This window comes from Ictidomys tridecemlineatus, chromosome 3 (genome assembly GCF_052094955.1).
Source record: "Ictidomys tridecemlineatus isolate mIctTri1 chromosome 3, mIctTri1.hap1, whole genome shotgun sequence".
Lineage (NCBI taxonomy): Eukaryota > Metazoa > Chordata > Mammalia > Rodentia > Sciuridae > Ictidomys > Ictidomys tridecemlineatus.
Window position 1 is genome coordinate 56839599 of NC_135479.1, and position 72089 is coordinate 56911687.

At 42.8% G+C, this 72089-nt stretch overlaps 2 protein-coding genes across 2 annotated transcripts; both read right to left on the minus strand.

The window, feature by feature from the left end:
- Positions 1-19717: 19717 nt before the first annotated feature.
- LOC144375650 (uncharacterized protein C12orf71 homolog) lies at positions 19718-22616 on the minus strand. Its single transcript, XM_078041098.1, has 3 exons — positions 22595-22616; positions 20324-21150; positions 19718-19924 (listed from the first exon to the last, which is right to left on the minus strand). Exons 1-3 carry the CDS (start codon positions 22614-22616, stop codon positions 19718-19720), a joined length of 1056 nt encoding a protein of 351 aa, XP_077897224.1.
- Positions 22617-29745: 7129 nt separating this feature from the next.
- LOC144375816 (uncharacterized protein C12orf71 homolog) lies at positions 29746-31838 on the minus strand. Its single transcript, XM_078041277.1, has 3 exons — positions 31606-31838; positions 30506-31166; positions 29746-30104 (listed from the first exon to the last, which is right to left on the minus strand). Exons 2-3 carry the CDS (start codon positions 31127-31129, stop codon positions 29979-29981), a joined length of 750 nt encoding a protein of 249 aa, XP_077897403.1. The 5' UTR covers positions 31130-31166; positions 31606-31838; the 3' UTR covers positions 29746-29978.
- Positions 31839-72089: the final 40251 nt, after the last annotated feature.

Genomic DNA, 72089 nt, shown 5'->3' on the forward strand with positions numbered 1-72089 from the left:
TGCATTATACTGTAATATTATAACTAATTAAAACAAAAAATTTTAAAAAATCTACTTTATATTTTATGAGTAACTAGAAAAGCCAAGCAAAGATTTCAAAGCAAATCATGAAAAGGAGACAGAAATGTAAATTACCCGGGATTTGAACAGTACACATTGTATATAGCCATTGAAATATCACATTGTACCCATAATTTGTGAATTTCAGGTTAATGTAAAAAAAAAAAAAAACAGGGGATGGAAAGGTTAACTTTCTTGACTTGCTTGTTACACATTATATGCATGTACTCAATCATCACACTGTACCCCACACATTTGTACAATTAAAATAATAACTAATATGATACAATAAACTAAAAAATAAAATCATTGGTTTTTCCACTTAATGTGTCTGTAATGTGGTATGAAATTATTGCAGTATAAAGCTATAAAAATAATAGTACCCAAAATGTAGGGTTTAGGGAGTTAAAAACAAACTTGACAATGTATTGATACCTGTTTAAAGCTGGTTGATGATTAATAAGGTCTCATTATACTATTCCTTCTACTTACTATTGAAAATTTTGATTACTGATTAAAAAATAAGTAAAAATGAAGTGATGTCACATTAAAGATTAAAATATATATTTTCTTTTTATTGTGGAGCTGGATTGTAGAATGTGGCTCAGGCTTGAGGCCAAAATTGGACTTCCTAACACCTCCTCCTAAACTCTCCTCAATTTAGACCTGGAGATATGACCCCGGGTTAAGTTATTTCTGCACAGACATTCACCAATCAGATACACGGACACCCCAAGCTTCTCTTGTGCTTTGTCGCAAACAAAGAGAAAGAGAGGGGAAGGGGAAAGGGAGAGAAGATGGGGCGGAGGGAATGAGAGAGAGAGAGGCAAAGACAGACTGAGAAATCCAGATCTGCACTCCTGAGATCTAACACAGAGGTGATGTTCACACAGGACTCAGATACATCCACCTATTCGCTGGATGAATGTCTAGACCAGTTGAGTTGGACTCTTACTATTCAAATATGTGACTTCTCTTTCCATGAGAAGAGCTGAAGAAAAAATTGGGGGAAATGACAGCAGCTTATTCTTCTTTAGAGAGCTTTAGAGCTTTCTTGGCAAGATGTCACAGATGGGTTGAGTTCTCTTAATAAGGAGATAAAAATCAAGCGATCAAACACAACCCAGACATTTATCCTGAAGAACTGTTTTTATCTCAATTGAAACCATCCTTGGCTGGACCCTGGTAATGCATGAATCTTATCAAATTGCATTTTCAGCCTAGTGCTTATCATTTCTGGAGGTGGAAGAGCATCTCATGCACATTAGCATTTGAATATTACAAAGAGTTTTAGGTGTTAGATGGTTGTCAATGGTCTTCTTTATCACAGGCAGGAATTTACCAGACAAAACAGTCTCTGTAAGAAAATCCTCCTTATTGAACATACAACAAAGGTTTTAAACAGGTTCGAAGATGTCCCATGTAGAGAAAATCAAACCAAATGATGGTTTATGTATCAAATGTGTTGGTATCCTGTAGGAACCTTTGTTAAAATAATATTCTCAAGCTCTGTCCTTGGACATTCTGACTCACAGGCCTGGGTCTTTGGTGTAAGATTTTGTGTTTTCAAGATATATGCATGTACTGAATCATCACACTGTACCCCACACATTTGTACAATTAAAAAAAGTGGGAGCCACTTTTTTGAATGAGCACCTAACTCAACAGAATGCTTTAAACTCTGCAGAACTTCACTTAGGCAATTCCTGCTCATTAAGATCTAAGAGTGCCATCGATCACTTGGAGATCAATTGGAAATCTACTTGTTCACACTGCATTTCAGCTTTTGGTTTGTTAAGTCCATGTATCATCCCTACTCTAATCTGGTTCTCAGCTCCAGGTGAATGATAATAGCCTGGGAAGGAAACCAGAATACAGGATAGGAGCTCCAGGGAGGAGTCTTATAAAATCAAGCAGAATGCCAGCATATATTTGCCAAAGTTTAACCCCCACTCTTGGCTTAAAAGTAAAGGACCCTCAGCAAAGTAGAAAAGCATAAAGTGATTTGTAAGACAATAAACAATGCCTGTTTTATACCAATAGGAAAAAAATGCTCTTAATTGGGTCAAGGGCTGCTTGCTGGTCACTTCGCCATATTAATTGTCCCCTTCTTTCTTGACATAACCTCAAGTTTTGCATGGCAGCCTGGTGCCCATTTCACACGTCTCAGAGTGGACACAGTCAGGATGCAGCAAAGCTTTGTTGAACCAAAGCTCCTGTTGCCAAAAGGGCATTGAACGAGAATTAGGGAAGCCAGTGGTTGAGCTGTGCCCCTGCTACTTGCTATTTGGGGAACCTTAACGAGTCAGGTGTCCTCTCTGATCACCAATTTCTTACTCACCACATGAAAGATTTGAGGTGAATTATATCTAATCTATCAATTATGATAAGAAGAATTAAAAAAAATCCTTATTTACTTTAACGTCAACATGTTCGTGGAAAGTGTCATTTCAACTCGTTTCCCCTCCAACGTAGTATTTACTCTTCTCCTGTTTTGCAGTAACCATGTGGTTTCAGCGTATTGAGCCCACCTTCTGGACACCATAATTGGTTTAGTGATGTGTCCATGATCCATGGCTAAGTCAGCTGCTTGTTACTTTCCATTCCAATGTCCAGAAAACTGGATCAAATGTTCAGGATGTTTCTCTCTCTCTCTCTCTCTCTCTCTCTCTCTCTCTCTCTCTCTCTCTCGATTAAAACAAAACAAAACAAAACAAAACAAAAAACTTACCTGGACTTATTGCTCATCTTTCCCCATAACCTTGAAACCTGGAATCCAACCTGAGGGTAAAGTTGAGACACAGAGAAAAGCAGAGCAGAGAGATGTGCACAGAGATAATCACGAGGCCTTGATCAGCCCTCACCAGGAGCCCAATCCATGATTGTACATGTCACTTCTGTGAATAAACCTAGACCCTTTGTTGTTTAAGATCATTTTCTTTTATTTTCAATCCACAAGTATTATACCTCATAAAAGGATCATGCCTTAAAATCTAAGCTTTGGACCATTAGAATCTATGTTCCACAAAGATGGAGGAGAGGAACAGGCTTCCAAATGGTATCCTGGGTTTGTCCTTCTGAAGAATAACCAAAAAGTGATGGGATGAATGAATTATTTCAAGGTAGAAACCAAATATGTTGAATGTATTTTTTTTAATTTTTATTTTTTTTTAAAGATAGAGAGGGAGAGGGAGACAGAGAGAGGGAGAATTTTAATATTTATCTTTTAGTTATCAGCAGACACAACATCTTTGTTGGTATGTGGTGCTGAGGATCAAACCCGGGCCGCACGCATGCCAGGTGTGCGTGCTACCGCTTGAGCCACATCCCCAGCCCTGAATGTATTTTTAGATGACAGACTCCAGCATATTTTACACAAAGGACCTTAGAGATGATGAGTAATTTTTAGGCTCTTGGCCCTTTGGCACCTTCCTAGTTGGCATCGGCTTTCTGGATGGTCATAGTCATTCAATAAATATTTAGTGAATAATATAAATAGATGAAAGGATGTGATCCAAGGGAGTAGGGGAAGAGGGGACAGTGTATATGAGTATCGTGGTTGTATTCATGTGGAGATTTTGCAATGCAAAAGTGAGCCAAACCAACCTGGAAATTCTCTGGAAATCCATTGCTACAGCTGGGATTTGTAAATGTGAGACTTGTATATGCAAACACAGGCTATAAACATCAGGAAAAAAGAAGTTCTAGCCAACAGAGCAACTTGATGACAAAAATCAGGAGAGTAAAACGTTGGACCAGTTAGGGACTTTTATGATATATAAGATCCAGGCCCCCGTGTCTGCCTTACCTGGCATTACCCCATAATCATATCATAGGATTGAGCTTCTTACTTTCATCTCCCACTTTGGTTTCTATTGCAACCCTTAGCATGATTCATTCAGGAATAGGGGATTTGTTTATTGACTCTGATCTTCTCTTCTTATAAACAAAAAAACCATTTGCTTCAGAAATTTGCCATTTGGTTCTCTGTCTACATGTACAATGTAAGCTCACAAACTCTTGTAACCAAAGAACTTTTTAAAGTATATTTGAATGAAGACCACACAGGTGCCATTAGACATGAGGATGAAGTTGTATTTTTAAAGGACATGAGAACAATCTCGCAAAAAGTGAGACCCTAAATTTAAAAATCTCAGGAGGAGAAAAAGAGATAGAAATGAGTTAAGAATATTTACCAATTCTTTGGTGTTTATGGCATAAAACTGAATACATTTTAAAGAATTTTATAGAATTCACTTTCACTTTTTCCTCAAAAAAAATATTTCCTGAGATATCTTGGACTCAATTTTCTTTTTGTCTTTCAGAAAAAGAAACATGAAGCTCTTGTATTCGTTTCTGCCATCGCTTCAACATGGAGTGTTTTCTGAAATGTTAAAAAAAATGAGTCCAATATAAACTTTGTATTAAGACAAATAATTTTCTTTTCTTAAAATAACCATTTCCCCCACATGATCTCACTTTACAGCATCACGTGTGGTAGGAGATCTTGTTATGAGGCTATAAAGCTCAGAAGAATCACATTTCAGCTAAAAATGGAAATTGATAATAAACGAAGCTGGCCAGTTTCACTGGGGAAGGAGCAATCTAGTAAAATGTAAATATGTTATCAACTGAGCCTGGGTGGAAGGGTTGGGGATTCTAACGCAGTGACTCTCACACTCCCACGGGAGAGAAAAGAGAAGCCCCTGATTTGCTGATGACACTTAATTCACCCAGAATTATCACCAAAGCCCTTGTGATTCTGCTTACCTCAGCATGACAAGACTTGACCAACTGGCATCTGTGTAATGAGCCAAATACCATCTTGGAGTTTTTTTTGCTGCTGCTATAAACCCAGGGGAAGGCACCAATCCCAACTGAAATCTTAGAAGAAGGAAGGGAAGAAATGAAATCTTGGCAAAGAACGATTCATCAACTTTCCACTGGGGAGATGTTGGCAGAGATCACTGGGGTCAGAACCCAGAGTGAATCCCTCTGCACCTAGACAGACTCTGCTGGCTGGCATGACATCAGCTTGCTGCAAATGCAAAGCCTTAAGCCTTCTTCCATCAGTAGCACCTGGTCTGCTCCTGATGGACGAGCAGAAATAATTAAAGGTGTCAGAACTTTCTGGAAGAAATCCAGGTGAACAAAGTTCTCTGGGGTGAGTACAAAGTGAACAGTGCTGAGAAACACATTTCCTTGCCTTCCCTCTGTGTCTCCCCCTGTGCCTCCCCAGGAATATGCAATCATTCACAAAGCACTCGTCATGGTAGGAACTGCGTCTGAACTGAAAGCCCAGGGGACAGAACCACATGGATATGGCCTCCTACCTCAGCCCAGGCTCTTTCCACACCTCAATGGCACGTTTTCCCCTCCAGTAACATATGGCACATGCAGGATATGCATGCAGGTAGGTGTGCTTAACCCAAACCTACCTGATTGTTGAAATAGAAGATACAAGCATTACTGCACACAGCGAGGTGTAGGTTGCCGACTCCTAAACTCTACAGATGGACGGAGATGTGCTTGCTCCAGGGACTGCAGGATTTTTGGGATCCTTTGGAAAGTCTACAAGGTCATAGTCAGGACTAAATCTAGTGTGCAATGGAAGAGACAGGTTGCTCAGTAAGTAGATACTCCCACCTCGTCTATGAAGGGCTCAGACTCTAAGAAAGCATTGAACAGGGCATTTAAAAATTTTTGCATGATGGTGCAGGTATGTCATCTCAGTGACTCAGGAAGCAGGGAGATGGCAATTTTGAGGCCAGCCTCATCACCTTAGTGAGACCGCATCTCAAATAAAATACAGATAAATAAATAAATAGCCCAATCAATAAATGGGCCAAGGAACTGAACAGACACTTCTCAGAAGAAGATATGCAATCCGTCAAGAAATATATGAAAAAAATGTTCAACTTCTCTAGTAATTAGAGAACTGCAAAACAAAACTATTCAAAGATCTTTATCTGACTCCAATCAGAGTGGGAATTATCAAGAATATAAGCAATGATGAGCGTTAGCATAATTGCAGCTATCTTCCTTTCCCCCACCTCCACTTTATGAATACTGTTCTTATTCCCAAGAAACAGAAGCTATCCTGAGATAAAACCTACTGGCCTGGAGACTTGCTGGTCTCTCCCCCTGTTCTCTCATTGAGAGATAGGAGACAACTTACAGGCCCCTGAGATGGGGACCTACTGGTTTCCCTGTTCTCTCCTTGAGAAGATAAAGGACATGCTTGTTATTCTGTTCCCCCTTCTGATAGGAAAACTGCCTGTCTCTGTGCCCAAGAAACAAACACAAGATCAGAGGGTGCTCACTAAGTCAGTCAAGACTAAACCCGCCCCTAGCACAGCCATGATTGTAGCCTATAAAAGGTAACATTCAAGAAGGAGTCGATATTGCTGTCCCTTTGTGCAGAGGAGCCTTGTCAGCCTCCTGACAATAAACCACTTCCAAAGGAAAGCTGACTTTTTTTTTTAGGGGTCTTGGGGTCCTCCTTCACAATACCTCCAGTGTTCCTTTCCTGCTAGGGCCTTAATCAGACTTGCTGGTCTACCTCATTTAGATGACAGTGTCATTATCTAACGTGGCATCCACTGCCTTCTCATGAAGCAAGATCATAACACATCTTCTTCAGGTATTAAAAAATGATAATAAGTTGTGGGTCTACACTTCAGATCTAAAGTCAGGACCCAGAATGACTTTAAGAGATGGAACACTTCCTGAAATCCATCTGACTCAATGGGACTTGGAACCTAAATGCCTACAGGAAGTTTCTCATTTGTCAGTTAAGCCAACATGATGGTTAATTTAGATGTCAACTTGATGGGCTCTCAAGTTTCCAGACATTTGGTTAAGCATCATTCTGGATGTGTCTGTGAGGATGTTTGTGAGATAAGATTAATATTTGTACCTCTAAGCCAGGTAGGGTGGCACAAACCTGTAATCCCAGTGGCCTGGGAGGCTGAGGCAGGAGGATTGTGATTTCAGAGCCATCTGTGACATCTTAGCAAGGCCCTGAACAACTCAGTGAGATGGTCTCTAAATAAAGCATAAAAAAGTTTGGGAGTGTTGCTCACTAGTTATGTGCCTCTGGGTTTAACACTCAGTACCAAAACAAATAAGTCAGTGTGTCTCAGTAGATCTAGTAAAGCAGATTGTCCTCCCCAGTGTAGGTGGGCCGCTTCCAAATCCATTTGAGGTCTGAATAAAGCAAAAGACTGCTCTGCCCAACTGTCTTGGAGCTTAGACATCAGTCCTCCCTGCCTCTGGACATGGACTGGACTTGTCCCATCAGCCCTTCTGCTTCTCAAGTCTTCAGACTCAGACTAGAATATTACCACTGGCGCTCCTGGGTCACCAGCTGGCAGATGGCAGCTCCCAGACTTCTCAGACTCCATAAATCCATCAGCCAATTTCTAGAAAAATTTCTCACTTTATATGTAAAATCTATTTTTTTTCAAGTTTATTATTACTTTTCTTGATTCTAGGGATTGAACTCAGTAGTGATGAACATCTAAGCCACACCCGCAGGTCTTTTTAAAAAAGAAATTTTATTTAGAGACAGGGTCTTGGTGAATTTTTTAGGACTTGCTAAGTTGCTGAGGCTGGTTTTGAACTTGCGATCCTCCTGATTCAGCCTCCCAAGCCATTGGGATTACAAGCATGTACCACCACACATAGACTACAATGTGGTACTTCTTCTGCTTCTCTAGAGATTCCAGATTACATACTATGCCCTTCCTTCCTTCTTTCTTTCCCTCCTTTTTTTTCCTTCCTTGCAGGGCCGGGGATCAAAACAAGAACCTTGTACCACACTAGACAAGCACTCTACCACTGACCTATACCCACACCTCTTTTCTATTTTATTTTGAGACAGGGTCTTTCCACGTTGCCAAGGCTTACCTTTTCACATTGCCCAGGCTTATGTTCTTATCTTTCTGCTTCAGTCACCAGAGTAGCTGGGGTGACAGAATGCACCACTGCACCTGGCTTCCATTTCTGAAATTATGATCCAGTTCAAAAGTATAAAAAGAGGCATTCTGAACCTGTCACAGGAGGCACGGAACCCTCAAAAAAGCCTCTGTGGATTCTTGCCCACGTGCATCACCTTATTACATTGATGGAAAAATGACAGACAACTCCAACTGAGGGTCATTTGACTAAATACCTGATCATTGTCAGTTCATAAAAGGTGAGGGAAGACTGAGGTGACTCGTGGGAAACTACAACTAAGTGCAGCTTGCATTTCTAATAAGATCTTAGAGGAGGAAAAGGACCTTAGTGGAAGAACCGGGGCAGCTCCAGGGCTGTCTCTGTGCTAGTCAATGGTATTGCACCAAAATTCCCACCATGGTCTACTCACTGCAGTGGCTGTGTAAGATGTCATCCTTGGAGCAGTGGGCTGAGGGACATATGGATGCCCTTCAGTAGGCTTACACTTCAGTAGGCTCTGGAAGTGCACACTGAGGCCAAGATGAAAAGGTCAAAGACAAAACACATTCAAGTAGGAAAAAGGATAAAACAACCAACCATGTGTTACAACGAAGTTTGTCAGGCCTTGACATTTTGCCATATTTGATTCATTACTTTCTAAAAAGAAAATATTATAGCCAGGCACTGTAGCACACAACTGTACCCTAACAGCTCAGGAGGCTGAGGCAGGAGGATCTTAAAATTCAGATCCAGCCTTAGCAAAAGTGAGGTGCTAAGCAATTCCGTAAGACCCCGTCTCTAAATAAAATACCAAACTAGGACCGGGGAGCTGTTTCAGTAGTCAAGTGTCCCTGAATTCAATCCATGGTCTCCCTTGAAAGAGAATATAGTATAGATAAAACTTAGGCCCCTGATCTCCACACCTTGCTGTTCGTGTTTTCCACTTCCCTCAAGAGCACCAATCTTGAGGTTTACAATGTGCTTGTTTAAATGTCATTTCATATTCATATATTGCCTTATTTGGGGGAGAAAACATGTGGGTAGGAACATACTCGATACATTGGAATTGTACATCTAAAAGTGGTTAAACTGGTAAGCTTTATATGTATGTTAACAATTAAAAAATCAAGAAAACAAACCCATGTAAATGGATTTTCTGTGACACATTTTGTGACAACTTTCACATTCAGCCTTCTCAGCCTGAATTATTCTTTCTTTAGTACCCTTTGTTTACCTGCTACAGACTACTCTCACCCACCACCCTTGATGGTCATATGTTACACATGGCTTGAAGTCTTGAATAAGGAGCCCCTTGACCACAAAAACTCCAGACAGCTTTTTTGGGATATTAAGCTAGTGAGGATAATATGTGCTCAATGTCTGTGGAAGGAAGGAAGGAAGGAAGGAAGGAAGGAAGGAAGGAAGGGAGGGAGGGAGGGAGGGAGGGAGGGAATAAGGAGGCTGAAATTGAGGAAAAAGAAGTCATTTAAAACTAAACACTCATAGGCTTCTCAAAATGTGAGCAATGAAGGTCACACAGGGTGGTAATAAAAGAAGAATGAGAAGCACCTTTGAGGGAACGTGTGGATGAGTGAGGAGGAGGATGGTGGCCCTGGAGGTGAACTGGCAACATAGGAAGTATCAGCATAAAGGATGAGTCCGGCCAGCCTCAAAGAAGTTGAGCTGTAGGGACAGTTTTAATGACACTTGCAAAGGTGTTGAGAGCCACAGCCGAAGGGGCCCCAGCAAACTTCAGGCTGCCAGCAAACTTCCAGCTGCTGGCTGATGATTGGCTCACAGCGGCCCCAGCAGACTTCTAGCTGCCAACTGATTGGCTCCTCTGCAGTGATGCTCATTGGGCTATTTCCCCACCCTTTCAGACTAAGGAGCTGCTCATTGGGGGACTTTTTTTGGCTATGCCCACATGACCCAGCCAATCAGCCTCAAGAGCAGGAAGAGAGGGGGAGATTGAGAGGCTTGTGGGAAGCCGGTGGTGGCAGTGGGCTCTGAAGGTTTTTCCTGAGGAGCTTTGTGGTGTGGTGTGTGGTTCTAAAAATAAAGTTTGTTTCTTTTGACAAGTGGCTCCTGAATTGTGCCCACCCAAACTGTGGCATTTGGTGGGCCGCACAGGGGAACGACTGAGGGTAAGTGATAAGGTAAACTGCTCGCCCCTAAGGGCAGGGCGAGAGGATGGGTAGCCATTTTAAGATTCTTCTTTTGTTTTGCTTCACTTTTGTTTTAAGTTGCCTGTCCTTGGAGATGAGTGAGATGGAAGAAAAACTGCTCACATCTAATAAAAAACTATTTGCGTCTGAGGAACAGATAGGGAGAAAGGACGGATGGACATTTCAGGAGGATAGAAAGGCTATTATAATGATTTTCTGTTGTTCCACCTTTGTTTCATTCTGTTTCAGTTTTGTTTGGCATTATCTTGTTGGGTTGTATAATAGTTATAGTAGAAATATTCAAGTAAAAAAGAAGGTCTCTCGAGCTAGTCAGACAGAGGAAAAAATTCAAGTAAAAGAGAAGGTCTCTTGAACTAGTGAGACAGAGGAAAAAATTCAAGTAAAAGAGAAGGCCTCTCAAGCTAGTCAGACAGAGAAAGAAAGTGTAAAGCAGAAAAAGCCATCAGGGGGAAAGTTACAACAGGAGACTGCTACTAACACTTTTCTATCACCAGAGGGTGTAAGTGTCCAACGAACAGCACCACCTCTACAGGAGACTGCTACTAACACCTTTCTATCACCAGAGGATGTAAGTGTCCAACTAACAAGGCCACCTCCATATGCTGGGAGGCCCCCAACCCCCGCAGTTGATAGTTGGGATCCTGAGACAGGATCTCAAATATTAACATGCCCTGTATTTGAGGCAGGAGGGCAGAAAATTCACCATGCTTTAAATTTCAAAAAAGTGAAGCAGCTAAAAGAGGCTGTAACAACCTATGGTCCCCAAGCACCCTTCACTGTAAGCATGGTCAAATCCATTAACAACTTGAACATGATGCCAGCAGATTGGGCTAATGTGTGTAAAGCTGTGCTAAATGAAGGACAATACCTGTTATGGAAGGTTGCCAATGAGGAATTTTGCAAGGAGACGGCTAGGCGAAATGCAGCAGCTGGTTATCCTCAGAGAAATCTAGATATGTTGTTAGGAAAGGGACCTTATGAGGATCAGCAGCAACAAATTGCATATGATCCTGGTGTAAGCACAAATTGCTGCAGATGCGGTTAGGGCATGGAAGACTTTACAAGGACATGGAGGTTTACAAGGTCAATTATCTAAGGTAATACAAGGAGCTAATGAACCTTACGCTGAATTTGTAGATAGGCTTATTCAAACAGCTACCAGAGTTTTGGGGAATATAGAACAAGCCATGCCATTGATAAAAAAACTGGCTTATGAGCAAGCAAATCGTTGGTGCAGAGAAGTCATTAGACCATGGAAACATGAAGATTTAAACACATATATTAAATTATGTATAGAGACATTAATGAACAAGGGCAAGTCTTGGCAGCTGCAGTATAACAGGCTTTAGATGCCAGAGACATTAATGAAAATGGCAAATCATGGCAGCTGCAGTAAAACAGGCTTTAGATGCCAGGCCAAGAACACGCTACAATTGTGAACAAACAGAACATTTAAAAAGGAATTGCCCCATAGGAGGAGGGTTGAACAAAACTAGGTATCAAAGGAGTAGAATACCGGGTACTTGCCCACGATGCTGTAGAGGGAGACACTGGGTTAATGAATGCCATTCTCAAACCACCATAGAGGGTACTCCATTATCAAAAAATGAACAAGGACCAGGTGTTTATCCACGATATCCTGGAGAAAGGCATCAGGCTCCATTGCTAAAAAATGGACAGGGGGGCCCAATGCTCCAGGGCCCAAAACCACAAATATACGGAGCACTGGAGGAACCAAGCAACCCCATCAGGGTAGTGCCCAGGACACATTGTCCATCAGATCCCTCATCAGACAAACCAGAGGGAGTGCAGGGTTGGACATCTGCGCCTCCGTCAATCAGTACTAACTCCAGAGATGGGAGTTCAAATCATTCCCACAGGGGTAAAAGGACCTCTTCCCAAAGGAACAGTAGGCTTATTATGGGACGCAGCTCTTCTACTCTAGAAGGACTTATGATAAGTCCTGGGGTAATTGATCCCGATTATGAAGGTAAAATAAAGATTATAGCCAGTTCTCCAAAAGGTATATCAGTAATTTCACCAGGAGATAGAATAGCACAGTTACTAATAATACCAAGCCTACATGATAAATTTTCCAGTCATGCTGTAGAAAGAGGTTCCAAGGGATTAGGCTCCACAGGTATAGACTGGGCTATGCTTTCTTTAAATTTAGATTCTTGCCCCATGCTAAAACTAAATATTCAAGGACATGAATTTAATGGGCTACTGGATACAGATGCAGACCTTAGCATCATCTCTCATCAAGAATGGCCAAAACATTGGCCATTACAACAAGCCACTCAAACGCTTCGAGGCCTAGGAGTGGCGACTAATCCCCATAGAAGTGTAATGGTATTAGATTGGAAGGATCATGAAGGATGTGAAGGAACTAAACAGTAATATGTATTGGATCATCTTCCCGTAAATTTATGGGGATGAGATGTCCTAGATCAATTAGGTTTGACATTAATAAATAACTTCAACCAAAATGCACCTACTATTATGACTAGACAATTTTTTAGGAAAGGAAAAAGATTAGAAAAACAAGAACAAGGTATAGCAGCACTAATACAAATAGATCAAGGAAAGGACAGACATGGGTTGGATTTTCAGAAAGGGCCACTGAGACAATAAAAATTACTTGGAAATCAGAAAGACCAGTATGGGTTCCTCAGTGGCCCCTGACTAAATAAAAGATACAAGCAGCCCATGACCTGGTCAAACAACAATTAGCGGAAGGACATATACAACCTTCTGTATCTCCCCATAATACTCCCATAAGAAATCTGATAAAAAAGAAATCTGGTAAATGGAGATCATTGCAAGATTTAAGAGCCATTAATAATGAGATGGTGATTATGGGACCTGCTCAATTGGGAAGTCCTCAATTGTCTGCTTTGCTAAAAACTTGGTATGTTTTAGTTATAGATATTAAAGATTGGTTTTTTTTTTCAATTCCAATTCATCTTGAGGATAGTCCACATTTTGCATTTACTATCCCTGCACTGAATCATGAAGGTCCTGATCAGAGATATGAATGGAAAGTACTCCCTCAAGGGATGGCTAACAGCCCAACGATGTGTCAAATTTATGTTAACAAAGTAATCCAGCCACTTAGAAATCAAAACCCTGAACTACAAATATTTCACTATATGCATGATATATTATTAGCACATAAAGATAAAAACACATTGCTAGAATGTTATGCCACACTTACAAACTTATTAAAAAATTATAATCTAGAGATAGCAATAGATAAAGTACAATTATATTTAATTTAATTATTTAGGAGTTCTATTATCCTCAATCATGGTCTGTCCACCAAAAATTCAAATATGAGTAGATCAACTCATATCACTTAATGACTTTCAAAAGTTATTAGGAGAAATAAATTGGATAAGGCCTTATCTAGGTATACCAACAGTAGAGTTGAGACCTTTATTTGATATCCTAAAAGGTCCATCAGATCCAAATTCAACCCAAATGTTAACGCCTGAAGCAAGAAAGGCATTAAAAATCATTGAAACATATATGGGAAATATGCATTTAGATAGAATTGATATAAATTTGCCTTTATTATTTATTGTACTACCAACAAAAAATATTACTACAGGAGTATTTTGGCAAGAAGGTCCATTATTATGGATACATTTATCTTATTCTCCTAACACTTTCTTACTAGGTATCCTGAGGCTGTAGGACAATTAATACTCAAAGGAATAAAAGCAGCAAAGGGAGTGTTTGGAATTTCTCCCAATAAAATTATTATTCCATATACTATGAATCAAATAGATGAGTTAGCTAATGAGTTAAATACTTGGGCAATAATCATGTGCAAATCTAATGTTTCATTTGATAACCACTTACCATCTAATCCTTTATTGTCTTTTTGGTCATTGCATCCTGTAATTTTTCCAAAAATGACAAGAAAAACACCTATCATGAATGCTCCAAATATATTCACTGATGGGTCAAATAATGGTACAGCAGCAATAGTTACACCTGATCAAACTTTTACATTTTTAGTACCCAAATAATTAGCTCAAAAGGTAGAGCTTAATGCAATATTACAAGCTTTTGTGATGTTTAGAGATTCTGTATTTAATTTATTTTCCGATAGTATATAGTTAATGCTATAGTATCCTTTGAAGATGCTGGTAGGATATATTTTCCATATATGTTTCAATGATTTTTAATGCCTTTCTTGCTTCAGGCGTTAACATTCGGGGTGAATTTGGATCTGATGGACCTTTTAGGATATCAAATAAAGCTTCCAATTCTTCTGTTGGAATACCTAGATAAGGCCTTATCCAATTTATATCTCCTAATAACTTTTGAAAGTCATTAAGTGATTTGAGTTGATCTACTCGTATTTGAATTTTTGGTGGACGGACCATGGTTGAGGATAATAGAACTCCTAAATAATTAATTGGAAAATTTAATTGTACTTTATCTATTGCTATCTCTAGATTATAATTTTTTAATAAGTTTGTAAGTGTGGCATAACATTCTAGCAATGTGTTTTTAGCTTTGTGTGCTAATAATACATCATCCATATAATGAAATATTTGTAGTTCAGGATTTTGATTTCTAAGTGGCTGGATTACTTGGTTAACATAAATTTGACACATAGTTGGGCTGTCAGCCATCCCTTGAGGGAGTACTTTCCATTCATATCTCTGATCAGGACCTTCATGATTTAGTGCAGGGATAGTAAATGCAAAATGTGGACTATCCTCAGGATGAATTGGAATTGAAAAAAACAATCTTTAATATCTATAACTAAAACATACCAAGTTTTTGGCAAAGCAGACAATTGAGGAATCCCCGATTGAGCAGGTCCCATAATGACCATTTCATTGTTAATGGCTCTTAAATCTTGCAGTAATCTCCATTTACCAGATTTCTTTTTGATGACAAAAATGGGAGTATTATGGGGAGATACAGAAGGTTGTATATGTCCTTCCGCTAATTGTTGTTTGACCAGATCATGGGCTACTTGTGTCTTTTCTTTAGTCAAGGGCCACTGAGGAACCCATACTGGTCTTTCTGATTTCCATGTAATTTTTATTGTCTCAGTGGCCCTTTGTGAAAATCCAACCCATGTCTGTTGTTCCTTGATCTATTTGTATTGGTGCTGCTATACATTGTTCTTGTTTTTCTAATCTTTTTCCTTTCCTAAAACCTTGTCTAGCCATAATAGTGGGTGCATTTTGATTGATATTATTTGTTAATGTCAAACCTAATTGATCTAAGAAATCTCGTCCCCATAAATTTACGGGAAGATAATCCAATACATATGGCTGTATAGTTCCTTTACATCCTTCAGAATCCTTCCAATCTAATACCATTGCACTTCTATCAGGATTAGTCGCCACTCCTAGGCCTCGAAGCGATTGAGTGGCTTGTTGTAATGGCCAATGTTTTGGCCATTCTTGACGAGAGATGATGCTAAGGTCTGCACCTGTATCCAGTAGCCCATTAAATTCATGTCCTTGAATATTTAGTTTTAGCATGGGGCAAGAATCTAAATTTAAAGAAAGCATAGCCCAATCTACACCTGTGGAGCCTAATCCCTTGGAACTTCTTTCTATAGCATGACTGGAAAATTTATCATGTAGGCTTGGTATTATTAGTAACTGTGCTATTCTATCTCCTGGTGAAATTACTGATATACCCTTTGGAGAACTGGCTATAATTTTTATTTCACCTTCATAATCGGAATCAATTACCCCAGGACTTATCAAAAGTCCTTTTAGAGTAGAAGAGCTGCGTCCCAATAATAAGCCTACTGTTCCTTTGGGAAGAGGTCCTTTTACCCCTGTGGGAATGATTTGAACTCCCATCTCTGGAGTTAGTACTGATTTGGTGGAGGCGCAGATGTCCAACCCTGCGCTCCCTCTGGTTTGTCTGATGAGGGATCTGATATGCTGGGCACTACCCTGATGGGGTTGCTGGGGTTGCTGGGTTCCTCCAGTGCTCCGTATATTTGTGGTTTGGGGCCCCGGAGCATTGGGGCCCCCTGTCCATTTTTTGGCAACGGAGCCCGATGCCTTTGTCCACGATATTGTGGATAAACACCTTGTCCTTGTTCGTTTTTTGATAATGGAGTACCCTCTATGGTGGTTTGAGAACGGCATTCATTAGCCCAATGTAATGGAATACCCTCTATGGTGGTTTGAGAACGGCATTCATTAGCCTAATGTCTCCCTCTACGGCATCATGGGCAAATACCCGGTATTCTACTTGTTTGATACCTAGTTTTGTTAAACCCTCCTCCTATGGGGCAATTCCTTTTAAAATGTCCTGTTTGTTGACAATTGTAGCATGTTCTTGGCCTGGCATCTAAAGCCTGTTTTACTGCAGCTGCCACAATTTGCCCTTGTTTATTAATGTCTCTGGCATCTAAAACCTGTTTTTCTGCAGCTGCCACAATTTGCCCTTGTTTATTAATGTCTCTGGCATCTAAAGCCTGTTTTACTGCAGCTGCCACAATTTGCCCTTGTTCATTAATGTCTCTACATAATTTAATATATGTGTTTAAATCTTCTTATTTCCATGGTCTAATGATATCTCTACACCAACGATTCGCTTGGTCATAAGCCAGTTGTTTTATTAATGGCATTGCTTGTTCTGTATTCCCAAAAACTCTGGTAGCTGTTTGAATAAGCCTATCTACAAATTCAGCGTAAGGTTCATTAGCTCCTTGTATTATCTTAGATAATTGACCTTGTAAACCTCCATGTCCTTGTAAAGTCTTCCATGCCTTAACTGCATCTACAGCAATTTGTGAATATACACCAGGATCATATGCATTTTGTTGCTGCCGATCCTCATAAGGTCCCTTTCCTAACAACATATCTAGATTTCTCTGAGGATAACCAGCTGCTGCATTTTGACTAGCCGTCTCCTTGCAAAATTCCTCATTGGCAACCTTCCATAACAGGTATTGTCCTCCATTTAGCACAGCTTTACACATACTAGCCCAGTCTGCTGGCGTCATGCTTAAGTTGGTAATGGATTCGACCAAGCTTACAGTGAAGGGTGCTTGAGGACCATAGGTTGTTACAGCCTCTTTTAGCTCCTTCACTGATTTGAAATTTAAACCCTGGTAAGTTCGCTGCCCTCCTACCTCAAATACAGGGCATACTTGAGATCCTGTCTCAGGATCCCAACTATCAACTGCGGGGGTTGGGAGTCTCCTAGGATATGGAGGTGGTGCTGTTGATTGGACACTTATGCCCTCTGGTGATAGAGTGCTGTTAGTAGCAGTCTCCTGTAGAGGTGGTGCTGTTGGTTGAACACTTACGCCCTCTGGTGATAGAATGCTGTTAGTAGCAGTCTCCTGTAGAGGTGGTGCTGTTGGTTGGACACTTACGCTCTCTAATAGAAAGGTCTTATTAGCAGTCTCCTGTTTTAACTTTTCCCCTGATAGATTTTTCTGCTCTAAACTTCCTTCCTCTGTCTTACTATCTCGAAAGACCTTCTCTTTTACTTGAATCTTTTCCTCTTTCTGACTAACTTGAGAGACTTCCTCTTCTACTTGAATCAATATGTCTTCTTCTTCCTCTACCTTTGTCTGAACTGAAGGCTTTGGACTAAGCAAACCAGATACCAACGCCCACAATGTCAATGTGCCAACTGGCAGAGTCCCTGGGTTGTTGTTTTCTATTCTTTTTAAATCTTCACCATGATGGTCCCACTGTGATATATTTAACAACTCCTCCTTAAAAAGCCATGGGCTACATTTTTGTATTGTATCAACGTATGCCTTGACTGTTCTTGATTTTACTGAGATGCCTCTTTCCTCTAACAATTTACTTAACAGTCTTTCGGTTTGTTTTTTACTAATTGCTGATCCCGAATTTCTATTATAATACAACCCAACAAGATAACACCAAACCAAACCGAGACAGAATCCAATAAAAATGGAACCACACAAAATCATTATAACAGCCTTTCTATCCTCCTGACATATGAGTCCGTCCTTTCTCCCTATCTGTTCCTCAGACGCAAATAGTTTTTCCTCAGATGTGAGTGGTTTTTCTTCCCTCTTACTCATCTCCAGGGACAGGAAAGTTAAAACAAAAATGAAGCAAAACAAAAGAGGAAACTTAAAATGGCTATCCATCCTCTCGCCCTGCCCTCAGGGGCGAGCAGTTTACTTACCCTCAGTTGCTCCCCCTGCGAGCCACCAAATGCCGCAGTCTGCCTGGGCACAATTCAGGAGCCACTTGTCAAAAAGAAACTAACTTTATTTTTAGAACTACAAACGCCAAACAATACTGCTCCTCAGGGAAAAAACCCTCAGAGCCCAACTGCCACCACCGGCTTCCACAAGCCTCTGCTCACACCAACCTCTCAACCTCCCACAATCCTCCTGCTCTTGAGGCCGATTGGCTGAGTCGTGTGGGCGGAGCCAAAGAAGTCCCCCAATGAGCAGCTCCGTGGAGGAGCCAATCAGATAGATGTTGCTGGGGCCGCTGTGAGCCAATCATCAGCTGGCAGTCTGAAGGGCAGGGAAACAGCCCAATGAACATCACCGCAGAGGAGCCAATCAGCTAGATGTTGCTGGGGCGACTGTGAGCCAATCATCAGCTGGCAGTCTGAAGCTTACTGGCAGCTGGAAGTTTGCTGGGGCCCCTTTGGCTGTGGCTCTCAACAAGTTTCAGTGCTGGAAAGTGCTCCATGAGAATTGACTCCAAGTCACTCTCTTAGATATGCCTTGAATGTGTCAGGGGAGGATCCTCAGGAACCTGGCCACCCCCACCAACCACAGTCCTTATCAAGAGCTTGCTTTATCTCATTCATTCTGGAACAACCCTGTGAGGTCTGTAATAACATCTCCCAGAACTTATGAAAGAAGACACCAGGCTCAGTGTGGTTAAATGGCATGCAAAGTCTTCACCTTCCCCTCTCCATGTTGCCCCTTATGCCAGCCGACTTGCTAGAACAAGCCACCAGGCCAGGACATTTTAGAATAACATGCTAGAACCACCTGGTCCCCAGGGTCATCAAAACAGCTTTCTGACTAACACTACTGACTGACATGGCCTTCCCAGTGACTCACTGCCCTCTGCCACTCACTCCAGACCCAGAAGTTCCCACAAACCATCCTGCCACGTGGGAGTCACAGGGGTCCTGCTGCCTCTGACACTGCAGATAGGAGTTAATGATAACAGAGGTTAAAATGTGTGAAATAATAGACAAACTCGGGGGAAAATACAGTAAGAAGGGGCCTAGGGAGAGAGAAATGAAGGCCTTCTGTGTAGGAGGCAGGATACTCCCTGTGATGTCCTCAGAGTCAACCTCAGTCTTCTGGTCAACCTACCTACTTTCAACCTGGGCCCAGATGTTATGATGGAAGAGGAGGAAGACATGCAAAACAAGAACTTTATTAGGAAAACAGAAAACCAGGCTAACTTTACAACACGGGTGGGGGAATCAATTAAAATTCTGGGTGCATAGGGTTCCTAACTAGAGGGATCCTTGAAGTTGGAGCCTGTGGCCTCCAACCAAATGTCTTCTCTTTAGCGCCAGCAGGTTGAGACCTTCTTGGCCTTCCCACGGCGCTTTCTCCCTGGCAGGGAGGACACCAATCTCTTCCTGAACCAGTGGAAGAAGCCCCGGAAATTCAGGCAGGAGGTGCCTTCTTTATCTGAAGGAAGGTCCCCCTCCTCTGACTGCAAGGCTGAGACTGGGGAACTCTTTGCAGTGTCAGGCTCCTGGCTTTCCATCTGCCAAGACAAAGAGGAGGAGTTAGAGACATTCAGGGTCAGCAGCAATGGGGCCAATATTACTCATTTATGGATTTCCAATTTATGTTTTTACCTAAATAAGCCAACTGTCAATGCAAAGTTTCAGGACTCACATTAAAGCCACACACAGGCACACACACTGGTCTGTAAGGTGCTTCTCTCTGTCCTCCCCTCTCTCTCTCTCAGTGTCCCTGGCATTTCCCCAACACCTCTTCCCTGACCCCTTTCCTGGCTGAGGACCTTCTCCCATTGCTCATCTGCCCAGACCCTGGGGTCCTCCTCTGCTTCACAGCAGGTACAAGGACTCCATGCTGTCCCACCTGGTACCCCCACACTGGGCCTCTCCCTTGCTCTACAGGGGGCCAGCTCTGTGCTCACCTCAACAATTTCATCCTCCTCAAGGCCAGGAGGCATTTTTAGGAACTGCTTGATATCTCCATTTTCTGCTCCTTGACACTTGGGCAAGTCCTGACAAGCCTCGTGTTCTTCAGGATTGACCTGATCCGTATGGGAAAAGTCGCAGCTGGACACCTGGACATCCTCCTCCTCTTGAGGCGACTCAGTTGGGACAGAGTCGTCCGGACCCTCCTCTTGAGGCGACTCAGTTGGGACAGGGTCGTCCAGACCCTCCTCTTGAGGCGACTCAGTTGGGACAGAGTCGTCCAGACCCTCCTCTTGAGGCGACTCAGGGAGCACTGAGTCATCTTCTTCATCATATTCTGGGTTGTCCAGAAACTCCTTGATATTTTTCTTGATATCCTCCAGCTCAGAGAATGACTGCGTGATGGTCTCCTGTTGGCGCTGGTCCATCCTCTGGTAGTCCTCACTTTGAGGCCAGTCAGCTATTGAATTTTCATGGAGGCAGTTCAGATAGGTGTACATGATCTCCAAGATGGCTTTTTCACCAAGGTCTTCTGGCTTCTCCTTAATTCTATTTCTTCTCCCCATGCGTCCCCTGACACTGTTGTTTCCACATGCCCCTTCGACAGGAGGGAGGGAGGAAGGACCCTCAGAGGGCAAATCTTTACAGGGTGTGATACCCTCGCAGCCAGGGCTGTCCTCTGAGGGGAAATGGCCCACTGAGAGGCTCTGGTTGCATTTAGATTCTGAAATGCTGCGATGCATGTCGGGGCAGCTCTTGCCCGAGGACAAGTTGTCCATGGGGTCCAAGGGCTCAAAAGCCCAGGCTCCCTCGACACTGGAAACTTCAAAAGAAAAACATTAATTCATGATAGGGGGAAGGGACTCATTTACTTTTCCAAATGATGCCCATTCCTTTATCCATTCCCAGCTATCCCACTCAGGCAGAAGTGCATCCTGTATTTGCACTCTCCAGTCAAGGGCACAAGAGGCAGTTCTTTCTCTTGGAAAACTCATTTTATTGAATAATGACCCTCTGCCCTGAGCATCTCCACCTGATACCTCTCATGCTTTGTCTTATCACTACAGTTGGAAGAACTGCCTGCCATAAAAGATAGTTGTATAAATTTGAAAATTTTAGGAAAGTCAATGATGTAGATAAAATACCCATACCCTGCCATCCAAGGGGAATGACAATCCTCAGGGAAAGAGTTTGATGCTTTACTTTATAGTCTTCTTTTTCCTCTTATCTACATACATGTATGGATTTGTGCATGTGTGCACACATCTATATATATGGGAATTCACATCAAAGACAGTGAGATAATTAAATTTTGTGGCACAACCTACAGGAAACACATCTATGGCTATTCTGTGATCCTTCAGCACTTTCTCGTTAACTCTCTTTGGTGATCACCTGTTAACAACCATCAACATAGATGATCAAAGAACGTTAGATAATTAAGACCAAAACCAATTAATGATAGTAAACCCCCTTCTCCACACATTTTTACCTTTTTTTTTTTTACATATTCTTATAGGTTGCTTTATTGAATCAGAGATTAAAAACATTTTTAAATTATGATAATTGACACTAAATTACTTTCTATAAAGAATACAGCTATTTAAACACCCATTCTGACATCATCTGATGGCATCTTTAGACCATCATTTCTACTGATGCTCCAGAAAATCTTTGAGGAGAAGAATATATACACATTGGCTTTCCCTTGATCTCTCTCTCTCTCTCTATCTCTCTCTCTCTCTCTCTCCCCTGTTCTCTCTCACACACACACTCACCTACCTTGTAGAGTCTGTCACACCTTACTCTATTTACTTTCTCCGGGAAAAAATTCTGCCAACACCTCAGGCAGATACGGGCTACCTGAAGTCCTTCAGGTACTGAATCCAACTGAGAAATTCAACTCTCAGAATCCTGAGTTCTGAGAACCTTGGCTGCCTTGGCAACTGAGGAACTCGGGAGAGTCACTATTGTGGAAGGAAAATGGGGATAGAAAACCAAAGGGCACATCCCTTTGCTTTAGTCATTTTATCTGTCAGTGTTACCAAAGTATATGACAAGAAAAACTTAGAGGAGGGAAAGTATTTTTAAGCCTCACATTGTCAGAAGTCATAGAGCACGGGCTCCCTTGCTCTGGGTCCTCCAAGCAGCACATAATGGGGTGGAGGGGCCAGTGGAGGAAATGTATCAAGAGATGGAGATCAGAAAACTGAGACAGGAAAGGGCCACAGGAGGAACACTTCCAGGGCCAAACCCCAGTGACACACCTCCTCCAAACATGTCCCGCATTCCTACAATTAGTAGCCAGCGGTTCATTCAAACTAGGATGAATTCATTAGGTTTCAGCTCTCACAATCTTCTTCTTTAACCACTGAATATTTTTGCATTAACAAAAGAGCTTATGATGGACACCTCACATCCAAAATATAAATTATGCCCTTGTCTTCTAAATAGCTCCTATCCTTCTCACAGAGCAAGATGCAGTCCAAACGGACTCTCCCAAGAGTCTCATAATGACCACAGCTCTGGCACTGCCCCCAAACTCCAGGCCAAGTCCAAGTCTCCTCTGAGACCTCTGACCAACACTGGTTTGGGATGCCCCGGAAAGTCAAAGAGAAGTGTCCTATATTCTAAATATAGTCACACACAACAATCATCCCTATTTCAAATGAGGGACCAGGACACAGAAGAAGGACTTAGGCCAAAATAAGATCAAGACCCAGCTGGACAGAGAGGCTCCCTGAGTCCACCTATAGTGGCCAGGACACTTGATGGTGAGTTGTTATTTCCTCAGGGCTTGGCTGCAGTGCTCATGGGCTCTTTTTTCCTGGTGGTCTCTGCAGCCCCAGCTTGGCTCAGACGACACTCCATGTTACTGGCATCTCCTGGGGTCTCTGTCACAGCTTCTCTTGACATTTATAACTTCAAGCATGGGTCTCTCAGGGCCAGCCCGTGGGGACTGGGCCCAGCAACACTTTGCCTGGCTCCAAATCTTCTGTTGAAATCTGGGTGGGAGCTTTCATGACCCCTTATGTATTTGTCAACAAAGAGACATGGGTTCCAGCACCCCTGAAAGAAACAAAGCACACATGCATGAGCACACACACGAGCACAGACACGCTTTATGTAATAAGAAAACAGAGCTGAGAAATACCTATCCGACCTAAAGGAGCCTCAGCCCACTGGGATCTGTTCAATTTCATAAGCTGTTTTCCAAATATTTGTCTCCATTTCCATTTAAAAGTTAGTATTTATAGCGTGGCATAACCTTATCTTCCATTTCTCACTTTTGACTGGATGTAAATATCTAGTTTCTGTTCGATAAGGTTGGAGTAGGTTACTCTTTCAGAGTTCCCATGGCATCATGCAAGAAATAGGCAGAGCTGGGGTTGGGGAGAAACACTTACTGTCCAAGAGATGTAGCCTGGCTGTTGCCTGTAGGCTAACCCAGCATCTCAGATCAATGCATCCTTGACTATGTGCAGGGTCTTGGGCTCTTGTCCACATGCCCCCTTTCCAGGTGTTAGTTATGCTCAAAGAAGCCTATGAGCTAAGTCTCATGGGTTTCCTGTTTCACAGAAGAACATGTAACATTCGCAGTCAGGTAACTGGCTCACATTCCCAAGTCATCACCCCAGGCACCTGGATTCAGAGGCAATCTGCCTTCAGAGCCCCCACCTCTTAATCTCCACTCAACCTCATCTCTAGGGACCTGAGCCCCCACGTCCTCCTAGAAGACTGTGGGGGAGCTGACCCAGGCCACAGTCAGACCCATATGATGTTCCTTGGAAGCATCTCCCCTGTAGGAAACTTCATGCTCCATGGGACAAACAAAAGGAATAGGTGGTCCATGGGGCTAGCCCTCAGCAATGGGGTCCACATTAAGAGCTGGGGAAAAGGAAGGTTTAAAATAAGTATTAAGCTTCCTCTTTAGCATCATGAGCTCTGAAATCCTCTATTTTGGATCCTCATGAAATTTTGAACCTGCCTTCCCAAACAGTGTAGCCTTGCAGGGAATTCACCGGTATCTCCCCTTCTGTGAAGTTGGACTGGAGCTGTACAAAACTGTCACCATGAATGGATCACTTTGACCAGCATATAAACACTTGAGGAGAAAAGAAAGGTTTCCAGCCTAGACCCCTGAAGTGCAGAATGATCCTGAGGCCAAGGGAGATTTGAAAGGAGACAACCAAGGAAAGGGAGAGGAGAGGAGAACAGGAAAGTAGGTAGAATGAATCAGACAAACCATTCCCATGCTCATGAAAGAAAACACACCAGTGAAACTCCACATCATGTACAACCACACGAATGAGACTCGAAGTTACAGCCATGTATGTGTAACATGTCAAAATACACTCTACTGTCATGTATATCTCAAAATAACAAATGAAAAAAAACCAACAGTCCTTTAATGACTAGTTTTGTGTGCTCCTGGACACTCACATGCAAAAGCCCCAAGGTGGACACAATCCAAATGTCCATCAGTGGATGAAGGGGTAAACTGTATGTGCCAGATCTCCACAGGGGATCAGTACTCCGTCATGAAAAGGAATGTAGTACGGGTTCATGACACAACATCTATGAACCCGGGAAACCGGATCTCAGTGAAAGAAGCCACTCACAAGAGATCACATGTCATCTGCTTCCTCTAATAGAAAACCTTCAGAATATGCAAATATAGAGAGGAAGAATGTGGATGAGGAGCTGCTGGGGAAATGCAGATCCCCTCCTAATGTGTCCAAAGGTTCTTTCTAGGGTGATGAAGATAGTCTAGAGTTACACAGGGGTGAGGGTTTCACAGCCAGATGAATATATGAGAAACCATTCAACTATATAGTAGAGGCTGTGATAGGCGAAGTATATCTCAGTAATGCTGCTTAAAGGCGAAAATAAAGCACAGCTCTTGGAAATTAAAGAGAGAGAGAGAGAGAGAGAGAGAGAGAGAGAGAGAGAGAGAGAGAGAGAGAAACTCAAGTAAATTTGAAATTTTATTTCTTTCTACCATTTCTCTGAAATATCTTTATGTATTATTATTCTCTACTGAAAGAAGAGCACATGTGCGCGCGCGCACACACACACACACACACACACACACACACACACACACACACACTACACACATTTTGTCCCCATTTGAAATGTGCAACTCAGCTAGTAAATGTCCCTGACACTCACACCCTCTCCTTCCCCAGAAAAAACACAATACTTACTGTTTGTAGTTTAATAGGTTTTTTTATTTACTTAGAATGTTTTTCTAAAGCATCATAGAAATAGCAATGGCACACATCCTCCTTGGTGGCCATGCTGAGGAGTGCAGTCACTTCCCAGTGAAAACTGACCTTTTACCTCTCCTAACAGATTAGGGGACTTGGGGTCGTCCTCACAATACCTCCAATGTTCCTCTCCTTCTAGGGCCTTAGTCAGACTTGCTGGCCCAGCTCTTTTAGATGACAGTTTCATCATCTAATGTGGCATCAGCTGCCCTCTCATGAAGCAAGATCATAACACATCTTCTTGAGATATTAGAAAGGATAATAAGCTGTGGCTCTACACTTCAGATATAAAGTCAGTACCCACAGTGACTTGAAGAGATGAGACACCCTGAAATCCATTGGACTCAATGAGACTTGGAACCTAAATGCCTACAGGAAGTTTCTCACTTGTAAGTTAAGCTAATATGATGGTTAATTTATATGTCAACTTGATGGGCTCTCAGGTTTCCAGATATTTGGTTAAGCATCATTCTGGGTGTGTCTGTGAGGATGTTTCTGGATGAGATTAATACATGTAACCCAGGTACGGTGGTGCAAACCTGTAATCCCAGTGGCTTGGGAGGCTGAGGCAGGAGGATTGTGATTTCATAGCTGGCCTTGGGCAACTTAGCAAGGACCTAAGCAGGTCAGTGAGCTCTAAATAAAACATAAAAAAGGCTGGGATGTTGCTCACTGGTTAAGTGCCTCTGGATTCAACAACCAGTTCCAAAACAAACAAATGAACAAATAAATAAATAAATGTTTGTCCCAGTAGACCCAGTAAAGCAGATTGTCCTCCCCTGTGTGGGTGGGCCTCTTCAAAATCCATTCGAGGTCTGAATAAAACAGAAGACTGCTCTGCCCAACTGTCTTGGAGCTTGGACATCAGTCCTCCCTGCCTCTGGACGTGGACTGGACTTGTCCCATCAGCCCTCCTGCTTCTCTAGCCTTCAGACTCAGACTAGAACATTACCATAGGCACTCCTGGGTCACCAGCTGGCAGATGGCAGGTCCTGGACTTCTCACCCTGCATAACTCTATGAGCCCATACCTTGGAAAAGTTTCTCTCTTTACGTGTACAATATTCTATGTGTTTCACATTTCTTATTATTTTTCTTGGTACTAAGTATTTAACCCAAGGGTGCTTAACCTCTATGACACATCCCCAAGCCATTTGAAAAATTATATTTTATTTAGAGACAGGGTCTGGCTAAGTTACTTAGGAGGGCCTTGCTGTGTAGCTGAGGCTGGCTTTGAACTTGCATCTTCCTGCCTCAGCCTCCTGAGCCGCTGGGATCACAACCATGCACCACCACACACAGACTACAATCTCCTACTCACTATGTTTCTCTAGAGATCCCAGATGACATACTGTGCCTGCCCTGTCTTCCTTCATTCCTTCCTTTCCTCCTACTGTAGTAGTGCCAGGGATCACACCTAGGACCTTGGACACACTAGACAAGCACTCTACCACTGACCTCACTCATTTTTTATTTTATTTTGAGATGGGGTCTTTTCACGCTGCCCAGGCTGACCTTGAACGTGTGATCCTTCTGCTTCAGTCACCAGAGTGGTTGGGGTTACAGGATGCACCGCTGCACCTGGCTTCTATTTTTGAAATTATGATCTAGTTCAAAAGTATAAAATGAGGCAGTCTGAATCTGTGATAGGATGCACAGAAAGCTCAACAAAGCCTCTGTGGGTTCTCGCCCACATGCATCACCTTACTGCAATTATGGTAAAGTGACAGACAACTCCAACGGTGGGACATGTGACAAAATATATGATCCTTGTTAGGACAGTGCAGGCCATTCATGGGAAAGTACATTTAAGTGAAACTTGTATTCTAATGAGCTCATAGAGTAGGAAAAGGACCTTAGTGGAAGAACTGTGGCTGCTCCAGTGCTGTTTCTGTGCTAGTCAATGGTATTGCACCCAAGTTCCTACCGTGGTCTGCTCACTGTGGTAGGCGTGTAGATGACACCCTTGGAGCAGTGGGCTGAGGGACATATGGATGCCCTTCAGTAGGCTTGCACCTTCTCTGGAAGTGCCCACTGAGGCCAACATGAAAAGTTCAAAGAAAAATGAATTAAAGTGGTAAAAAGGATAAAACAACCCACCATGTATTGCAAAGGACCCACCATGTATTACATCTAAGTTTGTCAGGCCTTAACATTTCGTTATATTTGATTCATTACTTACTAGTAAGAATGCATGATAGCCAGGTGTGGGGGTGCACATCTGTAATCCCAGCAGTTCCAGAGGCTGAGGCAGGAAGATCACAATTCAAAGTCAGCCTCAGCAAAAGCAAGGTGCTAATCAACTCAATGAGAATCTATGTCTAAATAAAACACAAAATAGGGCTTGGGAACGGGCTCAGTGGTCGAGGGTCCCTGAGTTCCATCCCTGAACCTCCCCACACACACAAAATATATTATAGATAAAACTTAGGCCCCTGACTTCCCATCTGTTTGCTGTACCCAGTGTTTCCCACTTCCCTCACAAGCACTGTTCTCAATGTTCACATTATTCTTGAAGTTCACATTATGCATTTTTTAATGCTATTTCATATTAATATATTGCTTTACTTTTGGGATAAAATATATGGACATCAGTCTTCCCTGCCTCTGGACATGGACTGGACTTGTCCCATCAGCCCTCCTGCTTCTCTAGCCTTCAGACTCAAGACTAGAACATTATCACTGCCACTCAATAAAACTGAATTGTATGCGTAAAAGTGGTTAAACTGGTACACTTTAAATGTATTTTAAGGACAAAAACAGGAAAATATTTAACAATAACAGTTAAATTTCCTGATATTTAACAACAACAACAAAAAAAAAACCAGGGAAAATACCAATGTAAATAGACTTTCTGTGATACTTTTTATGAGAACTTCCACATTCAACTCTCTCAGGTTGAATCATTCTTTCTTTAGTACTCTTTGTTTACTTGCTACAGAATACTCTCACCCACAAACCTTTACAGTCATATGTTTCCTGGCTTAACTCTTCAACAATTAGCCCCTTGACCACAAAGATTAAGATCTCTTTTCTGGTATGTTAAGCTACTGAGGATTCTATGTGCTCAATGTCTGTGAAAGGGAAGAGGGAGATAAGGAGGATGAAATTGAGGAAAGGAAGACTCTAAGATTAAACACTCATAGGCTTCTCAAAATGTGAACCATGAAGGTCACACGGGGTGGTACTAAAGGAGGAGAAACGCCTTTGAGAGAACCTGTGGATGAGTGAGGAGGAGGATGGTGGCCTTGGAGGTGAACTGGCAACATAGGAAGTATCAGTAAGAAGGATGAGTCCAGCCAGCCTCAAAGAAGTTGAGCTGTAGGGACAGTTGTAATGACACTTGCAAAGGAATTCCAGAGAGCACAGTGCAGTGGCTTGAGAGGACTTGTTAAATCAAGATCTGCTGAACACTTAAAGTTGGTAAAATGGTTTCAATGTGGAAAATAGCTCCATGAGAGTTGACTCCAATTCGTTTTCTTAGATATGCCTTGAATGTGTGTGTGGGGGGGAGGATCCTCAGCAACATGACCACCCCCACCAGCCACAGTCCTTATCAAGAGCTTGCGTTATCTCATTCATTCTGGAACAATCATGTGAGGTCTGTAATATCATCTCCCAGAACTTATGAATGAAGACACCAGGCTCAGTGTGGTTAAGTGGCATGCCCAGCCCCCACCTTCCCCGCCTCCATGTTGCCCCTTATGCCAATAGATTTGCTAGAACCAGCCACCAGGCCAGGACATTTTAGAATAACATGCTACAACCACCTGGTCCCCAGGGTCATGAGAACAGCTCCCTGACTGTCTAACACTACTGACTGACATGGCCTTCCCAGTGACTCACTGCCCTTTGCCACTCACTCCAGACTCAGAAGTTCCCCTCAAACCATCCTACCACGTGGGAGTCACAGGGGTCCTGACACTGCAGGTAGGAGTTAATGATAACAGAGGTTAAAATGTGTGAAATAATAGACAAAATAGGGGGAAATACAGTAAGAAGGGGCCGAGGGAGAGAGAAATGAAGGCCTTCTGTGTAGGAGGCAGGATACTCCCTGTGATGTCCTCAGAGTCAACCTCAGTCTTCTGGTCAACCTACCTACTTTCAACCTGGGCCCAGATGTTATGATGGAAGAGGAGGGAGACATGGAAAACAAGAACATTTATTAGGAAAACAGAAAACCAGGCTAACTCTACAACACAGGCTGGGGAATCAATTAAAATACTGGGTGCATAGGGTTCCTAACTAGAGGGATTCTTGAGGTTGCAGCCTGTGACCTCCAACCAAATGTCTTCTCTTTAGTGGCAGCAGAATGGGATCTTGTTGGCCCTCTCACGGTGCTTTCTCCCTGGCAGGGAGGACACCATTGGCATCCTCAGCTAGTGGAAGAATCCCGGGAAATTCAGGCAGGAAGTGCCTTCTTTATCTGAAGGCAGGTCCCCCTCCTCTGACTGCTCTGATGACCCTGGGGAGCTCTCTGCAGTTCCAGGCTCCTGGCTTTCCATCTGCCAAGACAAAGAGGAGGAGTTAGAGACATTCACGGTCAGCAGCAATGGGGCCAATATTACTCATTTATGGATTTCCAATTTATGTTTTTACCTAAATGAGCCAACTGTCAATGCAAAGTTTCAGGACTCACTCACATTAAAGCCACACACAGACACACACACTAGTCTGTAAGGTGCTTCTCTCTGTCCTCCCCTCTCTCTCTCTCAGTGTCCCTGGCATTTCCCCAACACCTCTTCCCTGACCCCTTTCCTGGCTGAGGACCTTCTCCCATTGCTCATCTGCCCAGACACTGGGGTCCTCCTCTGCTTCACAGCAGGTACAAGGACTCCATGCTGTCCCACCTGGCACCCCCACTGGGCCTGTCCCTTCCTCTGCAGGGGGGCAGCTCTGTGCTCACCTCAACAATTTCATCCTCCTCAAGCCCAGGACACTGCTTGGGGTCTCCATTTTCTGCTCGTTGACACTTGGGCAAGTCCTGACCAGCCTCCTGCTCTTCAGGACTGATCTGATCCATATGGGAAGAGATGATGCTGGATGGCTGGACATCCTTGTCCAGAGGAGAATCAGAGAGCACCGGGTCATTGTCTTCATCATCTGGATTGTCTAGAAACTCCTTAATATTTTTCATGATATCCTCCAGTTCACAGAATGACTGGGTCATCCTCTCCTGTTGGCACTTGTCCATCCTCTGGTAGTCATCACTTTGAGCCCAGTTAGCTACTGAGTCTCCATGGAGGCAGCTCAGATAGGCATACATGATCTCCATGATGGCTTTTTCGCGAAGCTTCTCTGGTTTGTCTTGAATTCCATTTCTTCTCCCCATGGGTCCCCTTACATGGCTGGTTCCACATGCCCCTTGGACAGGAGGGAGGGAGGAAGGACCCTCAGAAGGCAAATCTTCACATGGTATGACAGCCTCACAGTCAGGGCCGGCCTCAGAGGGGAAATGGCCTACTGGGAGGCTCTGGTTGGATTTGGATTCTGAAATGCTGTGCTCCATGACAGGGGACGAGTCGTCCATGGGGTCCAAGGGCTCAAATGTCCAGTCTCCCTGGACACTGGAAATTTCAAAAGAAAAACATTAATAGGTGATATGGGAAAGGGACTCATTTACTTTTCCAAATGATGCCCATTCCTTTATCCATCCCCAGCTATCCCACTCAGGCAGAAGTGCATCCTGTATTTGCACTCTCCAGTCAAGGGCACAAGAGTCCTATAGGTTGGATTATTGGATCCACGATTACAAATATTATAAAATTATGATAATTGATATTAAATTACTTTCTAGAATACAGCTATTTAAATGCCCATCCTGCCATCATCTGATTGCATCTTTAGTCCAGCATTTTCATGGTGCTCCAGAAAGTTATTGGGGAAGAGAATATACAAACATTAGTTCTCTCTCTCTCTCTCTCTCTCTCTCTCTCTCTCCCTCTCTCTCTCTCTCTCTCACACACACACACACAAACACACACAGACACACACACACTCATGTACCTTGTAGACTGTCACACCTGGCTCTTGTACTTCCTTAGGAAAGAGATGCTGCCAACTCCTGAGGCAGACACAGGCTACCTGAAGTCCTTCAGATACTGAATTCTATAACTGAGAAGTGCAACTGTCAGAAGCCTGGATTCCAAGACTGTTGGCTACCTTGTCAATAGAGGAACAAACTAGAGCCACAAGTGTGAAACCAGAAAAAAAGGATACAAAAACCACAGGACCCATCTCATTGCTTTGGTCATTGTTTTTTTTTTTTTTTTCTGTGCCTATGACCACAGTATATCACAAGAACAAATTAGAGAAGGGAAAGTACATTTGGGCCTCATATTTTCTGAGAATATAGGTAAGTGGCTCCCTTACAGCAGCCCATCATGGAGGGAGGGCCCAGTGGGGGAAATGTATCAACAGACGGGGGTCAGAAAACAGAGACAGGAAAGGGCCACAGGAAGAACACTCCTAGGGCCAACTCCCAGGGACTCAACTCCTCCAAACATGTCGCACCTACCCAGTCCATTCATTCAAACTAGGATGAATTCATTAGCTTTCAGATCTCACAGTCTCATCCTGTGACCTCTGAATATTCTAGCACTAACAGGAGCTACTTGGCAAGCATCACATCCAGACCTTTACATTCTGCCTCTGTCTCCTAAAAAGCTCATATCTTTCCCGCAGAGCAAGATGCATGCCCTTTGTCTCCATGAGTCTCATCGTGTCCACAGCTCTGGCACTGCCCAAAAGTCCAGGCCAAGTCCAAGTCTCTTCTGAGACCTCAGACCAACTCTGGGTGGTGATACCCTGTAAGAGTCAAAGACAAGTTTCATGTATTTAAAATACAGTTGTACATAATAATCATTCCCATTTCAAAATGAAGGACTAGGGCCCAGCAGAAGGACTGAGGCCAAAATAAGACCAAGACCAGCTGGGCAGAGAGGCCCCTTGAGTCCACCTACAGTGGCCAGGACACTTGACTATGAGGCATTATTTCCTCAGGCTGCAGTGCTCATGGGCTTTTTTAGCCTGCCACCCTTACAACCTCAAGCATTGGTCTCTCAGGGACAGCACACAGGGACTTGTCCTGGCAACACTTTACCTTGCTTCAGGTCTTCCTCTGAAATCTTGGTGGAAACTTTCATGACCCCTTATCTATTTGTCAAAAAAGAGTCATAGGTTTAAGCAAACCTGAAACACACACACACACTCACACACACACACACACACACTCATGTACCTTGTAGACTGTCACACCTGGCTCTTGTACTTCCTTAGGAAAGAGATGCTGCCAACTCCTGAGGCAGACACAGGCTACCTGAAGTCCTTCAGATACTGAATTCTATAACTGAGAAGTGCAACTGTCAGAAGCCTGGATTCCAAGACTGTTGGCTACCTTGTCAATAGAGGAACAAACTAGAGCCACAAGTGTGAAACCAGAAAAAAAGGATACAAAACCACAGGACCCATCTCATTGCTTTGGTCATTGTTTTTTTTTTTTTTTTCCTGTGCCTATGACCACAGTATATCACAAGAACAAATTAGAGAAGGGAAAGTACATTTGGGCCTCACATTTTCTGAGATTATAGGTAACTGGTTCCCTTACAGCAGCCCATCATGGAGGGAGGGCCCAGTGGGGGAAATGTATCAACAGATGGGGGTCAGAAAACAGAGACAGGAAAGGGCCACAGGAAGAACACTCCTAGTGCCAACTCCCAGGGACTCAACTCCTCCAAACATGTCGCACCTACCCAGTCCGTTCATTCAAACTAGGATGAATTCATTAGCTTTCAGATCTCACAATCTCATCCTGTGACCTCTGAATATTCTAGCACTAACAGGAGCTACTTGGCAAGCATCACATCCAGACCTTAACATTCTGCCTCTGTCTCCTAAAAAGCTCATATCTTTCCCGCAGAGCAAGATGCATGCCCTTTGTCTCCATGAGTCTCATCGTGTCCACAGCTCTGGCACTGCCCAAAAGTCCAGGCCAAGTCCAAGTCTCTTCTGAGATCTCAGACCAACTCTGGGTGGTGATACCCTGTAATAGTCAAAGACAAGTTTCATGTATTTAAAATACAGTTGTATACAATAATCATTCCCATTTCAAAATGAAGGACTAGGGCCCAGCAGAAGGACTGAGGCCAAAATAAGACCAAGACCAGCTGGGCAGAGAGGCCCCTTGAGTTCACCTACAGTGGCCAGGACACTTGACTATGAGGCATTATTTCCTCAGGCTGCAGTGCTCATGGGCTTTTTTAGCCTGCCACCCTTACAACCTCAAGCATTGGTCTCTCAGGGACAGCACACAGGGACTTGTCCTGGCAACACTTTACCTTGCTTCAGGTCTTCCTCTGAAATCTTGGTGGAAACTTTCATGAACCCCTTATCTATTTGTCAAAAAAGAGTCCTAGGTTTAAGCAAACCTAAAACACACACACACACACACACACACACACACTCATGTACCTTGTAGACTGTCACACCTGGCTCTTGTACTTCCTTAGGAAAGAGATGCTGCCAACTCCTGAGGCAGACACAGGCTACCTGAAGTCCTTCAGATACTGAATTCTATAACTGAGAAGTGCAACTGTCAGAAGCCTGGATTCCAAGACTGTTGGCTACCTTGTCAATAGAGGAACAAACTAGAGCCACAAGTGTGAAACCAGAAAAAAAGGATACAAAACCACAGGACCCATCTCATTGCTTTGGTAATTGTTTTTTTTTTTTTTCCTGTGCCTATGACCACAGTATATCACAAGAACAAATTAGAGAAGGGAAAGTACATTTGGGCCTCACATTTTCTGAGATTATAGGTAACTGGCTCCCTTACAGCAGCCCATCATGGAGGGAGGGCCCAGTGGGGGAAATGTATCAACAGACAGGGGTCAGAAAACAGAGACAGGAAAGGGCCACAGGAAGAACACTCCTAGGGCCAACTCCCAGGGACTCAACTCCTCCAAACATGTCGCACCTACCCAGTCCGTTCATTCAAACTAGGATGAATTCATTAGCTTTCAGATCTCACAGTCTCATCCTGTGACCTCTGAATATTCTAGCACTAACAGGAGCTACTTGGCAAGCGTCACATCCAGACCTTAACATTCTGCCTCTGTCTCCTAAAAAGCTCATTTCTTTCCCGCAGAGCAAGATGCATGCCCTTTGTCTCCATGAGTCTCATTGTGTCCACAGCTCTGGCACTGCCCAAAAGTCCAGGCCAAGTCCAAGTCTCTTCTGAGACCTCAGACCAACTCTGGGTGGTGATACCCTGTAAGAGTCAAAGACAAGTTTCATGTATTTAAAATACAGTTGTATACAATAATCATTCCCATTTCAAAATGAAGGACTAGGGCCCAGCAGAAGGACTGAGGCCAAAATAAGACCAAGACCAGCTGGGCAGAGAGGCCCCTTGAGTCCACCTACAGTGGCCAGGACACTTGACTATGAGGCATTATTTCCTCAGGCTGCAGTGCTCATGGGCTTTTTTAGCCTGCCACCCTTACAACCTCAAGCATTGGTCTCTCAGGGACAGCACACAGGGACTTGTCCTGGCAACACTTTACCTTGCTTCAGGTCTTCCTCTGAAATCTTGGTGGAAACTTTCATGACCCCTTATCTATTTGTCAAAAAAGAGTCATAGGTTTAAGCAAACCTGAAACACACACACACACACACACACACACACACACACACACACACACTCTTACATAATACAAGAACAAAGTCATAGTATCTGCCCTAAAAGAATCTCAGTTCATTGGGATCTGTCCATTTTATAATATTTTTCCAAATATTTGTCTCTATTTTCTTTCAATAAGATCGTATTTAACGTGTGCCATAACTGTCTTCCATTTCTCACTCTTGGCCAGACTGTCTTTAAGATTGTAGAAGTTCTGTCTTTCAGAGTTGTGATAGAATGATGCAAGGAATGGGCAGAGCTAGGGTTGGGGAGAAACACCAATTATCTAAGAGATGAAGCCTGGCAATTGCCTGTAGGCTGTCCCAGCTGCCATGAGTGACCATGGCCTCCCTGAGTATATGCAGGGTCTTGTGCTCATGTCCACATGCCCCCTTTCTGGGTGTTAGCTACCATTAGTCTCAAAAAAGCCTATGAGCTATGTCTTAGTGGTTGCCTGCTTTACAGAGGAACATGTAACATGCGCAGTCAGGTAACTGGCTCACATTCCCAAGTCATCACCCCAGGATCCTGGATTCAGAGGCAATCTGCCTTCAGAGCCCCCACCCCTAATCTCCACATGCTCTCATCTCTAGGGACCTGAGCACCCACTTCCTCCTGGAAGACTGTGGGGGAGCTGACCCAGTCCACAATCAGACCCATATGATGTTCCTTGGAAGCATCTCCCCTGTGGTGAACTTCATGCTTCATGGGACAAGCAAGAGAAGTAGATGGTTCATGGTGGTCTTGAACAATGGGGTTCATATTTGGAGAGGGGAGAAGGGAAGGTTTAAAATAAGTATTAAGCTTCCCCCTTAGCAGCATGAGATCTGAAATCGTCTATTGTGGCTTCTCATGAAACCTTTGAACCTGCCTTCCAGAACAGTGTGGCCTTACAGGGAATTCACTTGGCTGGCTGTGGTTATTGACAGTGGAAGATCAGGCAGGGCAGGGCCAGAAGCCCGGAGGTGAAAACCAAGCCTGCAGAAATGCATCCACGGGAGGCTGGAGGTTCTAGGAGGTGAGCATAAAGGTAAGTCAAAAACTCTTAAGTTACCAGAGCCTGTTCCCTGCTCCATCAGACAATCACTGCAAAACACCCATTCAAAATCATCTTTGAATAATCACAGGGTATGAAACCTCAGAGGGTCCCTTCTGAGCGCAAGGCCCTGCGTGATTGCAGAATTGTGAGCCTGATAAAAAAAATCTATGAAAAATCTACAGCAAACATTGTACTTAAAGATTAAAGATTGAGCACTTTCTCTCTAAGATTGTTAACAAAATTGGTTCATTCACCATTTATCTTCAAATATGATATGTGCGGTTCTATCCAGTGCAATAAGACAGGAAGAAGAAATTGAAGGCAAAATGATAGGATATAAGATCCAAACATAAATATCAATTATGTTTCTTTTTTCTTTTAAGAGAGATAATTTTTTTAATATTTTATTTTTCAGTTTTCAGTGAACATGACATCTTTATTTTTATTTTTATATGGTGCTGAGGATCGAACCCAGCACCCTGTGCATGCCAGGGCCACATCCCCAGCCTCCTCAATTATGTTTCTTTATGTTAGTGATGGATGTAAAGATGAAGTTAGAAAGACAGTTCAATTTATGATAGCATGGAAAACTTTAAGAAATAAATTTAACAAAAGAAGTATAAAGACTTTCACCCTGAAAACTACAAATCTTTGCTTAGATAAACTAAAGACTATCTAAATAAGGGGGAAAACATAGATGGGAAGACTCAAAATTGTTAAGATAATGATTCATGAAATCGACTTACACATTCAACACAGTCTTCATGAAAATCTCATATGAGACACAATTCCCCATCAGTATAGTTCTTTATAAAAAATATAATAGACTTTATGTAAACCTTGACAAGGAGATCTTAAGATATATATTGAAATATAAGAGAACCAAGAGTAACACAAATAATTTTGTGAAAGAATAGAATTAATGGACTTATCGTATCTTATTTCACATTTACGATAAGCCTGTAAATATAAATTTACCATACAATCCTGTAAGTGCATTGACAGTGACCACCTCGAGAGAAATGAAATGTGTGTTCTCACGAAAAGCTTGTGTATGAATGAATATTCATAACATCATGATACATAGCGGCCCCAAACTTGAAAATTCCATACACGCGTCAAGGGGTAAATGGGTAAACAACATGTAGTATGTCCATACAATACCATACTATTAACAATAAAACAGTTTAAAACTATATGGATGAAACTCTAAAACAACATGTTAAGTGAAAGAAGTATATAATTCCATGTATATGGAAGGAATATAAGCAAATATAAGCAAAAGCAAACCCTGTAGGAACAGAAATCGTATCTACGGTTGGTTATGTAGGCCTAGAGATAAGAATTGCCTACAAATGACCAAGAGGGTTCCTTTTAGTTATTATCAAAGACAGGATTGTGGTTATGGTTGCACGGTTCTACAAGTTTATTTAAAGGTCACTGGCAAAATTTAAATGGCCAATAAATTTATGAAAACGTGCTCAACATCACAAGCTGTCAGGCAAATGCAAGTCCAAACCACAATGAGAGATTATCTTATCCTGGTTCATATGTACAGCTATTACCAAAAAGGCAAAAAATAACAATTACTAGTCCTCACTAGTAACGGTGGAGGATGTGGAGAAAAGAACTCTCATATGCTCTTGGTGGAAGTGCATATTATTATGGTCACTGTGGAAAACAGTATGAGGTTCCTCAAGAAACCAAAGTAGATGTAACATATGATCCAGCTGTCTCACTTCTGAGTGAATAGCCTAAGGAAATGATATCAATATACCAAAGATAACTGTCACTCTCCTATTTATTACAGAACTATTCACCATAACTAAGATATGGAATCAACCCAGATGCCCATCTATGGATGAATGTGTAATGAAACTATAGCACACATATGTGGTGGCATATTATTCAACCATAAAAAAATGGTATCCTGTCATCTGTTGCAAAATGAATGAAACTAGAGGATATTATATTAAGGGAAGTGAATCAGATGCATAAAGATAATTTTTGAATGTTCTTTCTTATACATTGACATTAAAAATGTTTACCATAGTGTAGAATAGTAATTATGAGAGGCTGGAAAGGGTGAGGGGATAGGGGTTTAGTGGAAAGTTATATGAAGGGTGTTCAAACACAGATTGGAGTAATAAGTTCTAGAGTTCTACAGAACAACAGAAAGATTATAGTTCATAAAAATCTACTTGGAATGAAACCACCATTGGACCCAGCTATCCCACTCCTCAGTTTATATCCAAAAGACTTAAAATCAGCATACCACGGTAATGCAGCCACGTCAATGTTTTTGCGGCTCAATTCACAATAGCTAAACTATGGAACCGATGTAGGTGTCCTTCAATAGATGAATGGATACAGAAAATAATATACATATATATATGTATATTTTTTCAATAGAATGTTACCCAGCTTTAAAGAAGAATGAAATTATGGCATTTGCCAGTAAATGGAAGGAGTTGGAGAATATTATGATAAGTGAAACAAGCCAATACCCCCAAACCAAAGGCCAAATATTTTCTCTAATATGCAGATGCTAATTCACAATAAGGGTGTGGGGGACACTAGATAAGAATAGAGGTACCTTAGATTAGATAGAGGGAAATGAAGGGAGGGGAGGGGAGGGAATGCAGGGATAGGACCGATAGAAGAAGGAAACAGACATTATTACTTTATGTATATATGTGACTGCATGATCAATATTTTTTTACAGAATGTACATTAAGAAAAATAAATTATATCCCATCTATGTATGATATATCCAAGTGCATAAATGCATTATACTGTAATATTATAACTAATTAAAACAAAAAATTTTTAAAAATCTACTTTATATTTTATGAGTAACTAGAAAAGCCAAGCAAAGATTTCAAAGCAAATCATGAAAAGGAGACAGAAATGTAAATTACCCGGGATTTGAACAGTACACATTGTATATAGCCATTGAAATATCACATTGTACCCATAATTTGTGAATTTCAGGTTAATGTAAAAAAAAAAAAAACAGGGGATGGAAAGGTTAACTTTCTTGACTTGCTTGTTACACATTATATGCATGTACTGAATCATCACACTGTACCCCACACATTTGTGCAATTAAAATAATAACTAATATGATACAATAAACTAAAAAATAAAATCATTGGTTTGTCCACTTAATGTGTCTGTAATGTGGTATGAAATTATTGCAGTATAAAGCTATAAAAATAATAGCACCCAAAATGTAGGGTTTAGGGAGTTAAAAACAAACTTGACAATGTATTGATACCTGTTTAAAGCTGGTTGATGATTAATAAGGTCTCATTATACTATTCCTTCTACTTACTATTGAAATTTTTGATTACTGATTAAAAAATAAGTAAAAATGAAGTGATGTCACATTAAAGATAAAAATATATATTTTCTTTTTATTGTGGAGCTGGATTGTAGAATGTGGCTCAGGCTTGAGGCCAAAATTGGACTTCCTAACACCTCCTCCTAAACTCTCCTCAATTTAGACCTGGAGATATGACCCCGGGTTAAGTTATTTCTGCACAGACATTCACCAATCAGATACACGGACACCCCAAGCTTCTCTTGTGCTTTGTCGCAAACAAAGAGAAAGAGAGGGGAAGGGGAAAGGGAGAGAAGATGGGGCGGAGGGAATGAGAGAGAGAGAAAGGCAAAGACAGACTGAGAAATCCAGATCTGCACTCCTGAGATCTAACACAGAGATGATGTTCACACAGGACTCAGATACATCCACCTATTCGCTGGATGAATGTCTAGACCAGTTGAGTTGGACTCTTACTATTCAAATATGTGACTTCTCTTTCCATGAGAAGAGCTGAAGAAAAAATTGGGGGAAATGACAGCAGCTTATTCTTCTTTAGAGAGCTTTAGAGCTTTCTTGGCAAGATGTCACAGATGGGTTGAGTTCTCTTAATAAGGAGATAAAAATCAAGCGATCAAACACAACCCAGACATTTATCCTGAAGAACTGTTTTTATCTCAATTGAAACCATCCTTGGCTGGACCCTGGTAATGCATGAATCTTATCAAATTGCATTTTCAGCCTAGTGCTTATCATTTCTGGAGGTGGAAGAGCATCTCATGCACATTAGCATTTGAATATTACAAAGAGTTTTAGGTGTTAGATGGTTGTCAATGGTCTTCTTTATCACAGGCAGGAATTTACCAGACAAAACAGTCTCTGTAAGAAAATCCTCCTCATTGAACATACAACAAAGGTTTTAAACAGGTTCGAAGATGTCCCATGTAGAGAAAATCAAACCAAATGATGGTTTATGTATCAAATGTGTTGGTATCCTGTAGGAACCTTTGTTAAAATAATATTCTCAAGCTCTGTCCTTGGACATTCTGACTCACAGGCCTAGGTCTTTGGTGTAAGATTTTGTGTTTTCAAGATATATGCATGTACTGAATCATCACACTGTACCCCACACATTTGTACAATTAAAAAAAGTGGGAGCCACTTTTTTGAATGAGCACCTAACTCAACAGAATGCTTTAAACTCTGCAGAACTTCACTTAGGCAATTCCTGCTCATTAAGATCTAAGAGTGCCATCGATCACTTGGAGATCAATTGGAAATCTACTTGTTCACACTGCATTTCAGCTTTTGGTTTGTTAAGTCCATGTATCATCCCTACTCTAATCTGGTTCTCAGCTCCAGATGAATGATAATAGCCTGGGAAGGAATCCAGAATACAGGATAGGAGCTCTAGGGAGGAGTCTTATAAAATCAAGCAGAATGCCAGCATATATTTGCCAAAGTTTAACCCCCACTCTTGGCTTAAAAGTAAAGGACCCTCAGCAAAGTAGAAAAGCATAAAGTGATTTGTAAGACAATAAACAATGCCTGTTTTATACCAATAGGAAAAAAATGCTCTTAATTGGGTCAAGGGCTGCTTGCTGGTCACTTCGCCATATTAATTGTCCCCTTCTTTCTTGACATAACCTCAAGTTTTGCATGGCAGCCTGGTGCCCATTTCACACGTCTCAGAGTGGACACAGTCAGGACGCAGCAAAGCTTTGTTGAACCAAAGCTCCTGTTGCCAAAAGGGCATTGAACGAGAATTAGGGAAGCCAGTCGTTGAGCTGTGCCCCTGCTACTTGCTATTTGGGGAGCCTTAATGAGTCAGGTATCCTCTCTTACTCACCACATGAAAGATTTGAAGTGAATTATATCTAATCTATTAATTATGATAAGAACAATTTAAAAAAAATCCTTATTTACTTTAACGTCAACATGTTCGTGGAAAGTGTCATTTCAACTCGTTTCCCCTCCAATGTAGTATTTACTCTTCTCCTGTTTTGCAGTAACCATGTGGTTTCAGCGTATTGAGCCCACCTTCTGGACACCATAATTGGTTTAGTGATGTGTCCATGATCCATGGCTAAGTCAGCTGCTTGTTACTTTCCATTCCAATGTCCAGAAAACTGGATCAAATGTTCAGGATGTTTCTCTCTCTCTCTCTCTCTCTCTCTCTCTCTCTCTCTCTCTCTCGATTAAAACAAAACAAAACAAAACAAAAACACTTACCTGGACTTATTGCTCATCTTGCCCCATAACCTTGAAACCTGGAATCCAACCTGAGGGTAAAGTTGAGACACAGAGAAAAGCAGAGCAGAGAGATGTGCACAGAGATAATCACGAGGCCTTGATCAGCCCCCACCAGGAGCCCAATCCATGATTGCACATGTCACTTCTGTGAATAAACTTAGACCCTTTGTTGTTTAAGATCATTTTCTTTTATTTTCAATCCACAAGTATTATACCTCATAAAAGGATCATGCCTTAAAATCTAAGCTTTGGACCATTAGAATCTATGTTCCACAAAGATGGAGGAGAGGAACAGGCTTCCAAATGGTCTCCTGGGTTTGTCCTTCTGAAGAATAACCAAAAAGTGATGGGATGAATGAAATATTTTAAGGTAGAAACCAAATATGTTGAATGTATTTTTTTTTAATTTTTAAATTTTTTTTAAAGATAGAGAGGGAGAGGGAGAGAGAGAGAGGGAGAATTTTAATATTTATTTTTTAGTTATCAGCAGACACAACATCTTTGTTGGTATGTGGTGCTGAGGATCGAACCCGGGCCGCACGCATGCCAGGTGTGCGTGCTACCGCTTGAGCCACATCCCCAGCCCTGAATGTATTTTTAGATGACAGACTCCAGCATATTTTACACAAAGGACCTTAGAGATGATGAGTAATTTTTAGGCTCTTGGCCCTTTGGCACCTTCCTAGTTGGCATCGGCTTTCTGGATGGTCATAGTCATTTAATAAATATTTAGTGAATAATATAAATACATGAAAGGATGTGATCCAAGGGAGTAGGGGAAGAGGGGACAGTGTATATGAGTATCGTGGTTGTATTCATGTGGAGATTTTGCAATGCAAAAGTGAGCCAAACCAACCTGGAAATTCTCTGGAAATCCATTGCCACAGCTGGGATTTGTAAATGTGAGACTTGTATATGCAAACACAGGCTATAAACATCAGGAAAAAGAAGTTCTAGCCAACAGAGCAACTTGATGACACAAATCAGGAGAGTAAAACGTTGGACCAGTTAGGGACTTTTATGATATATAAGATCCAGGCCCCCGTGTCTGCCTTACCTGGCATTACCCCATAATCATATCATAGGATTGAGCTTCTTACTTTCATCTCCCACTTTGGTTTCTATTGCAACCCTTAGCATGATTCATTCAGGAATAGGGGATTTGTTTATTGACTCTGATCTTCTCCTCTTATAAACAAAAAAACCATTTGCTTCAGAAATTTGCCATTTGGTTCTCTGTCTACATGTACAATGTAAGCTCACAAACTCTTGTAACCGAAGAACTTTTTAAAATATATTTGAAAGAAGACCACACAGGTGCCATTAGACATGAGGATGAAGTTGTATTTTTAAAGGACATGAGAACAATCTCGCAAAAAGTGAGACCCTAAATTTAAAAATCTCAGGAGGAGAAAAAGAGATAGAAATGAGTTAAGAATATTTACCAATTCTTTGGTATTTATGGCATAAAACTGAATACATTTTAAAGAATTTTATAGAATTCACTTTCACTTTTTCCTCAAAAAAACATTTCCTGAGATATCTTGGACTCAATTTTCTTTTTGTCTTTCAGAAAAAGAAACATGAAGCTCTTGTATTCGTTTCTGCCATCGCTTCAACATGGAGTGTTTTCTGAAATGTTAAAAAAAATGAGTCCAATATAAACTTTGTATTAAGACAAATAATTTTCTTTTCTTAAAATAACCATTTCCCCCACATGATCTCACTTTACAGCATCACGTGTGGTAGGAGATCTTGTTATGAGGCTATAAAGCTCAGAAGAATCACATTTCAGCTAAAAATGGAAATTGATAATAAACGAAGCTGGCCAGTTTCACTGGGGAAGGAGCAATCTAGTAAAATGTAAATATGTTATCAACTGAGCCTGGGTGGAAGGGTTGGGGATTCTAACGCAGTGACTCTCACACTCCCACGGGAGAGAAAAGAGAAGCCCCTGATTTGCTGATGACACTTAATTCACCCAGAATTATCACCAAAGCCCTTGTGATTCTGCTCACCTCAGCATGACAAGACTTGACCAACTGGCATCTGTGTAATGAGCCAAATACCATCTTGGAGTTTTTTTTGCTGCTGCTATAAACCCAGGGGAAGGCACCAATCCCAACTGAAATCTTAGAAGAAGGAAGGGAAGAAATGAAATCTTGGCAAAGAACGATTCATCAACTTTCCACTGGGGAGATGTTGGCAGAGATCACTGGGGTCAGAACCCAGAGTGAATCCCTCTGCACCTAGACAGACTCTGCTGGCTGGCATGACATCAGCTTGCTGCAAATGCAAAGCCTTAAGCCTTCTTCCATCAGTAGCACCTGGTCTGCTCCTGATGGACGAGCAGAAATAATTAAAGGTGTCAGAACTTTCTGGAAGAAATCCAGGTGAACAAAGTTCTCTGGGGTGAGTACAAAGTGAACAGTGCTGAGAAACACATTTCCTTGCCTTCCCTCTGTGTCTCCCCCTGTGCCTCCCCAGGAATATACAATCATTCACAAAGCACTCGTTATGGTAGGAACTGCGTCTGAACTGAAAGCCCAGGGGACAGAACCACATGGATATGGCCTCCTACCTCAGCCCAGGCTCTTTCCACACCTCAATGGCACGTTTTCCCCTCCAGTAACATATGGCACATGCAGGATATGCATGCAGGTAGGTGTGCTTAACCCAAACCTAACTGATTGTTGAAATAGAAGATACAAGCATTACTGCACACAGCGAGGTGTATGGACGGAGATGTGCTAGCTCCAGGGACTGCAGAATTTTTGGGCTCCTTTGGAAAGTCTACAAGGTCATAGTCAGGACTAAATCTAGTGTGCAATGGAAGAGACAGGTTGCTCAATAAGTAGATCCTCCCACCTCGTCTATGAAGGGCTCAGACTCTAAGAAAGCATTGAACAGGGTATTTAAAAAATTTTGCATGATGGTGCAGGTATGTCATCTCAGTGACTCAGGAAGCAGGGAGATGGCAATTTTGAGGCCAGCCTCATCACCTTAGTGAGACCACATCTCAAATAAAATACAGATAAATAAATAAATAGCCCAATCAATAAATGGGCCAAGGAACTGAACAGACACTTCTCAGAAGAAGATATGCAATCCGTCAAGAAATATATGAAAAAAATGTTCAACTTCTCTAGTAATTAGAGAACTGCAAAACAAAACTATTCAAAGATCTTTATCTGACTCCAATCAGAGTGGGAATTATCAAGAATATAAGCAATGATGAGCGTTAGCATAATTGCAGCTATCTTCCTTTCCCCCACCTCCACTTTATGAATACTGTTCTTATTCCCAAGAAACAGAAGCTATCCTGAGATAAAACCTACTGGCCTGGAGACTTGCTGGTCTCTCCCCCTGTTCTCTCATTGAGAGATAGGAGACAACTTACAGGCCCCTGAGATGGGGACCTACTGGTTTCCCTGTTCTCTCCTTGAGAAGATAAAGGACATGCTTGTTATTCTGTTCCCCCTTCTGATAGGAAAACTGCCTGTCTCTGTGCCCAAGAAACAAACTCAAGATCATAGGGTGCTCACTAAGTCAGTCAAGACTAAACCCGCCCCTAGCACAGCCATGATTGTAGCCTATAAAAGGTAATGTTCAAGAAGGAGTCGATATTACTGTCCCTTTGTGCAGAGGAGCCTTGTCAGCCTCCTGACAATAAACCACTTCCAAAGGAAAGCTGACTTTTTTTTAGGGGTCTTGGGGTCCTCCTTCACAATACCTCCAGTGTTCCTTTCCTGCTAGGGCCTTAATCAGACTTGCTGGTCTACCTCGTTTAGATGACAGTGTCATTATCTAACGTGGCATCCACTGCCTTCTCATGAAGCAAGATCATAACACATCTTCTTCAGGTATTAAAAAATGATAATAAGTTGTGGGTCTACACTTCAGATCTAAAGTCAGGACCCAGAATGACTTTAAGAGATGGAACACTTCCTGAAATCCATCTGACTCAATGGGACTTGGAACCTAAATGCCTACAGGAAGTTTCTCATTTGTCAGTTAAGCCAACATGATGGTTAATTTAGATGTCAACTTGATGGGCTCTCAAGTTTCCAGACATTTGGTTAAGCATCATTCTGGATGTGTCTGTGAGAATGTTTGTGAGATAAGATTAATATTTGTACCTCTAAGCCAGGTAGGGTGGCACAAACCTGTAATCCCAGTGGCCTGGGAGGCTGAGGCAGGAGGATTGTGATTTCAGAGCCATCTGTGACATCTTAGCAAGGCCCTGAACAACTCAGTGAGATGGTCTCTAAATAAAGCATAAAAAAGTTTGGGAGTGTTGCTCACTAGTTATGTGCCTCTGGATTTAACACTCAGTACCAAAACAAATAAGTCAGTGTGTCTCAGTAGATCTAGTAAAGCAGATTGTCCTCCCCAGTGTAGGTGGGCCGCTTCCAAATCCATTTGAGGTCTGAATAAAGCAAAAGACTGCTCTGCCCAACTGTCTTGGAGCTTAGACATCAGTCCTCCCTGCCTCTGGACATGGACTGGACTTGTCCCATCAGCCCTTCTGCTTCTCAAGTCTTCAGACTCAGACTAGAATATTACCACTGGCGCTCCTGGGTCACCAGCTGGCAGATGGCAGCTCCCAGACTTCTCAGACTCCATAAATCCATCAGCCAATTTCTAGAAAAATTTCTCACTTTATATGTAAAATCTACTATTTTTTTTCAAGTTTATTATTACTTTTCTTGATACTAGGGATTGAACTCAGGAGTAATGAACATCTAAGCCACACCCGCAGGTCTTTTTAAAAAAGAAATTTTATTTAGAGACAGGGTCTTGGTGAATTATTTAGGATGGACTTGCTAAGTTGCTGAGGCTGGTTTTGAACTTGCGATCCTCCTGATTCAGCCTCCCAAGCCATTGGGATTACAAGCATGTACCACCACACATAGACTACAATGTGGTACTTCTTCTGCTTCTCTAGAGATTCCAGATTACATACTATGCCCTTCCTTCCTTCTTTCTTTCCCTCCTTTTTTTTCCTTCCTTGCAGGGCCGGGGATCAAAACAAGAACCTTGTACCACACTAGACAAGCACTCTACCACTGACCTATACCCACACCTCTTTTCTATTTTATTTTGAGACAGGGTCTTTCCACGTTGCCAAGGCTTACCTTTTCACATTGCCCAGGCTTATGTTCTTATCTTTCTGCTTCAGTCACCAGAGTAGCTGGGGTGACAGAATGCACCACTGCACCTGGCTTCCATTTCTGAAATTATGATCCAGTTCAAAAGTATAAAAAGAGGCATTGTGAACCTGTCACAGGAGGCACGGAACCCTCAACAAAGCCTCTGTGGATTCTTGCCCACGTGCATCACCTTATTACATTGATGGAAAAATGACAGACAACTCCAACTGAGGGTCATTTGACTAAATACCTGATCATTGTCAGTTCATAAAAGGTGAGGGAAGACTGAGGTGACTCGTGGGAAACTACAACTAAGTGCAGCTTGCATTTCTAATAAGATCTTAGAGGAGGAAAAGGACCTTAGTGGAAGAACCGGGGCAGCTCCAGGGCTGTCTCTGTGCTAGTCAATGGTATTGCACCAAAATTCCCACCATGGTCTGCTCACTGCAGTGGCTGTGTAAGATGTCATCCTTGGAGCAGTGGGCTGAGGGACATATGGATGCCCTTCAGTAGGCTTACACTTCAGTAGGCTCTGGAAGTGCACACTGAGGCCAAGATGAAAAGGTCAAAGACAAAACACATTCAAGTAGGAAAAAGGATAAAACAACCAACCATGTGTTACAACGAAGTTTGTCAGGCCTTGACATTTTGCCATATTTGATTCATTACTTTCTAAAAAGAAAATATTATAGCCAGGCACTGTAGCACACAACTGTACCCTAACAGCTCAGGAGGCTGAGGCAGGAGGATCTTAAAATTCAGATCCAGCCGTAGCAAAAGTGAGGTGCTAAGCAATTCCGTAAGACCCCGTCTCTAAATAAAATACCAAACTAGGACCGGGGAGCTGTTTCAGTAGTCAAGTGTCCCTGAATTCAATCCATGGTCTCCCTTGAAAGAGAATATAGTATAGATAAAACTTAGGCCCCTGATCTCCACACCTTGCTGTTCGTGTTTTCCACTTCCCTCAAGAGCACCAATCTTAACTTGAGGTTTACAATGTGCTTGTTTAAATGTCATTTCATATTCATATATTGCCTTATTTGGGGGAGAAAACATGTGGGTAGGAACATACTCGATACATTGGAATTGTACATCTAAAAGTGGTTAAACTGGTAAGCTTTATATGTATGTTAACAATTAAAAAATCAAGAAAACAAACCCATGTAAATGGATTTTCTGTGACACATTTTGTGACAACTTTCACATTCAGCCTTCTCAGCCTGAATTATTCTTTCTTTAGTACCCTTTGTTTACCTGCTACAGACTACTCTCACCCACCACCCTTGATGGTCATATGTTACACATGGCTTGAAGTCTTGAATAAGGAGCCCCTTGACCACAAAAACTCCAGACAGCTTTTTTGGGATATTAAGCTAGTGAGGATAATATGTGCTCAATGTCTGTGGAAGGAAGGAAGGAAGGAAGGAAGGAAGGAAGGAAGGAAGGAAGGAAGGAAGGGAGGGAGGGAGGGAGGGAGGGAGGGAATAAGGAGGCTGAAATTGAGGAAAAAGAAGTCATTTAAAACTAAACACTCATAGGCTTCTCAAAATGTGAGCAATGAAGGTCACACAGGGTGGTAATAAAAGAAGAATGAGAAGCACCTTTGAGGGAACGTGTGGATGAGTGAGGAGGAGGATGGTGGCCCTGGAGGTGAACTGGCAACATAGGAAGTATCAGCATAAAGGATGAGTCCGGCCAGCCTCAAAGAAGTTGAGCTGTAGGGACAGTTTTAATGACACTTGCAAAGGTGTTGAGAGCCACAGCCGAAGGGGCCCCAGCAAACTTCAGGCTGCCAGCAAACTTCCAGCTGCTGGCTGATGATTGGCTCACAGCGGCCCCAGCAGACTTCTAGCTGCCAACTGATTGGCTCCTCTGCAGTGATGCTCATTGGGCTATTTCCCCACCCTTTCAGACTACGGAGCTGCTCATTGGGGGACTTTTTTTGGCTATGCCCACATGACCCAGCCAATCAGCCTCAAGAGCAGGAAGAGAGGGGGAGATTGAGAGGCTTGTGGGAAGCCGGTGGTGGCAGTGGGCTCTGAAGGTTTTTCCTGAGGAGCTTTGTGGTGTGGTGTGTGGTTCTAAAAATAAAGTTTGTTTCTTTTGACAAGTGGCTCCTGAATTGTGCCCACCCAAACTGTGGCATTTGGTGGGCCGCACAGGGGAACGACTGAGGGTAAGTGATAAGGTAAACTGCTCACCCCTAAGGGCAGGGCGAGAGGATGGGTAGCCATTTTAAGATTCTTCTTTTGTTTTGCTTCACTTTTGTTTTAAGTTGCCTGTCCTTGGAGATGAGTGAGATGGAAGAAAAACCGCTCACATCTGAGGAAAAACTATTTGCGTCTGAGGAACAGATAGGGAGAAAGGACAGATGGACATTTCAGGAGGATAGAAAGGCTATTATAATGATTTTCTGTTGTTCCACCTTTGTTTCATTCTGTTTCAGTTTTGTTTGGCATTATCTTGTTGGGTTGTATTATAGTTATAGTAGAAATATTCAAGTAAAAAAGAAGGTCTCTCGAGCTAGTCAGACAGAGGAAAAAATTCAAGTAAAAGAGAAGGTCTCTTGAACTAGTGAGACAGAGGAAAAAATTCAAGTAAAAGAGAAGGCCTCTCAAGCTAGTCAGACAGAGAAAGAAAGTGTAAAGCAGAAAAAGCCATCAGGGGGAAAGTTACAACAGGAGACTGCTACTAACACTTTTCTATCACCAGAGGGTGTAAGTGTCCAACCAACAGCACCACTTCTACAGGAGACTGCTACTAACACCTTTCTATCACCAGAGGACGTAAGTGTCCAACTAACAAGGCCACCTCCATATGCTGGGAGGCCCCCAACCCCCGCAGTTGATAGTTGGGATCCTGAGACAGGATCTCAAATATTAACATGCCCTGTATTTGAGGCAGGAGGGCAGAAAATTCACCATGCTTTAAATTTCAAAAAAGTGAAGCAGCTAAAAGAGGCTGTAACAACCTATGGTCCCCAAGCACCCTTCACTGTAAGCATGGTCAAATCCATTAACAACTTGAACATGATGCCAGCAGATTGGGCTAATGTGTGTAAAGCTGTGCTAAATGAAGGACAATACCTGTTATGGAAGGTTGCCAATGAGCAATTTTGCAAGGAGACGGCTAGGCGAAATGCAGCAGCTGGTTATCCTCAGAGAAATCTAGATATGTTGTTAGGAAAGGGACCTTATGAGGATCAGCAGCAACAAATTGCATATGATCCTGGTGTATAAGCACAAATTGCTGCAGATGCGGTTAGGGCATGGAAGACTTTACAAGGACATGGAGGTTTACAAGGTCAATTATCTAAGGTAATACAAGGAGCTAATGAACCTTACGCTGAATTTGTAGATAGGCTTATTCAAACAGCTACCAGAGTTTTGGGGAATATAGAACAAGCCATGCCATTAATAAAAAAAACTGGCTTATGAGCAAGCAAATCGTTGGTGCAGAGAAGTCATTAGACCATGGAAACATGAAGATTTAAACACATATATTAAATTATGTATAGAGACATTAATGAACAAGGGCAAGTCTTGGCAGCTGCAGTACAACAGGCTTTAGATGCCAGAGACATTAATGAAAATGGCAAATCATGGCAGCTGCAGTAAAACAGGCTTTAGATGCCAGGCCAAGAACACGCTACAATTGTGAACAAACAGAACATTTAAAAAGGAATTGCCCCATAGGAGGAGGGTTGAACAAAACTAGGTATCAAAGGAGTAGAATACCGGGTACTTGCCCACGATGCTGTAGAGGGAGACACTGGGTTAATGAATGCCATTCTCAAACCACCATAGAGGGTACTCCATTATCAAAAAATGAACAAGGACCAGGTGTTTATCCACGATATCCTGGAGAAAGGTATCAGGCTCCATTGCTAAAAAATGGACAGGGGGGCCCAATGCTCCAGGGCCCAAAACCACAAATATACGGAGCACTGGAGGAACCAAGCAACCCCATCAGGGTAGTGCCCAGGACACATTGTCCATCAGATCCCTCATCAGACAAACCAGAGGGAGTGCAGGGTTGGACATCTGCGCCTCCGTCAATCAGTACTAACTCCAGAGATGGGAGTTCAAATCATTCCCACAGGGGTAAAAGGACCTCTTCCCAAAGGAACAGTAGGCTTATTATGGGACGCAGCTCTTCTACTCTAGAAGGACTTATGATAAGTCCTGGGGTAATTGATCCCGATTATGAAGGTAAAATAAAGATTATAGCCAGTTCTCCAAAAGGTATATCAGTAATTTCACCAGGAGATAGAATAGCACCGTTACTAATAATACCAAGCCTACATGATAAATTTTCCAGTCATGCTGTAGAAAGAGGTTCCAAGGGATTAGGCTCCACAGGTATAGACTGGGCTATGCTTTCTTTAAATTTAGATTCTTGCCCCATGCTAAAACTAAATATTCAAGGACATGAATTTAATGGGCTACTGGATACAGATGCAGACCTTAGCATCATCTCTCATCAAGAATGGCCAAAACATTGGCCATTACAACAAGCCACTCAAACGCTTCGAGGCCTAGGAGTGGCGACTAATCCCCATAGAAGTGTAATGGTATTAGATTGGAAGGATCATGAAGGATGTGAAGGAACTAAAGAGTAATATGTTTTGGATTATCTTCCCGTAAATTTATGGGGATGAGATGTCCTAGATCAATTAGGTTTGACATTAATAAATAACTTCAACCAAAATGCACCTACTATTATGACTAGACAATGTTTTAGGAAAGGAAAAAGATTAGAAAAACAAGAACAAGGTATAGCAGCACTAATACAAATAGATCAAGGAAAGGACAGACATGGGTTGGATTTTCAGAAAGGGCCACTGAGACAATAAAAATTACTTGGAAATCAGAAAGACCAGTATGGGTTCCTCAGTGGCCCCTGACTAAATAAAAGATACAAGCAGCCCATGACCTGGTCAAACAACAATTAGCGGAAGGACATATACAACCTTCTGTATCTCCCCATAATACTCCCATAAGAAATCTGATGAAAAAGAAATCTGGTAAATGGAGATCATTGCAAGATTTAAGAGCCATTAATAATGAGATGGTGATTATGGGACCTGCTCAATTGGGAAGTCCTCAATTGTCTGCTTTGCTATAAACCTGGTATGTTTTAGTTACAGATATTAAAGATTGGTTTTTTTTTCAATTCCAATTCATCTTGAGGATAGTCCACGTTTTGCATTTACTATCCCTGCACTGAATCATGAAGGTCCTGATCAGAGATATGAATGGAAAGTACTCCCTCAAGGGATGGCTAACAGCCCAACTAAGTGTCAAATTTATGTTAACAAAGTAATCCAGCCACTTAGAAATCAAAACCCTGAACTACAAATATTTCACTATATGCATGATATATTATTAGCACATAAAGATAAAAACACATTGCTAGAATGTTATGCCACACTTACAAACTTATTAAAAAATTATAATCTAGAGATAGCAATAGATAAAGTACAATTATATTTAATTTAATTATTTAGGAGTTCTATTATCCTCAACCATGGTCTGTCCACCAAAAATTCAAATATGAGTAGATCAACTCAAATCACTTAATGACTTTCAAAAGTTATTAGGAGAAATAAATTGGATAAGGCCTTATCTAGGTATACCAACAGGAGAGTTGAGACCTTTATTTGATATCCTAAAAGGTCCATCAGATCCAAATTCAACCCAAATGTTAACGCCTGAAGCAAGAAAGGCATTAAAAATCATTGAAACATATATGGAAAATATGCATTTGGATAGAATTGATATAAATTTGCCTTTATTATTTATTGTACTACCAACAAAAAATATTACTACAGGAGTATTTTGGCAAGAAGGTCCATTATTATGGATACATTTATCTTATTCTCCTAACACTTTCTTACTAGGTATCCTGAGGCTGTAGGACAATTAATACTCAAAGGAATAAAAGCAGCAAAGGGAGTGTTTGGAATTTCTCCCAATAAAATTATTATTCCATATACTATGAATCAAATTGATGAGTTAGCTAATGAGTTAAATACTTGGGCAATAATCATGTGCAAATCTAATGTTTCATTTGATAACCACTTACCATCTAATCCTTTATTGTCTTTTTGGTCATTGCATCCTGTAATTTTTCCAAAAATGACAAGAAAAACACCTATCATGAATGCTCCAAATGTATTCACTGATGGGTCAAATAATGGTACAGCAGCAATAGTTACACCTGATCAAACTTTTACATTTTTAGTACCCAAATAATTAGCTCAAAAGGTAGAGCTTAATGCAATATTACAAGCTTTTGTGATGTTTAGAGATTCTGTATTTAATTTATTTTCCGATAGTATATAGTTAATGCTATAGTATCCTTTGAAGATGCTGGTAGGATATATTTTCCATATATGTTTCAATGATTTTTAATGCCTTTCTTGCTTCAGGCGTTAACATTCGGGGTGAATTTGGATCTGATGGACCTTTTAGGATATCAAATAAAGCTTCCAATTCTTCTGTTGGAATACCTAGATAAGGCCTTATCCAATTTATATCTCCTAATAACTTTTGAAAGTCATTAAGTGATTTGAGTTGATCTACTCGTATTTGAATTTTTGGTGGACGGACCATGGTTGAGGATAATAGAACTCCTAAATAATTAGTTGGAAAATTTAATTGTACTTTATCTATTGCTATCTCTAGATTATAATTTTTTAATAAGTTTGTAAGTGTGGCATAACATTCTAGCAATGTGTTTTTAGCTTTGTGTGCTAATAATACATCATCCATATAATGAAATATTTGTAGTTCAGGATTTTGATTTCTAAGTGGCTGGATTACTTGGTTAACATAAATTTGACACATAGTTGGGCTGTCAGCCATCCCTTGAGGGAGTACTTTCCATTCATATCTCTGATCAGGACCTTCATGATTTAGTGCAGGGATAGTAAATGCAAAATGTGGACTATCCTCAGGATGAATTGGAATTGAAAAAAAACAATCTTTAATATCTATAACTAAAACATACCAAGTTTTTGGCAAAGCAGACAATTGAGGAATCCCCGATTGAGCAGGTCCCATAATGACCATTTCATTGTTAATGGCTCTTAAATCTTGCAGTAATCTCCATTTACCAGATTTCTTTTTGATGACAAAAATGGGAGTATTATGGGGAGATACAGAAGGTTGTATATGTCCTTCCGCTAATTGTTGTTTGACCAGATCATGGGCTACTTGTGTCTTTTCTTTAGTCAAGGGCCACTGAGGAACCCATACTTTTAAAATGTCCTGTTTGTTGACAATTGTAGCATGTTCTTGGCCTGGCATCTAAAGCCTGTTTTACTGCAGCTGCCACAATTTGCCCTTGTTTATTAATGTCTCTGGCATCTAAAACCTGTTTTACTGCAGCTGCCACAATTTGCCCTTGTTTATTAATGTCTCTGTCATCTAAAGCCTGTTTTACTGCAGCTGCCACAATTTGCCCTTGTTCATTAATGTCTCTACATAATTTAATATATGTGTTTAAATCTTCTTATTTCCATGGTCTAATGATATCTCTACACCAACGATTCGCTTGGTCATAAGCCAGTTGTTTTATTAATGGCATTGCTTGTTCTGTATTCCCAAAAACTCTGGTAGCTGTTTGAATAAGCCTATCTACAAATTCAGTGTAAGGTTCATTAGCTCCTTGTATTATCTTAGATAATTGACCTTGTAAACCTCCATGTCCTTGTAAAGTCTTCCATGCCTTAACTGCATCTACAGCAATTTGTGAATATACACCAGGATCATATGCATTTTGTTGCTGCCGATCCTCATAAGGTCCCTTTCCTAACAACATATCTAGATTTCTCTGAGGATAACCAGCTGCTGCATTTTGACTAGCCGTCTCCTTGCAAAATTCCTCATTGGCAACCTTCCATAACAGGTATTGTCCTCCATTTAGCACAGCTTTACACATACTAGCCCAGTCTGCTGGCGTCATGCTTAAGTTGGTAATGGATTCGACCAAGCTTACAGTGAAGGGTGCTTGAGGACCATAGGTTGTTACAGCCTCTTTTAGCTCCTTCACTGATTTGAAATTTAAACCCTGGTAAGTTCGCTGCCCTCCTACCTCAAATACAGGGCATACTTGAGATCCTGTCTCAGGATCCCAACTATCAACTGCGGGGGTTGGGAGTCTCCTAGGATATGGAGGTGGTGCTGTTGATTGGACACTTATGCCCTCTGGTGATAGAGTGCTGTTAGTAGCAGTCTCCTGTAGAGGTGGTGCTGTTGGTTGAACACTTACGCCCTCTGGTGATAGAATGCTGTTAGTAGCAGTCTCCTGTAGAGGTGGTGCTGTTGGTTGGACACTTACGCTCTCTAATAGAAAGGTCTTATTAGCAGTCTCCTGTTTTAACTTTTCCCCTGATAGATTTTTCTGCTCTAAACTTCCTTCCTCTGTCTTACTATCTCGAAAGACCTTCTCTTTTACTTGAATCTTTTCCTCTTTCTGACTAACTTGAGAGACTTCCTCTTCTACTTGAATCAATATGTCTTCTTCTTCCTCTACCTTTGTCTGAACTGAAGGCTTTGGACTAAGCAAACCAGATACCAACGCCCACAATGTCAATGTGCCAACTGGCAGAGTCCCTGGGTTGTTGTTTTCTATTCTTTTTAAATCTTCACCATGATGGTCCCACTGTGATATATTTAACAACTCCTCCTTAAAAAGCCATGGGCTACATTTTTGTATTGTATCAACGTATGCCCTGACTGTTCTTGATTTTACTGAGATGCCTCTTTCCTCTAACAATTTACTTAACAGTCTTTCGGTTTGTTTTTTACTAATTGCTGATCCCGAATTTCTATTATAATACAACCCAACAAGATAACACCAAACCAAACCGAGACAGAATCCAATAAAAATGGAACCACACAAAATCATTATAACAGCCTTTCTATCCTCCTGACATATGAGTCCGTCCTTTCTCCCTATCTGTTCCTCAGACGCAAATAGTTTTTCCTCAGATGTGAGTGGTTTTTCTTCCCTCTTACTCATCTCCAGGGACAGGAAAGTTAAAACAAAAATGAAGCAAAACAAAAGAGGAAACTTAAAATGGCTATCCATCCTCTCGCCCTGCCCTCAGGGGCGAGCAGTTTACTTACCCTCAGTTGCTCCCCGTGCGAGCCACCAAATGCCGCAGTCTGCCTGGGCACAATTCAGGAGCCACTTGTCAAAAAGAAACTAACTTTATTTTTAGAACTACAAACGCCAAACAATACTGCTCCTCAGGGAAAAAACCCTCAGAGCCCAACTGCCACCACCGGCTTCCACAAGCCTCTGCTCACACCAACGTCTCAACCTCCCACAATCCTCCTGCTCTTGAGGCCGATTGGCTGAGTCGTGTGGGCGGAGCCAAAGAAGTCCCCCAATGAGCAGCTCCGTGGAGGAGCCAATCAGATAGATGTTGCTGGGGCCGCTGTGAGCCAATCATCAGCTGGCAGTCTGAAGGGCAGGGAAACAGCCCAATGAACATCACCGCAGAGGAGCCAATCAGCTAGATGTTGCTGGGGCGACTGTGAGCCAATCATCAGCTGGCAGTCTGAAGCTTACTGGCAGCTGGAAGTTTGCTGGGGCCCCTTTGGCTGTGGCTCTCAACAAGTTTCAGTGCTGGAAAGTGCTCCATGAGAATTGACTCCAAGTCACTCTCTTAGATATGCCTTGAATGTGTCAGGGGAGGATCCTCAGGAACCTGGCCACCCCCACCAACCACAGTCCTTATCAAGAGCTTGCTTTATCTCATTCATTCTGGAACAACCCTGTGAGGTCTGTAATAACATCTCCCAGAACTTATGAACGAAGACACCAGGCTCAGTGTGGTTAAATGGCATGCAAAGTCTTCACCTTCCCCTCTCCATGTTGCCCCTTATGCCAGCCGACTTGCTAGAACAAGCCACCAGGCCAGGACATTTTAGAATAACATGCTAGAACCACCTGGTACCCAAGGTCATCAGAACAACTTTCTGACTAACACTACTGACTGACATGGCCTTCCCAGTGACTCACTGCCCTCTGCCACTCACTCCAGACTCAGAAGTTCCCACAAACCATCCTGCCACGTGGGAGTCACAGGGGTCCTGCTGCCTCTGACACTGCAGATAGGAGTTAATGATAACAGAGGTTAAAATGTGTGAAATAATAGACAAACTCGGGGGAAAATACAGTAAGAAGGGGCCTAGGGAGAGAGAAATGAAGGCCTTCTGTGTAGGAGGCAGGATACTCCCTGTGATGTCCTCAGAGTCAACCTCAGTCTTCTGGTCAACCTACCTACTTTCAACCTGGGCCCAGATGTTATGATGGAAGAGGAGGAAGACATGCAAAACAAGAACTTTATTAGGAAAACAGAAAACCAGGCTAACTTTACAACACGGGTGGGGGAATCAATTAAAATTCTGGGTGCATAGGGTTCCTAACTAGAGGGATCCTTGAAGTTGGAGCCTGTGGCCTCCAACTAAATGTCTTCTCTTTAGCGCCAGCACGTTGAGACCTTCTTGGCCTTCCCACGGCGCTTTCTCCCTGGCAGGGAGGACACCAATCTCTTCCTGAACCAGTGGAAGAAGCCCCGGAAATTCAGGCAGGAGGTGCCTTCTTTATCTGAAGGAAGGTCCCCCTCCTCTGACTGCAAGGCTAAGACTGGGGAACTCTTTGCAGTGTCAGGCTCCTGGCTTTCCATCTGCCAAGACAAAGAGGAGGAGTTAGAGACATTCACGGTCAGCAGCAATGGGGCCAATATTACTCATTTATGGATTTCCAATTTATGTTTTTACCTAAATAAGCCAACTGTCAATGCCAAGTTTCAGGACTCACATTAAAGCCACACACAGGCACACACACTGGTCTGTAAGGTGCTTCTCTCTGTCCTCCCCTCTCTCTCTCTCAGTGTCCCTGGCATTTCCCCAACACCTCTTCCCTGACCCCTTTCCTGGCTGAGGACCTTCTCCCATTGCTCATCTGCCCAGACCCTGGGGTCCTCCTCTGCTTCACAGCAGGTACAAGGACTCCATGCTGTCCCACCTGGTACCCCCACACTGGGCCTCTCCCTTGCTCTACAGGGGGCCAGCTCTGTGCTCACCTCAACAATTTCATCCTCCTCAAGGCCAGGAGGCATTTTTAGGAACTGCTTGATATCTCCATTTTCTGCTCCTTGACACTTGGGCAAGTCCTGACAAGCCTCCTGTTCTTCAGGATTGACCTGATCCGTATGGGAAAAGTCGCAGCTGGACACCTGGACATCCTCCTCCTCTTGAGGCGACTCAGTTGGGACAGAGTCGTCCGGACCCTCCTCTTGAGGCGACTCAGTTGGGACAGGGTCGTCCAGACCCTCCTCTTGAGGCGACTCAGTTGGGACAGGGTCGTCCAGACCCTCCTCTTGAGGCGACTCAGTTGGGACAGGGTCGTCCAGACCCTCCTCTTGAGGCGACTCAGTTGGGACAGAGTCGTCCAGTCCCTCCTCTTGAGGCGACTCAGGGAGCACTGAGTCATCTTCTTCATCATATTCTGGGTTGTCCAGAAACTCCTTGATATTTTTCTTGATATCCTCCAGCTCAGAGAATGACTGCGTGATGGTCTCCTGTTGGCGCTGGTCCATCCTCTGGTAGTCCTCACTTTGAGGCCAGTCAGCTATTGAATTTTCATGGAGGCAGTTCAGATAGGTGTACATGATCTCCAAGATGGCTTTTTCACCAAGGTCTTCTGGCTTCTCCTTAATTCTATTTCTTCTCCCCATGCGTCCCCTGACACTGTTGTTTCCACATGCCCCTTCGACAGGAGGGAGGGAGGAAGGACCCTCAGAGGGCAAATCTTTACAGGGTGTGATACCCTCGCAGCCAGGGCTGTCCTCTGAGGGGAAATGGCCCACTGAGAGGCTCTGGTTGCATTTAGATTCTGAAATGCTGCGATGCATGTCGGGGCAGCTCTTGCCCGAGGACAAGTTGTCCATGGGGTCCAAGGGCTCAAAAGCCCAGGCTCCCTCGACACTGGAAACTTCAAAAGAAAAACATTAATTCATGATAGGGGGAAGGGACTCATTTACTTTTCCAAATGATGCCCATTCCTTTATCCATTCCCAGCTATCCCACTCAGGCAGAAGTGCATCCTGTATTTGCACTCTCCAGTCAAGGGCACAAGAGGCAGTTCTTTCTCTTGGAAAACTCATTTTATTGAATAATGACCCTCTGCCCTGAGCATCTCCACCTGATACCTCTCATGCTTTGTCTTATCACTACAGTTGGAAGAACTGCCTGCCATAAAAGATAGTTGTATAAATTTGAAAATTTTAGGAAAGTCAATGATGTAGATAAAATACCCATACCCTGCCATCCAAGGGGAATGACAATCCTCAGGGAAAGAGTTTGATTCTTTACTTTATAGTCTTCTTTTTCCTCTTATCTACATACATGTATAGATTTGTGCATGTGTGCACACATCTATATATATGGGAATTCACATCAAAGACAGTGAGATTATTAAATTTTGTGGCACAACCTACAGGAAACACATCTATGGCTATTCTGTGATCCTTCAGCACTTTCTCATTAACTCTCTTTGGTGATCGCCTGTTAACAACCATCAACATAGGTGATCAATGAACCTTAGATAATTAAGACCAAAACCAATTAATGATAGTAAACCCCCTTCTCCACACATTTTTACCTTTTTTTTTACATATTCTTATAGGTTGCTTTATTGAATCAGAGATTAAAAACATTTTTAAATTACGATAATTGACACTAAATTACTTTCTATAAAGAATACAGCTATTTAAACACCCATTCTGACATCATCTGATGGCATCTTTAGACCATCATTTCTACTGATGCTCCAGAAAATCTTTGAGGAGAAGAATATATACACATTGGCTTTCCCTTGATATCTCTCTCACTCTCTCTCTCTCTCTCCCCTGTTCTCTCTCTCACACACACTCACCTACCTTGTAGAGTCTGTCACACCTTACTCTATTTACTTTCTCCGGGAAAAAATTCTGCCAACTCTTGAGGCCGAAAGGCTACCTGAAGTCCTTCAGGTACTGAATCCAACTGAGAAATTCAACTCTCAGAATCCTGAGTTCTGAGAACCTTGGCTGCCGTGGCAACAGAGGAACTCGGCAGAGTCACTATTGTGGAAGGAAAATGGGGATAGAAAACCAAAGGGCACATCCCTTTGCTTTAGTCATTTTATCTGTCAGTGTTACCAAAGTATATGACAAGAAAACCTTAGAGGAGGGAAAGTATTTTTAAGCCTCACATTGTCAGAAGTCATAGAGCACTGGCTCCCTTGCTCTGGGTCCTCCAAGCAGCACATAATGGGGGGGTGGAGGGGCCAGTGGAGGAAATGTATCAAGAGAGGGGGGTCAGAAAACTGAGACAGGAAAGGGCCACAGGAGGAACACTTCCAGGGCCAAACCCCAGTGACACACCTCCTCCAAACATGTCCCGCATTCCTACAATTAGTAGCCAGCGGTTCATCCAAACTAGGATGAATTCATTAGGTTTCAGCTCTCACAATCTTCTTCTTTAACCACTGAATATTTTTGCATTAACAAAAGAGCTTATGATGGACACCTCACATCCAAAATATAAATTATGCCCTTGTCTTCTAAATAGCTCCTATCCTTCTCACAGAGCAAGATGCAGTCCAAACGGACTCTCCCAAGAGTCTCATAATGACCACAGCTCTGGCACTGACCCCAAACTCCAGGCCAAGTCCAAGTCTCCTCTGAGACCTCTGACCAACACTGGTTTGGGATGCCCCGGAAAGTCAAAGAGAAGTGTCCTATATTCTAAATATAGTCACACACAACAATCATCCCTATTTCAAATGAGGGACCAGGACACAGAAGAAGGACTTAGGCCAAAATAAGATCAAGACCCAGCTGGACAGAGAGGCTCCCTGAGTCCACCTATAGTGGCCAGGACACTTGATGGTGAGTTGTTATTTCCTCAGGGCTTGGCTGCAGTGCTCATGGGCTCTTTTTTCCTGGTGGTCTCTGCAGCCCCCAGCTTGGCTCAGACAACACTCCATGTTACTGGCATCTCCTGGGGTCTCTGTCACAGCTTCTCTTGACATTTATAACTTCAAGCATGGGTCTCTCAGGGCCAGCCCGTGGGGACTGGGCCCAGCAACACTTTGCCTGGCTCCAAATCTTCTGTTGAAATCTGGGTGGGAGCTTTCATGACCCCTTATGTATTTGTCAACAAAGAGACATGGGTTCCAGCACCCCTGAAAAAAAAAACAAAGCACACATGCATGAGCACACACACGAGCACAGACACGCTTTATGTAATAAGAAAACAGAGCTGAGAAATACCTATCCGACCTAAAGGAGCCTCAGCCCACTGGGATCTGTTCAATTTCATAAGCTGTTTTCCAAATATTTGTCTCCATTTCCATTTAAAAGTTAGTATTTATAGCGTGGCATAACCTTATCTTCCATTTCTCACTTTTGACTGGATGTAAATATCTAGTTTCTGTTCGATAAGGTTGGAGTAGGTTACTCTTTCAGAGTTCCCATGGCATCATGCAAGAAATAGGCAGAGCTGGGGTTGGGGAGAAACACTTACTGTCCAAGAGATGTAGCCTGGCTGTTGCCTGTAGGCTAACCCAGCATCTCAGATCAATGCATCCTTGACTATGTGCAGGGTCTTGGGCTCTTGTCCACATGCCCCCTTTCCAGGTGTTAGTTATGCTCAAAGAAGCCTATGAGCTAAGTCTCATGGGTTTCCTGTTTCACAGAAGAACATGTAACATTCGCAGTCAGGTAACTGGCTCACATTCCCAAGTCATCACCCCAGGCACCTGGATTCAGAGGCAATCTGCCTTCAGAGCCCCCACCTCTTAATCTCCACTCAACCTCATCTCTAGGGACCTGAGCCCCCACGTCCTCCTAGAAGACTGTGGGGGAGCTGACCCAGGCCACAGTCAGACCCATATGATGTTCCTTGGAAGCATCTCCCCTGTAGGAAACTTCATGCTCCATGGGACAAACAAAAGGAATAGGTGGTCCATGGGGCTAGCCCTCAGCAATGGGGTCCACATTAAGAGCTGGGGAAAAGGAAGGTTTAAAATAAGTATTAAGCTTCCTCTTTAGCATCATGAGCTCTGAAATCCTCTATTTTGGATGCTCATGAAATTTTGAACCTGCCTTCCCAAACAGTGTAGCCTTGCAGGGAATTCACCGGTATCTCCCCTTCTGTGAAGTTGGACTGGAGCTGTACAAAACTGTCACCATGAATGGATCACTTTGACCAGCATATAAACACTTGAGGAGAAAAGAAAGGTTTCCAGCCTAGACCCCTGAAGTGCAGAATGATCCTGAGGCCAAGGGAGATTTGAAAGGAGACAACCAAGGAAAGGGAGAGGAGAGGAGAACAGGAAAGTAGGTAGAATGAATCAGACAAACCATTCCCATGCTCATGAAAGAAAACACACCAGTGAAACTCCACATCGTGTACAACCACACGAATGAGACTCGAAGTTACAGCCATGTATGTGTAACATGTCAAAATACACTCTACTGTCATGTATATCTCAAAATAACAAATGAAAAAAAACCAACAGTCCTTTAATGACTAGTTTTGTGTGCTCCTGGACACTCACATGCAAAAGCCCCAAGGTGGACACAATCCAAATGTCCATCAGTGGATGAAGGGGTAAACTGTATGTGCCAGATCTCCACAGGGGATCAGTACTCCGTCATGAAAAGGAATGTAGTACGGGTTCATGACACAACATCTATGAACCCGGGAAACCGGATCTCAGTGAAAGAAGCCACTCACAAGAGATCACATGTCATCTGCTTCCTCTAATAGAAAACCTTCAGAATATGCAAATATAGAGAGGAAGAATGTGGATGAGGAGCTGCTGGGGAAATGCAGATCCCCTCCTAATGTGTCCAAAGGTTCTTTCTAGGGTGATGAAGATAGTCTAGAGTTACACAGGGGTGAGGGTTTCACAGCCAGATGAATATATGAGAAACCATTCAACTATATAGTAGAGGCTGTGATAGGCGAAGTATATCTCAGTAATGCTGCTTAAAGGCGAAAATAAAGCACAGCTCTTGGAAATTAAAAAGAGAGAGAGAGAGAGAGAGAGAGAGAGAGAGAGAGAGAGAGAGAGAGAGAGAGAGAAACTCAAGTAAATTTGAACTTTTATTTATTTCTACCATTTCTCTGAAATATCTTTATGTATTATTATTCTCTACTGAAAGAAGAGCACATGTGCGCGCGTGCGCACACACACACACACACACACACACACACACACACACTACACACATTTTGTCCCCATTTGAAATGTGCAACTCAGCTAGTAAATGTCCCTGACACTCACACCCTCTCCTTCCCCAGAAAAAAAACAATACTTACTGTTTGTAGTTTAATAGGTTTTTTTATTTACTTAGAATGTTTTTCTAAAGCATCATAGAAATAGCAATGGCACACATCCCCCTTGGTGGCCATGCTGAGGAGTGCAGTCACTTCCCAGTGAAAACTGACCTTTTACCTCTCCTAACAGATTAGGGGACTTGGGGTCGTCCTCACAATACCTCCAATGTTCCTCTCCTTCTAGGGCCTTAGTCAGACTTGCTGGCCCAGCTCTTTTAGATGACAGTTTCATCATCTAATGTGGCATCAGCTGCCCTCTCATGAAGCAAGATCATAACACATCTTCTTGAGATATTAGAAAGGATAATAAGCTGTGGCTCTACACTTCAGATATAAAGTCAGTACCCACAGTGACTTGAAGAGATGAGACACCCTGAAATCCATTGGACTCAATGAGACTTGGAACCTAAATGCCTACAGGAAGTTTCTCACTTGTAAGTTAAGCTAATATGATGGTTAATTTATATGTCAACTTGATGGGCTCTCAGGTTTCCAGATATTTGGTTAAGCATCATTCTGGGTGTGTCTGTGAGGATGTTTCTGGATGAGATTAATACATGTAACCCAGGTACGGTGGTGCAAACCTGTAATCCCAGTGGCTTGGGAGGCTGAGGCAGGAGGATTGTGATTTCATAGCTGGCCTTGGGCAACTTAGCAAGGACCTAAGCAGGTCAGTGAGCTCTAAATAAAACATAAAAAAGGCTGGGATGTTGCTCACTGGTTAAGTGCCTCTGGATTCAACAACCAGTTCCAAAACAAACAAATGAACAAATAAATAAATAAATGTTTGTCCCAGTAGACCCAGTAAAGCAGATTGTCCTCCCCTGTGTGGGTGGGCCTCTTCAAAATCCATTCGAGGTCTGAATAAAACAGAAGACTGCTCTGCCCAACTGTCTTGGAGCTTGGACATCAGTCCTCCCTGCCTCTGGATGTGGACTGGACTTGTCCCATCAGCCCTCCTGCTTCTCTAGCCTTCAGACTCAGACTAGAACATTACCATAGGCACTCCTGGGTCACCAGCTGGCAGATGGCAGGTCCTGGACTTCTCACCCTGCATAACTCTATGAGCCCATACCTTGGAAAAGTTTCTCTCTTTACGTGTACAATATTCTATGTGTTTCACATTTCTTATTATTTTTCTTGGTACTAAGTATTTAACCCAAGGGTGCTTAACCTCTATGACACATCCCCAAGCCATTTGAAAAATTATATTTTATTTAGAGACAGGGTCTGGCTAAGTTACTTAGGAGGGCCTTGCTGTGTAGCTGAGGCTGGCTTTGAACTTGCATCTTCCTGCCTCAGCCTCCTGAGCCGCTGGGATCACAACCATGCACCACCACACACAGACTACAATCTCCTACTCACTATGTTTCTCTAGAGATCCCAGATGACATACTGTGCCTGCCCTGTCTTCCTTCATTCCTTCCTTTCCTCCTACTGTAGTAGTGCCAGGGATCACACCTAGGACCTTGGACACACTAGACAAGCACTCTACCACTGACCTCACTCATTTTTTATTTTATTTTGAGATGGGGTCTTTTCACGCTGCCCAGGCTGACCTTGAACGTGTGATCCTTCTGCTTCAGTCACCAGAGTGGTTGGGGTTACAGGATGCACCGCTGCACCTGGCTTCTATTTTTGAAATTATGATCTAGTTCAAAAGTATAAAATGAGGCAGTCTGAATCTGTGATAGGATGCACGGAAAGCTCAACAAAGCCTCTGTGGGTTCTCGCCCACATGCATCACCTTACTGCAATTATGGTAAAGTGACAGACAACTCCAACGGTGGGACATGTGACAAAATATATGATCCTTGTCAGGACAGTGCAGGCCATTCATGGGAAAGTACATTTAAGTGAAACTTGTATTCTAATGAGCTCATAGAGTAGGAAAAGGACCTTAGTGGAAGAACTGGGGCTGCTCCAGTGCTGTCTCCGTGATAGTCAATGGTATTGCACCCAAGTTCCTACCATGGTCTGCTCACTGTGGTAGGCGTGTAGATGTCACCCTTGGAGCAGTGGGCTGAGGGACATATGGATGCCCTTCAGTAGGCTTGCACCTTCTCTGGAAGTGCCCACTGAGGCCAAGATGAAAAGTTCAAGGAAAAATGAATTAAAGTGGGAAAAAGGATAAAACAACCCACCATGTATTGCAAAGGACCCACCATGTATTACATCTAAGTTTGTCAGGCCTTAACATTTCGTTATATTTGATTCATTACTTACTAGTAAGAATGCATGATAGCCAGGTGTGGGGGTGCACATCTGTAATCCCAGCAGCTCCAGAGGCTGAGGCAGGAAGATCACAATTCAAAGTCAGCCTCAGCAAAAGCAAGGTGCTAATCAACTCAATGAGAATCTATGTCTAAATAAAACACAAAATAGGGCTTGGGAACGGGCTCAGTGGTCGAGGGCCCCTGAGTTCCATCCCTGAACCTCCCGCCCACACACACAAAATATATTATAGATAAAACTTAGGCCCCTGACTTCCCATTTGTTTGCTGTACCCAGTGTTTCCCACTTCCCTCACAAGCACTGTTCTCAATGTTCACATTATTCTTGAAGTTCACATTATGCGTGTTTTAATGCTATTTCATATTAATATATTGCTTTACTTTGGGGATAAAATATATGGACATCAGTCCTCCCTGCCTCTGGACGTGGATTGGACTTGTCCCATCAGCCCTCCTGCTTCTCCAGCCTTCAGACTCAAGACTAGAACATTACCACTGCCACTCAATAAAACTGAATTGTATGCGTAAAAGTGGTTAAACTGGTACACTTTAAATGTATTTTAACGACAAAAACAGGGAAAATATTTAACAATAACAGTTAAATTCCCTGATATTTAACAACAACAAAAAAAAAACAGGGAAAATACCAATGTAAATAGACTTTCTGTGATACTTTTTATGAGAACTTCCACATTCAACTCTCTCAGGTTGAATCATTCTTTCTTTAGTACTCTTTGTTTACCTGCTACAGAATACTCTCACCCACAAACCTTTACAGTCATATGTTTCCTGGCTTAACTCTTCAACAATTAGCCCCTTGACCACAAAGATTAAGATCTCTTTTCTGGTATGTTAAGCTACTGAGGATTCTATGTGCTCAATGTCTGTGAAAGGGAAGAGGGAGATAAGGAGGATGAAATTGAGGAAAGGAAGACTCTAAGATTAAACACTCATAGGCTTCTCAAAATGTGAACCATGAAGGTCACACGGGGTGGTACTAAAGGAGGAGAAACGCCTTTGAGAGAACCTGTGGATGAGTGAGGAGGAGGATGGTGGCCTTGGAGGTGAACTGGCAACATAGGAAGTATCAGTAAGAAGGATGAGTCCAGCCAGCCTCAAAGAAGTTGAGCTGTAGGGACAGTTGTAATGACACTTGCAAAGGAATTCCAGAGAGCACAGTGCAGTGGCTTGAGAGGACTTGTTAAATCAAGATCTGCTGAACACTTAAAGTTGGTAAAATGGTTTCAATGTGGAAAATAGCTCCATGAGAGTTGACTCCAATTCGTTTTCTTAGATATGCCTTGAATGTGTGTGTGGGGGGGAGGATCCTCAGCAACATGACCACCCCCACCAGCCACAGTCCTTATCAAGAGCTTGCGTTATCTCATTCATTCTGGAACAATCCTGTGAGGTCTGTAATATCATCTCCCAGAACTTATGAATGAAGACACCAGGCTCAGTGTGGTTAAGTGGCATGCCCAGCCCCCACCTTCCCCGCCTCCATGTTGCCCCTTATGCCAATAGATTTGCTAGAACCAGCCACCAGGCCAGGACATTTTAGAATAACATGCTACAACCACCTGGTCCCCAGGGTCATGAGAACAGCTCCCTGACTGTCTAACACTACTGACTGACATGGCCTTCCCAGTGACTCACTGCCCTTTGCCACTCACTCCAGACTCAGAAGTTCCCCTCAAACCATCCTACCACGTGGGAGTCACAGGGGTCCTGACACTGCAGGTAGGAGTTAATGATAACAGAGGTTAAAATGTGTGAAATAATAGACAAAATAGGGGGAAATACAGTAAGAAGGGGCCGAGGGAGAGAGAAATGAAGGCCTTCTGTGTAGGAGGCAGGATACTCCCTGTGATGTCCTCAGAGTCAACCTCAGTCTTCTGGTCAACCTACCTACTTTCAACCTGGGCCCAGATGTTATGATGGAAGAGGAGGGAGACATGGAAAACAAGAACATTTATTCGGAAAACAGAAAACCATGCTAACTCTACAACACAGGCTGGGGAATCAATTAAAATACTGGGTGCATAGGGTTCCTAACTAGAGGGATTCTTGAGGTTGCAGCCTGTGACCTCCAACCAAATGTCTTCTCTTTAGTGGCAGCAGAATGGGATCTTGTTGGCCCTCTCACGGTGCTTTCTCCCTGGCAGGGAGGACACCATTGGCATCCTCAGCTAGTGGAAGAATCCCGGGAAATTCAGGCAGGAAGTGCCTTCTTTATCTGAAGGCAGGTCCCCCTCCTCTGACTGCTCTGATGACCCTGGGGAGCTCTCTGCAGTTCCAGGCTCCTGGCTTTCCATCTGCCAAGACAAAGAGGAGGAGTTAGAGACATTCACGGTCAGCAGCAATGGGGCCAATATTACTCATTTATGGATTTCCAATTTATGTTTTTACCTAAATGAGCCAACTGTCAATGCAAAGTTTCAGGACTCACATTAAAGCCACACACAGGCACACACACTGGTCTGTAAGGTGCTTCTCTCTGTCCTCCCCTCTCTCTCTCTCAGTGCTCCCTGGCGTTTCCCCAACACCTCTTCCCTGACCCCTTTCCTGGCTGAGGACCTTCTCCCATTGCTCATCTGCCCAGACCCTGGGGTCCTCCTCTGCTTCACAGCAGGTACAAGGACTCCATGCTGTCCCACCTGGCACCCCCACTGGGCCTGTCCTTCCTCTGCAGGGGGGCAGCTCTGTGCTCACCACAACAATTTCATCCTCCTCAAGCCCAGGACACTGCTTGGAGTCTCCATTTTCTGCTCGTTGACACTTGGGCAAGTCCTGACCAGCCTCCTGCTCTTCGGGACTGATCTGATCCATATGGGAAGAGATGATGCTGGATGGCTGGACATCCTTGTCCAGAGGAGAATCAGAGAGCACCGGGTCATTGTCTTCATCATCTGGATTGTCTAGAAACTCCTTAATATTTTTCATGATATCCTCCAGTTCACAGAATGACTGGGTCATCCTCTCCTGTTGGCACTTGTCCATCCTCTGGTAGTCATCACTTTGAGCCCAGTTAGCTACTGAGTCTCCATGGAGGCAGCTCAGATAGGCATACATGATCTCCATGATGGCTTTTTCGCGAAGCTTCTCTGGTTTGTCTTGAATTCCATTTCTTCTCCCCATGGGTCCCCTTACATGGCTGGTTCCACATGCCCCTTGGACAGGAGGGAGGGAGGAAGGACCCTCAGAAGGCAAATCTTCACAGGGTATGACAGCCTCACAGTCAGGGCCGGCCTCAGAGGGGAAATGGCCTACTGGGAGGCTCTGGTTGGATTTGGATTCTGAAATGCTGTGCTCCATGACAGGGGACGAGTCGTCCATGGGGTCCAAGGGCTCAAATGTCCAGTCTCCCTGGACACTGGAAATTTCAAAAGAAAAACATTAATAGGTGATATGGGAAAGGGACTCATTTACTTTTCCAAATGATGCCCATTCCTTTATCCATCCCCAGCTATCCCACTCAGGCAGAAGTGCATCCTGTATTTGCACTCTCCAGTCAAGGGCACAAGAGTCCTATAGGTTGGATTATTGGATCCACGATTACAAATATTATAAAATTATGATAATTGATATTAAATTACTTTCTAGAATACAGCTATTTAAATGCCCATCCTGCCATCATCTGATTGCATCTTTAGTCCAGCATTTTCATGGTGCTCCAGCAAGTTATTGGGGAAGAGAATATACAAACATTAGTTCTCTCTCTCTCTCTCTCTCTCTCTCTCTCTCTCTCTCTCTCTCTCTCTCTCTCCTCTCTCTCTCTCTCACACACACACACACACACACACACACAAACACACATACACACACACTCATGTACCTTGTAGACTGTCACACCTGGCTCTTGTACTTCCTTAGGAAAGAGATGCTGCCAACTCCTGAGGCAGACACAGGCTACCTGAAGTCCTTCAGATACTGAATTCTATAACTGAGAAGTGCAACTGTCAGAAGCTTGGATTCCAAGACTGTTGGCTACCTTGTCAATAGAGGAATAAACTAGAGCCACAAGTGTGAAACCAGAAAAAAAGGATACAAAAACCACAGGACCCATCTCATTGCTTTGGTCATTGTTTTTTTTTTTTTTTCTGTGCCTATGACCACAGTATATCACAAGAACAAATTAGAGAAGGGAAAGTACATTTGGGCCTCAGATTTTCTGAGAATATAGGTAACTGGCTCCCTTACAGCAGCCCATCATGGAGGGAGGGCCCAGTGGGGGAAATGTATCAACAGATGGGGGTCAGAAAACAGAGACAGGAAAGGGCCACAGGAAGAACACTCCTAGGGCCAACTCCCAGGGACTCAACTCCTCCAAACATGTCGCACCTACCCAGTCCGTTCATTCAAACTAGGATGAATTCATTAGCTTTCAGATCTCACAGTCTCATCCTGTGACCTCTGAATATTCTAGCACTAACAGGAGCTACTTGGCAAGCATCACATCCAGACCTTTACATTCTGCCTCTGTCTCCTAAAAAGCTCATATCTTTCCCGCAGAGCAAGATGCATGCCCTTTGTCTCCATGAGTCTCATCGTGTCCACAGCTCTGGCACTGCCCAAAAGTCCTGGCCAAGTCCAAGTCTCTTCTGAGATCTCAGACCAACTCTGGGTGGTGATACCCTGTAAGAGTCAAAGACAAGTTTCATGTATTTAAAATACAGTTGTACACAATAATCATTCCCATTTCAAAATGAAGGACTAGGGCCCAGCAGAAGGACTGAGGCCAAAATAAGACCAAGACCAGCTGGGCAGAGAGGCCCCTTGAGTCCACCTACAGTGGCCAGGACACTTGACTATGAGGCATTATTTCCTCAGGCTGCAGTGCTCATGGGCTTTTTTAGCCTGCCACCCTTACAACCTCAAGCATTGGTCTCTCAGGGACAGCACACAGGGACTTGTCCTGGCAACACTTTACCTTGCTTCAGGTCTTCCTCTGAAATCTTGGTGGAAACTTTCATGAACCCCTTATCTATTTGTCAAAAAAGAGTCATAGGTTTAAGCAAACCTGAAACACACACACACACACACACACACACACACACACACACACTCACACACACACACACACACACACTCATGTACCTTGTAGACTGTCACACCTGGCTCTTGTACTTCCTTAGGAAAGAGATGCTGCCAACTCCTGAGGCAGACACAGGCTACCTGAAGTCCTTCAGATACTGAATTCTATAACTGAGAAGTGCAACTGTCAGAAGCCTGGATTCCAAGACTGTTGGCTACCTTGTCAATAGAGGAACAAACTAGAGCCACAAGTGTGAAACCAGAAAAAAAGGTTACAAAACCACAGGACCCATCTCATTGCTTTGGTCATTGTTTTTTTTTTTTTTTTTTCTGTGCCTATGACCACAGTATATCACAAGAACAAATTAGAGAAGGGAAAGTACATTTGGGCCTCACATTTTCTGAGATTATAGGTAACTGGCTCCCTTACAGCAGCCCATCATGGAGGGAGGGCCCAGTAGGGGAAATGTATCAACAGATGGGGGTCAGAAAACAGAGACAGGAAAGGGCCACAGGAAGAACACTCCTAGGGCCAACTCCCAGGGACTCAACTCCTCCAAACATGTCGCACCTACCCAGTCCGTTCATTCAAACTAGGATGAATTCATTCGTTAGCTTTCAGATCTCACAATCTCATCCTGTGACCTTTGAATACTCTAGCACTAACAGGAGCTACTTGGCAAGCATCACATCCAGACCTTAACATTCTGCCTCTGTCTCCTAAAAAGCTCATATCTTTCCCGCAGAGCAAGATGCATGCCCTTTGTCTCCATGAGTCTCATCGTGTCCACAGCTCTGGCACTGCCCAAAAGTCCAGGCCAAGTCCAAGTCTCTTCTGAGATCTCAGACCAACTCTGGGTGGTGATACCCTGTAATAGTCAAAGACAAGTTTCATGTATTTAAAATACAGTTGTATACAATAATCATTCCCATTTCAAAATGAAGGACTAGGGCCCAGCAGAAGGACTGAGGCCAAAATAAGACCAAGACCAGCTGGGCAGAGAGGCCCCTTGGGTTCACCTACAGTGGCCAGGACACTTGACTATGAGGCATTATTTCCTCAGGCTGCAGTGCTCATGGGCTTTTTTAGCCTGCCACCCTTACAACCTCAAGCATTGGTCTCTCAGGGACAGCACACAGGGACTTGTCCTGGCAACACTTTACCTTGCTTCAGGTCTTCCTCTGAAATCTTGGTGGAAACTTTCATGAACCCCTTATCTATTTGTCAAAAAAGAGTCCTAGGTTTAAGCAAACCTGAAGCACACACACACACACGCACACACACACACACACACACACACACACACTCATGTACCTTGTAGACTGTCACACCTGGCTCTTGTACTTCCTTAGGAAAGAGA

What these genes read in the sequence shown, in the direction of transcription:
- LOC144375650 (XM_078041098.1), bottom strand. Translation starts at nt 22,616, where the DNA reads ATGCGGGACATGTTTGGAGGAG. An exon ending in GCGGGACATGTTTGGAGGAG is followed by an intron (nt 21,151 to 22,594) that starts GTGTGTCACTGG and finishes TTTCTTTTGAAG; the next exon opens with TTTCCAGTGTCGAGGGAGCC. An exon ending in AGGAGGATGAAATTGTTGAG is followed by an intron (nt 19,925 to 20,323) that starts GTGAGCACAGAG and finishes TTGTCTTGGCAG; the next exon opens with ATGGAAAGCCAGGAGCCTGA.
- LOC144375816 (XM_078041277.1), bottom strand. Translation starts at nt 31,129, where the DNA reads ATGGACGACTCGTCCCCTGTCATGGAGCACAGCATTTCAGAATCCAAA. An exon ending in AGGAGGATGAAATTGTTGAG is followed by an intron (nt 30,105 to 30,505) that starts GTGAGCACAGAG and finishes TTGTCTTGGCAG; the next exon opens with ATGGAAAGCCAGGAGCCTGG.